This window comes from Coregonus lavaretus (assembly GCF_964263955.1).
Source record: "Coregonus lavaretus genome assembly, chromosome: 5".
In the NCBI taxonomy this organism is placed as follows: Eukaryota; Metazoa; Chordata; class Actinopteri; order Salmoniformes; family Salmonidae; genus Coregonus; species Coregonus lavaretus.
The window spans coordinates 49637517-49709605 of record NC_139992.1 but is presented as its reverse complement, the minus strand read 5'-3'; the positions used below and the strand labels follow the sequence as shown (position 1 = coordinate 49709605).

At 45.5% G+C, this 72089-nt stretch overlaps 1 protein-coding gene across 7 annotated transcripts; it reads right to left on the bottom strand.

Annotated features, from left to right (window-relative positions):
* Window positions 1-14636: 14636 nt before the first annotated feature.
* On the bottom strand, window positions 14637-46349 carry LOC311130091 (nuclear respiratory factor 1). 7 transcript variants are annotated; one of them, XM_084162757.1, is made up of 13 exons: window positions 46207-46282; window positions 44348-44584; window positions 37263-37377; window positions 36918-37044; window positions 36058-36198; window positions 29669-29827; window positions 28789-28992; window positions 27751-27849; window positions 27273-27353; window positions 25760-25810; window positions 25242-25390; window positions 22483-22607; window positions 14637-15789 (listed from the first exon to the last, which is right to left on the bottom strand). In XM_084162757.1, the coding sequence occupies exons 2-13, from the start codon at window positions 44556-44558 to the stop codon at window positions 15629-15631; spliced, it is 1623 nt and encodes a 540-aa protein (XP_084018883.1). In that variant the 5' UTR covers window positions 44559-44584; window positions 46207-46282; the 3' UTR covers window positions 14637-15628. The 7 variants fall into 7 exon arrangements, with proteins under 7 accessions (XP_084018883.1, XP_084018881.1, XP_084018882.1 ...); XM_084162755.1 differs by having other exon boundaries at window positions 22447-22607; window positions 25242-25399; window positions 46207-46270; XM_084162756.1 differs by having other exon boundaries at window positions 25242-25399; window positions 46207-46270.
* Window positions 46350-72089: the final 25740 nt, after the last annotated feature.

Genomic DNA, 72089 nt, shown 5'->3' with positions numbered 1-72089 from the left:
GTTTTATGTCTGTATTTCATTTAGCCTAACTGTAGTGTAGAATATTTCTGGAATTGTATTTAGGCTACAATAATTTGTATATGGAAAATTGAACGAAATCCCCCGTATAGCCTAGGCTACAATATGATGATCCTCAAATTAAATTATTTACATTTTCGTTATTTTTATTTATGTGCCATATAATGCTGAACATTTACATATTTTATTAATTCAGATTTTATTCCCCATATTTACAATCTTGATTTCTCAACTGGTAATCACACTTGTCAACTGATTCCTCAACCCTATCGTGCCCTCAGAGAGAGAGAGAGACCATAGCAACATCGCGCCAAATCTCTCCTAAAATAACCGAAATTGGAGGACTTGCAGACTCCGTAATCAGACAAATGCGATTAGATGAAAGGGCTTTGCAACTGTCATTGGGGTTAAATTAACGATGGGTGACCAAAATACACCATGGTAGAGACAGGCACGCAATACACAGCACCTTTAGTTGGCATTGAGTACTGAGTAGGCTGATGACTGTTTTGTCTCTGGACTCAAAATAGCTTAATTCATAGATAGGCCTAGGCTACATAATACATGTGGATCAGTTTATTCATTTAATTGGTAATTGTTTAAAAACATGTATATGTTTATACATGTCTCAAATCAATGAAAACTCAATCTCTAACCAAAATGGCATTTATTTTCTGTGTCAAAATTTGAACTAATCTTATTGAAATGATTGAAACCTCATCTTCAATGACATAAAACACTTAATGTGAATGACTTGTTTACTATACTATATTTAATTTCAAATCTGTGTGTTTTGTCATAGAATCTTCTGCATTTTATATTCGTTTTTTAATTATTTTCGTCCATTGGATGAATATAAAAATTCAAACTACTTTTAGATAAGCAATAGGAGAAAAAAACCTACCATATATAAATCTCAGGTTCTTTAAATTAGAATGAATGGCCAATGATACACAGAAATTCGTCTGCATTAGTTAAAAAATGATGTAGTGGTAGCCAATATCTTCTGGATTTCCACTCTTTAATCAGCTGAAAAAACAGCAGACTCAGGTCAATCTGGATTCAGGGCTTTTTCAACTTGGGCTTTTTAGTGCTATTGATTTCTCCAGGAAATGGCAACAGGAGTCCTGCTCTGAGAGCCATTTGGGTGTCTGAGAAATCACTTAGAACATGGGTTGAGAGCTGGAATCAATGTGGGCTCTCCTCCACTGCAGGGCCCAGGGTGAGGGAGCTAATGGCTGAGTGCGGGCCCATCGGGGTGGAGCAGAGTAGAGCAGAGCAGGGCAGAGTGGAGGATGGCACATCACACTCACAGACAGATGGTAGGGAAATATTAAGCTGTAAACGAGAAATAGAAGGCTAGATGACTCATAAGGGAGAACTTGGTTTATGTCCTATGGAGGAATATAGGTTTGTTTCATGGGGGTCGTTTTACATGGAACCCAAAAGGGTTCTACTTGGAACCAAAAATGGTTCTACCTGGAACCAAAAAGGGTTCTCCTATGGGGACAACCGAATAACCTTTTTGGAACCCTTTTTTCTAAGAGTGTCTAGCCTTTGGATTAGATAGAGGACACTGCAGTTATGATGTCAAACTGCTGCACTTTCCCTGCAATGCCTAGTGTAAAGGCAGGCTGGCGGCCATTTTCTGTTTCGAACAGGGACTGGGATGCATAGCCCAGAAACCCATGGGTGACCGTGAGACCCATTGACTGGCTGTCAACACACACAGGCCATTGTCTCTGTTGTGGACAGAGGGCACTGCAGCATCCTGAGCTTGGCGGCACACTCACCATAAAGGACTATGCTCATTGCCTCATAAAGGAATCTATGCATGATAATATTATGATGGAGGTTTTCTCTTTATGGAGACAACATGGAGATTTCGATTATAATATATAAATAGATTACTGCTTCAATATGTGTGTTGTTTGTCTGTGCTTTATAGTCAAGGAAAATGTGTTAAGTGTGCTGGTATCATAGAACAGTAGGCTATTTAGAAAAAGGGTCTCTTTGGCACAATACAGGATGTTAGGGAGTCAGGAACAACTTCTGTTTTCTGGATCTTTCCATTGCAGCGATGTGTCTCTAGTGTAAAAGCTGGTGCAACAACAACCTTGATGAAAACAGTTGTAATTTGGCAGGGCACAATACCTCCTGTGGATGTCATCCACAATGTTGTTTAATTTTAATTTTTTGTTTAATCTGTGAAGATTAAATGATGGAAATATTTTAGCTGCTGGGAAGAACAGTCAGTTCCTAAAAGAGGCCTGTAAGCCTCTATGGGTGGCATATTTGCCTTCTCTCTGGCCTGCCCGTGCAAAGACCATAATGGTTCAATGTAACAATGGGTAATCAATCTGCCAGGCCAGTACAGCCAATTAAGATGTCAATTCGAGGGCATCATATCGGACGATATCAGCATTTCTCTGACAGAAGAGAGTAGGGGAACAGAGGTAGATGTAAAGAGATCACCTAGCAACCAAGGGTCCTCAGGACCACTGCTATCTCCACCAGGGTCGTGTTCATTAGGGCACGTGGTGCCAGGTAGTCCCTCCCCGTTTCAGTCCATTTTCTTCCATTTTGTGCTTAATGAACATGACCCGACCTTACACCTGAGGAAAAAAGGCTCATGGGTAATGTTGGCTGCTTCTAAGACGGGCTCTTTCTCAATGAGTCTCCATGCAGACGGTAATTGTCTAGATTAGGGTGAAAGACTTCAGGTTACTTCAAGGTTTGGTGCTACTGCCATGCTATTTGGAGAACCTAATGTTGGGCCATTGACACCCTTTGGAAGGTTAGAATGGTGGATAGTGTGAGAGGATGACTGGCATATTCTGTATCCTTATTATTAGTTTTATGTTGTGCCATCTTTTTACATTTACATTTACATTTTAGTCATTTAGCAGACGCTCTTATCCAGAGCGACTTACAGTTAGTGAATACATTTTTTTTTTTTATACTGGCCCCCCTGTGGGAATCAAACCCACAACCCTGGCGTTGCAAACGCCATGCTCTATCAACTGAGCTACATCCCTGCCGGCCATTCCCTCCCCTACCCTGGACGACGCTGGGCCAATTGTGCGCCGCCCATGAGTCTCCCGGTCGCGGCCGGCTGCGACAGAGCCTGGATTCGAACCAGGATCTCTAGTGGCACAGTTAACACTGCGATGCAGTGCCTTAGACCACTGCGCCACTTGGGGTGTTATTGGGTGAAGATGGTGTAATAAGCCATTCTGAAGGTCGTTCCCACTGGGCACAGATGTCATCAGTTCAATTCAGATGGACAGGCCTGGGGCGGCAGGTAGCTTAGTGGGTAAGAGCGTTGTGCCAGTAACCGAAAGGTCGCTGGTTCTAATCCCCGAGCCGACTAGGTGAAAAAATCTGTCGATGTGCCCTTGAGCAAGGCACTTAACCCTAATTGCTTCTGTAAGTCGCTCTGGATAAGAGCGTCTGCTAAATGACTAAAATGTAAATTTCTAGTTTTGATTTTTTTTAAATTGAGTTGTCAACTAACTTGAATTCAACGTGAAATCAACAACAAATGTCACCATGTCATTGGATTTAGGTTAAAGGTTGGATGAAAAAAAAACTTTTTTCAAATCCAATCAGTTTTCCATGTTGATTCAACGTCATCACATTACATTTTTGGGTTGAAATGGCGTGCAAACAATTTTGATTCAACCTGTTTTGTGTTTCTGTATCCTGTGGTTGTATAATGATGGCTTGTTATATCAGCGTGTTATAACAACATAATATTTATTTACTTAAAAAATAAATAAAAAAGTATATTAAGACCCCAAAACAAATCCTAGACATCTAATAAAGACGGGTGAATACTGATGTTGAACAGCCGTTTACAACATTTACAAGATGACTAGCTTTGGCCAAGGACCATCTGGCATCTTTACCAAAGGGCTGGGGTAATCTCGTAGTCTTCTTCACACGTTGTGTAAAAGTACTGTATATATTCCAGGTAAATGTAAAATATTCAAACTAAAGACGCCGGTTTTGTAAAAGATGATTGGCACAAGAAATGCCTTGTTTTCAAACTTACAACTCAAGTGAATGAAATATGCAGTAACATCTTGGAAACAGTGAGATTTATGTTATAAATTGATTTTTACACATTTACCTCTTCACTGCCCTAAATGTAGTGACTGTGTGATCACTCGCTCTATTGCTTGCCCACAATTGCCAGAATTGCCAATATTACACAGCCTTTCCCAGAAATCCAAAGATGGCAGCTCAGGACGATTAGCGGGGAGGAATTAGTCGTGGCAGTCTGCTATCAGAGGAAGTGGACTTACGGTCAGTCTCACATCTCCAAGGCACGCTGGCCATCCATTTATTTCCTCGAACGTCATTCCATCCACTGCAGCAGTGCCTCTTTGGCTAAGCTGTGTCACTCCATTCAGGTGGGTAAAACATTGAGTATGGAGTGTTGCCACCTTTCTTTCACTCTGTTTATGTCTCTCTCTCAACAGTCTACTCTCACCTGTCTCCCTCCCTCCCTCCCTCCCTCCCTCCTCACGTTTTCTCTCTATCTCTCTTCAGGCAGTGTTCTTCCTCTTCCCTCGCTCCGTCTCTTGTGGTCTCTCGTTTCCTGCAGAGTTTTGCAGGGCTGACTGACTTGCTGGCTGGCTGGTTCTCTTATATGTGTTGGGGTGATGATGACTCCTGTTCTGTGTATGGCACTGGTAGAATTCACTGTGAAAGCACACTATCAGTGAATTACCATAGGGCCATAAACAGAGCAGAGAAAGAACCACTGGATGATGCCCGTCCATTTCTAGAGCTAACTAAACTCTCCCTTGTCTTCTACTGCATTGGGTGGGGTGAATGGGATGTCTCTGTTTCCGTTGTATGAGTAGTGCTCTGGATCTTTGATTGGGTACCTTTGGGCCTTTGGGATCTCTGTGGGTCAATCAAGCTTTGGTGTGTCCCTCACAACAACCGCATCGACTTGCATCTCCGCCTCTGCTTTTCTTCTTTGCCCATTTTGGCACTAGCACATTTTTGCTTCTGTATATATGCTTTGAGCAATCATGTGTAGTGCCAATATAGGACAAGATAGATTGACGTCGTTTTGGGGGGAATTCAACATTCACTGGGTACTAATACTACCTTGTCTTGTCTCCTGCACTGACAGTTCTAGGACTTTGACTTGATTGATCCTCTGTGTTCTCCTGTCCTGTGTAGGTCATTTTCTATTCTCAGTACAATGGAATCTGAGCCTCATTATCTGAATGGATAAACAGCAAATTCAATAGACCAATGGACCACTTTTAAAATATATTCTGCTGACTGCAAATGTGTCGGAATCTCGCATGCCATCCCCTCTGAAACGATTCCTTTTAGCATTGACAATGATGAAGATGAATGTCAAGGGTGTTTATTGCCTAAACTCAAAAATATGTATTAAATATATGTGCAGAGTGGAATTTTGCATGACAGCAGATAGGAGCGGATCGATTCATTGTCTGTACCTTCTTCCCCCTGCCATAGCCGTGATTTTAGAGGCAATGCTAGACGCAACCTTAAACCATCCATGTCCCATCAATCGGAGGTACTGGTTCGTTTTTCAGATGGACAGGCCTGGATCGGCCAGGCAGCTCTCTGGCGGTGTTTGGCAATGGTAGAACTCACACTGGTGAGGTAGCTGGATCCGGTGGTTCTAGACTTGCCAACTACTGCTCGAGAGCTTCAGCTCGGCGCATCGAGACCAGTGAAGACATCAAGGCACTCTCTATGGTGTCTAACTCTTCAACGTTCTTATAATGTATCTCAACATTCTCCAAATGAAGACACCCTCTGGATGGCTAGGATAGGGATAGCTTCCTCCCTGAGTGAGTGGCTGTTGGTGGTGAAGGGTGGGGTGAGACTTCTGTATTCCTCCCCTCCACACCCCAGTCTCAGAGCTCCATTGAACCAACCATACAGGCAACAGTCTCAGAGCTCCATTGAACCAACCATACAGGCAACAGTCTCAGAGCTCCATTGAACCAACCATACAGGCAACAGTCTCAGAGCTCCATTGAACCAACCATACAGGCAACAGTCTCAGAGCTCCATTGAACCAACCTTACAGGCAACAGTCTCAGAGCTCCATTGAACCAACCATACAGGCAACAGTCTCAGAGCTCCATTGAACCAACCTTACAGGCAACAGTCTCAGAGGAAAAGAGAGTTTGTGCTCCAACTACAGGAGTATCAGTCAGGAAATGTGACAAGATCGGGTCTCTCTTCCGTTGGACGTGACTGTATATGTAATGTACCCAGACTTTTCTTGAGTAGTTATGCTAGTAAAACATAGCTTTTGACTAGAGAATGTTATTGGTCATGCCTGCTGGTATTTCACTGTGAAGTCTGTGCATTTGTATTTCGCAGTGCGTTTAGAATGAGCAAGTACTGTTTTCTTGTTGTTGCTCTCAGCCTTGCTTCACTAGCCTGGTCCCATATCTGCTTGTGCTGTTTTGCCAACCCCAATTGCCCTTGTCATGCCAAACGACCATAAGAAGCCAAGACAGCACAAATAGATCTAGTGCCAGGCTATCGCTCCATCAGAGTTGAATAGAATGTGAGTCCAGTTCCCAAGTCTGTATAATGAGCCCCTGTCTGTTCTGCCCATGGCCAGCCAACAGGGGGCCATGCCTCCCTCTCTGGAGTCCCAGGCAGAATTAGCAAACTGTGTGGTGTCGTCTTACCCTCCTCTTTCAATGCACCTCTTTTTCCCTCCCGTCCCAACCTGCTTGAGAAAAGAGAGAGAGTAGGAGTCTATATTTTCATAGAAAGAATGACTTTGGTTGTTAGAGAAGCCCGTAGCCAGAAAGCTGCTGCAGTGCTCTGCTCAGTAGATCAGGGTCAGGGTATCTGCTAGTGTAGGTGACAGGGGGATGGGGGAGGGATTAAAAACCCTTCATCTGCTTTTGCATAAATCCATGCTATACGCCACAGCGTTGGCTAATATGATTTGTATTGTAACTCATTCAGCCGGGGGCTATGTCTGTTCTGTGCACACGCTGTCATTTGACCTGCACAGCGGTGGTTTTAGCTTTTGTGTTGGAAAGCCATTAAAATTGAAAAAGAAGGGAAGTGGTAAGATTGTGGTCGATAGACAGCCAGTATGCCTCGATAGACAGCCAGTATGCCTCGATAGACAGCCAGTATGCCTCGATAGATAGCCGGTATGCCTCGATAGACAGCCGGTATGCCTCGATAGACAGCCGGTATGCCTCGATAGACAGCCGGGATGCCTCGATAGACAGCCGGTATGCCTCGATAGATAGCCGGTATGCCTCGATAGACAGCCTGTATGCCTCGATAGACAGCCGGTATTCCTCGATAGACAGCCGGTATACCTCGATAGACAGCCGGTATGCCTCGATAGACAGCCAGTATGCCTTGATAGACAGCCAGTATGCCTCGATAGACAGCCAGTATGCCTCGATAGACAGCCGGTATTCCTCGATAGACAGCCGGTATGCCTCGATAGACAGCCAGTATGCCTCGATAGACAGCCGGTATACCTCGATAGACAGCCGGTATGCCTCGATAGACAGCCGGTATGCCTCGATAGACAGCCAGTATGCCTCGATAGACAGCCAGTATGCCTCGATAGACAGCCGGTATTCCTCGATAGACAGCCGGTATGCCTCGATAGACAGCCAGTATGCCTCGATAGACAGCCAGTATGCCTCGATAGACAGCCAGTATGCCTTAGACAAATCCCTGGTGAGAGTGGTGTAGCCTGTTCTCTGCTTGACAAACAGATTCAGATTCACTTGACTCTATTCTTGTGTGTCATATTCAGATTCACTTTGACTCTATTCTTGTCTCATATTGCCAAACTTAACATGCACACTATTAACCCCACAAAACATAAAAATGCATTTTTATCTCTTGATAATGTGATGATTATGTGACTTGTGAAACCCAGTCCTGACCTGTTGACATTCTAGCTTTTACATTTTTCCTCCATAGCAAATCACAGTCTCTCTCATGCAAATAATAAACGTATTCAAAAGACTAGCCCATTGTCTCAGACTTCTGTAACGATCTTCTCTGCTGCAGTACAGTGCATTGTGGGAAAGCCATCGTCAATGCAGGGGCCTTCTCCAGATGGGCTGCACCTCTCAGGTTACACCGCATTTTTCAGCCCCCTTTCTCTCTCTCTCCACCGCCAGCCCTGCACTCCAGCCCCCTCAGCCCTTCTCAATCTCCCACTCTCTCTCTCTTTTTCTCTCTCTCTCTCTGTCTCTCTCTCTCTCTACCCCCACCCCGGCCCCCTCTGCCCTCTCTCTCTCTCTACCCCCACCTCGGCCCCCTCTGCCCTCTCTCCTCTCTCTCTCTCTCTACCCCCACCTCGGCCCCCTCTGCCCTCTCTCCTCTCTCTCTCTCTCTACCCCCACCCCGGCCCCCTCTGCCCTCTCTCTCTCTACCCCCACCTCGGCCCCCTCTGCCCTCTCACCTCTCTCTCCCTCTCTACCCCAACCCTGGCCCCCTCTGCCCTCTCTCTCTCTCTCTCTCTCTCTCTCTCTACCCCAACCCCGGCCCCAGTTGGGCTGAGGGCAGAGACAGAGACAGCCGTGCCTGTACTCCACTAATGCACGCAGGGGCATTAGTGAAATGAGATTAGGACCCATCGTTCTTACGCCAGTGTCTGTCTGGGCCGGAGGGAGGGTAACAGAGGTGGTGTGAGTTAATAGTGTTGCTGGGGAAGGTGTGGAGGCCATTATTGGGGCGTAAGGGGAGACTAGAGGATGCAGCATCAGCACATGCTGATAGGCTGTCAATATTTTTGGGTGATAGGAAGGAGAGGTTAGAGAAGAGGTGAAATGTGTTACACGTTGGTGCAATTCATTTAACCCAATTAAAACTTTATACAGCTGTAAGTGAAACAAAACATGCCTTTCCATGTAAATATTTAGTCTAATCTATGATGAAACAGGTAGAGCATATGTTAACTATCATAGTTATAACCCACTATGAGACAGAGTGGAGCACTTAGTACACTGATAGTAAATGTTGCTATAATTCAGAATGATCCCCTGGTTCATCCAACACATTTCATGTGTAGCTAACAAGTGTGTGTGTAGAAGTGTATACTGTGGAGTCTTGTTCAGCCCCACCCCCTCTCCTCCCATCTCCCAAGGCTGGTGCTGGGACGAGGGGAGGGAGTGGAGATTATCCCCTGTGCTGGAGTATTAAGAAACGATTAGTGGAGATTAAAGGCCTGCCTCAGAGTCTGGTCGACTCCGGGCAACAAGAATGTCCCCCCCCCCCCCCCCGTGGAGACGAATCAATATCAATACGCCTCCTACTACTACTGTGTGTATTTGTGTTTGTGTGTAGGTACTGTGTACAACTGAGGACCAGCACACAGAGCACACACAGCCACTCCCATAGACTCCTGTCAGAGAGAACCACTTAGTTGCATATTCAATATCCAATCAATTTTAGAGTAGGTTTGTTATAGCTCAATCAAGGGCAGCGGGCAATGATGTCATATGTAATAAAATGATATGCTATCGATATTATGAGGCTTGACTGCAGTGAATTGTCCTAACTGAGTGGTATTCCATTGGACAGAGTAGCTTAGTGCTGAAACATAACTGGATGGTGTTCAGTTGGCACGAAACGGAAGAAAACGGTCAGAAACTGAGTAAAACAGGGAGGTACTATCTGAATCTATCCAATAAGAAACGCTAGTTTTCGCTTTCTGTTGCAAACCACTTTATTACAGTGTGTCCTTATGAACAAGACCTTGGTTTCAGGGGGCATGTAGAGCAGTCTTCAGCCTTTACAAGTCAGGTCACCGCATCACCGAGCCCCCTGACAGACATCCGCATGGATCCGACTGCTGCCACCATTAGCTGATTACATCACCACCACCCACCTCACTGACCGTACCGGCTTACCATAGCACCTTTCATCAGTGAGCCTGCCTTCATCAGACACTGGAGATGAAACCGTTAACATGAAGCCTGCGTCCTAAATGGCACCCTATTATAGTGCACTACTTTTGACCAGGGCCCATGCACTATAGGGAATAAGGGGCCATTTGGGACGCAGAATGCTGTGGTGTTAGGCGTATGGGTGCTGTGGTGTTAGGCGTATGGGTGCTGTGGTGTTAGGCGTATGGGTGCTGTGAGGTGTTAGGCGTATGGGTGCTGTGAGGTGTTAGGCGTATGGGTGCTGTGAGGTGTTAGGCGTATGGGTGCTGTGAGGTGTTAGGCGTATGGGTGCTGTGAGGTGTATGGGTGCTGTGAGGTGTTAGGTGTATGGGTGTTGTGAGGTGTTAGGTGTATGGGTGCTGTGAGGTGTATGGTGCTGTGAGGCGTATGGGTGCTGTGAGGTGTTAGGTGTTGTGAGGTGTTAGGTGTATGGGTGTTGTGAGGTGTTAGGTGTATGGGTGCTGTGAGGTGTATGGGTGCTGTGAGGTGTTAGGCGTATGGGTACTGTGTGGTGTTAGGCGTATTGGTGCTGTGAGGTGTTAGGTGTATGGGTGTTGTGAGGTGTTAGGTGTTAGGTGTATGGGTGTTGTGAGGTGTTAGGCGTATGGGTGCTGTGAGGTGTATGGGTGCTGTGAGGTGTTAGGTGTATGGGTGCTGTGAGGTGTTAGGTGTATGGGTGTTGTGAGGTGTTAGGTGTATGGGTGCTGTGAGGTGTATGGGTGCTGTGAGGTGTTAGGCGTATGGGTACTGTGTGGTGTTAGGAGTATTGGTGCTGTGAGGTGTTAGGTGTTAGGTGTTGTGAGGTGTTAGGTGTTAGGTGTATGGGTGTTGTGAGGTGTTAGGCGTATGGGTGCTGTGAGGTGTTAGGCGTATGGGTGCTGTGAGGTGTATGGGTGCTGTGAGGTGTTAGGCGTATGGGTGCTGTGAGGTGTATGGGTGCTGTGAGGTGTTAGGTGTATGGGTGTTGTGAGGTGTTAGGTGTATGGGTGCTGTGAGGTGTATGGGTGCTGTGAGGCGTTAGGCGTATGGGTGCTGTGAGGTGTTAGGTGTATGGGTGCTGTGAGGTGTATGGGTGCTGTGAGGTGTTAGGCGTATGGGTACTGTGTGGTGTTAGGCGTATTGGTGCTGTGAGGTGTTAGGTGTATGGGTGCTGTGAGGTGTATGGGTGCTGTGAGGTGTTAGGCGTATGGGTACTGTGTGGTGTTAGGCGTATTGGTGCTGTGAGGTGTTAGGTGTATGGGTGTTGTGAGGTGTTAGGTGTTAGGTGTTAGGTGTATGGGTGTTGTGAGGTGTTAGGCGTATGGGTGCTGTGAGGTGTTAGGCGTATGGGTGCTGTGAGGTGTATGGGTGCTGTGAGGTGTTAGGCGTATGGGTGCTGTGAGGTGTATGGGTGCTGTGAGGTGTTAGGTGTATGGGTGTTGTGAGGTGTTAGGTGTATGGGTGCTGTGAGGTGTATGGGTGCTGTGAGGTGTTAGGCGTATGGGTGCTGTGAGGTGTTAGGTGTATGGGTGTTGTGAGGTGTTAGGTGTATGGGTGCTGTGAGGTGTTAGGTGTATGGGTGTTGTGGGGTGTTAGGCGTATGGGTGCTGTGAGATGTATGGGTGCGGTGAGGTGTTAGGTGTATGGGTGCTGTTTGGTGTTAGGCGTATGGGTGCTGTGAGGTGTTAGGTGTATGGGTGCTGTGAGGTGTATGGGTGCTGTGAGGTGTTAGGCGTATGGGTGCTGTGAGGTGTATGGGTGCTGTGAGGTGTTAGGTGTATGGGTGCTGTGAGGTGTTAGGTGTATGGGTGCTGTTTGGTGTTAGGCGTATGGGTGCTGTGAGGTGTTAGGCGTATGGGTGCTGTGAGGTGTATGGGTGCTGTGAGGTGTTAGGAGTATGGGTGCTGTGAGGTGTATGGGTGCTGTGAGGTGTTAGGCGTATGGGTGCTGTGAGGTGTTAGGTGTATGGGTGTTGTGAGGTGTTAGGTGTATGGGTGCTGTGAGGTGTATGGGTGCTGTGAGGTGTTAGGCGTATGGGTGCTGTGAGGTGTTAGGTGTATGGGTGTTGTGAGGTGTTAGGTGTATGGGTGTTGTGAGGTGTTAGGCGTATGGGTGCTGTGAGGTGTATGGGTGCGGTGAGGTGTTAGGTGTATGGGTGTTGTGGGGTGTTAGGCGTATGGGTGCTGTGAGGTGTATGGGTGCGTGAGGTGTTAGGTGTATGGGTGCTGTTTGGTGTTAGGCGTATGGGTGCTGTGAGGTGTTAGGCGTATGGGTGCTGTGAGGTGTATGGGTTCTGTGAGGTGTTAGGCATATGGGTGCTGTGAGGTGTATGGGTGCTGTGAGGTGTTAGGTGTATGGGTGTTGTGAGGTGTTAGGTGTATGGGTGCTGTGAGGTGTTAGGCGTATGGGTGCTGTGAGGTGTATGGGTGCTGTGAGGTGTTAGGTGTATGGGTGTTGTGAGGTGTTAGGTGTATGGGTGCTGTGAGGTGTAAGGTGTATGGTGTATGGGCGCTGTGAGGTGTTAGGCGTATGGGGTGCTGTGAGGTGTTAGGCGTTTGGGTGCTGTGAGGTGTTAGGCGTATGGGTGCTGTGAGGTGTTAGGCGTATGGGTGCTGTGAGGTGTTAGGCGTATGGGTGCTGTGAGGTGTATGGGTGCTGTGAGGTGTTAGGTGTATGGGTGCTGTGAGGTGTTAGGCGTATGGGTGCTGTGAGGTGTTAGGCGTATGGGTGCTGTGAGGTGTTAGGCGTATGGGTGCTGTGAAGTGTAAGGTGTATGGTGTATGGGCGCTGTGAGGTGTTAGGCGTATGGGTGCTGTGAAGTGTAAGGTGTATGGTGTATGGGTGTTGTGAGGTGTTAGGTGTATGGGTGCTGTGAGGTGTAAGGTGTATGGTGTATGGGCGCTGTGAGGTGTTAGGCGTATGGGTGCTGTGAGGTGTTAGGCGTATGGGTGCTGTGAGGTGTTAGGCGTATGGGTGCTGTGAGGTGTTAGGCGTATGGGTGCTGTGAAGTGTTAGGCGTATGTCAGTACACGTACATTACTGCTAGTGTTGAGTTACTATTTACATTTGACATTTTAGTCATTTAGCAGACGCTCTTATCCAGAGCGACTTACAGTTAGTGAGTGCATACATTTTTTCATACTTGCCCTCCGTGGGAAACAAACCCACAACCCTGGCGTTGCAAGCGCCATGCTCTACCAACTGAGCTACATGGGGCCCTATGTGCACTTAGTGATTACTTCCTGCTACTTTGTTAATTCCTATTTGTAGTGTATACTTCATTCTATAAATCCCAAGAATATGTTTGGGTGGACAAAATGACAAACGGTGATGGTAAGAATCAATCTCGACACACAGAACCAAATCTTGTGTCTGCGCTGGCCAGCTACTCGATTGGAGTCGATTCATTGATGTAGCAGTCTGTCACGAGAGACTAGGTAAGAATGAATGTGGCTTTAATTCCCTGTATAGGTGCTTATTTTAGAGAGAGAGAGGACAAGGCCTGCTTCCCAGAAAGCGTTCTAATAAGGCTTTTTTAATCTGGTGCTACAAGTTGACGCACACGTGTGCCACGCTCCTACAACCCCCATGGCTAGCTGCCCTTTAACCCACAACATCCCCCTCCCACATCAACACACACGATTTAGAGATCCTCTCAAAATTGTCTCCTTAAAATGTCTCATGAACAAGCACTCCAATACGGAGAAGATAGGAAAGCAGGGAACAACAGGACATGGTGTATCTTTCCATCCATGAGGTTGTAACCTGCTTCCTCTGCTGTAATCTGGGAGGCAGAGTGGGATGTGCATTGACGCCTGACGGATTAGGGCCCGAACCAACGTCTCTCTCTCCCACTCCGCAACAGAAGGGCCCAGCTAGCAAATCCCAGGCTTTAACCAGGGGGAGGGCTGCACAGTGCAATACAGCTTATGATGTAACCAGGACCCTGACCGTCCGTCACGACAGGCTCTGGGTGTGTGTGTGTGGCGGGTATGGGGGATGACAGGGGAGTGTATAGAGGTCATTGAGTTTTCATGGCAGGGTAACTACATCCATATGTGATAAACCATGTAGAAAATGAGGGAGAATGAGATGGGATGACAAAACAAGTCCAACAACCACCAATATAGTGTCTGGGGTGATGAATAATAGTAGGGGTTTGGAAAGGAAGTATTTCACCTTCAGAGTTCAATGATGACACTGGCTAGTGTGACCGGTGAACAGTAGTCACTTTATTGGGAGAGCACATGGACCGCTTGTTTGGTGTAATTCAGTCACCTTTCTAACATATTTCCCAAATCATGAATACTACGGAGAGGATTCTCTGTAGTGAGCTGGATTTATTCCTACCGTCATATCAAACCAGACTGAAAGACTGCACATGTATTCTGTACAAATACAAAAGTCATTGAATGCTCTGTAGTATACAGTACGCCCCCCTCAATTTATAAAATGATTTAGAATACGTTCCTACCACTGTTTAAAAAATACTCAAAAGGGATAGATGCTACTCATGCATTGCAGACCACAATGGTGATATGCTCTGGAGTCAAAATGGCTGCCTAGCCAGGTCGTCAAATATTCAGCACAAAGAATATCTTACTATTATATCCTGAGTCTTCACAAATCCCAGCATGTGTGTGGAGTGGACTACAGTACAATAAACCACACAACAACAGGTAACATATTTCAAAAGTAATGTTTCATTGGAATCATTCTAGGCAGTGAAGTGTCTTACAGTGGACAGTTGATAATTGGGACGCTTCGTAAACTTCCACGGTACAAGAGGAACATTGACTAATATAGCAGGGGGTGGAATTAGTGGAAAGGTTCCTGGGTTTCGGCATAACCTGATTGCATATGAAGTCTATGACAACAGAGGAGAGTGTGATTTGGGAACCACATTCTATAACAAACATGGAATAATATTCACACAGACATAGTACCAAAACATCATTAATGGGACTGTGATATAGGTTCAGAATTAAAAGGTGAATCGGTGGTGGTGGCTTCCCCCTTGGCTTTTTGGTTAATCTTTAAGTAAAGGTTAAGGTGTAAAGAAATAAATACTAAATACTCTATAACCCTTGTCACACAATGCTCAACATCACAAAGCTAAAAAAGGAAATTGAAAAAAAACACAAAAAAAACATATTCTACTATATACACATAGTAAACACAATGCATTGATAAATCCGTCACTTTTTATTCCCCTGCAGATGTACATAAAAAATATTTTGTACATTGTACAGAGCGCAGCGTGTGGAGACCATAGAGAACGATAGAGGCCACTAGTGGCCAAAAGGCCGTATCAGCATGGGCAGCGTCATTGAGGGCTTCCACCATTTTGATGTAGTCAACTGGGTGGGACTTCCAACTTCATTGGCTGATCCGCATTGGCTGATCCGTCCTAGAGACCCTGTTGGAGTCATTTCCAACCGGGTTATCAGGTGGGATAAGCCAATCGTGAAGAAGAAAATGGACTACTTCGAAATGGAGATTGCCTCAATGGCGCTGCCCATGCTGTCACAGACACTATAACGGCACAGCTACAAAGATGAGTCCTCTATCTATCTCTATGGTGAAAACAGACTATCCCTCCCTCAGCTCCCGGCGGCAACCATTATGGGACACTTTTTTCCAGCAGCACACACCTGCAGAGGGAGGATTCAGTGTCACTGCTCGAGGGTCACTACCTCCACCGCCTGGCCGTCCAGTGTGACCGTGTTGTCGATGCGCGTGGCCACGGGCGCCATGGCCACTTGTACGGGCCGGTTCCCCTGGGCTAGGCTGGTAACCACCGTCTGGTACATGCTGACCGGGATCTGCACCAGGCCTGGAGAGAGACAGACGGGGGAATACAGGCTTAGACACACGGGCTGCATATCAATAGCCTAAAGTAGCCTTCTCTTCTGTTCTCCATCTACCTAAATGTGCGTTTGTTAAATGTTTAATGTCTTTATTTGTCAATTGTAATTGTTTGTAATGTCTTTTTAGTTATGTGTCAGACCCCAAGAAGACTAGCTGATGTCATGGCATCAGCTAAGGGGGATCCTAATAAAAATGTAAATTCCATATTTTCTTGTCTGATGTTATAAATGTAATTGTGAAGTGAAGTATACATTTCCCAGAATGAGGGAACAATCCATTTTTCTAGGCTATTCTATATTTTGGCCACACATACAATGCAGTATTGACGAAGGGACTGGTGAAATGGATAAATGACAATTGACCATTTTAGTTCTTCTGTAAAGTGCCTTGGTCAATAGGGGTCTTTAAGGGGGTTAGGGCCTGAGAGAGAGCCGTGCTAGAGTCAAACCGTTTTAGGCAGCCATTTTAGAAAGAGGCTGCATTGCAGAACAATGGTCCAATTGAGCCTGAGACTGCCTCTCCTCTCTGCCCAGCTGTGTGTGTGTGTGTGTGTGTGTGTGTGTGTGTGCCTGGGGATTATTACTGCAGTCACGTGGGTCTCTGCCCAGCCCCACAAGCTGTCACAGTGTCACAGGCTAGGGGAAGAAGGTCAGAGCTGGGTATGGTGGCGGGCGGATACGCGTGGCCATTCCACATTTCAATGATACACTGGCATAATAATAACTAATGCGGGCATTTAGGAAATGATACACAAATGTGATAAACAATATGATAAGCCACACCCCTTTACCTTTTCCACTAGGTAAGGAATCCAGACACCTCATTTATAGATAAGCCACACCCTTTTACCTTCTCCACTAGTTAAGGAATCCAGACACCTCATTTATAGATAAGCCACACCCCTTTGCCTTTTCCACTAGGTAAGGAATCCAGTATGGAAAAAAATATGTATGCACTCACTAACTGTAAGTCGCTCTGGATAAGAGTGTCTGCTAAATGACTAAAATGTAAATGTATAGATACAGTGGGGAAAAAAAGTATTTAGTCAGCCACCAATTGTGCAAGTTCTCCCACTTAAAAAGATGAGAGAGGCCTGTAATTTTCATCATAGGTACACGTCAACTATGACAGACAAATTGAGAAGAAAAAAAATCCAGAAAATCACATTGTAGGATGTTTAATGAATTTATTTGCAAATTATGGTGGAAAATAAGTATTTGGTCACCTACAAACAAGCAAGATTTCTGGCTCTCACAGACCTGTAACTTCTTCTTTAAGAGGCTCCTCTGTCCTCCACTCATTACCTGTATTAATGGCACCTGTTTGAACTTGTTATCAGTATAAAAGACACCTGTCCACAACCTCAAACAGTCACACTCCAAACTCCACTATGGCCAAGACCAAGACCAAAGAGCTGTCAAAGGACACCAGAAACAAAATTGTAGACCTGCACCAGGCTGGGAAGACTGAATCTGCAATAGGTAAGCAGCTTGGTTTGAAGAAATCAACTGTGGGAGCAATTATTAGGAAATGGAAGACATACAAGACCACTGATAATCTCCCTCGATCTGGGGCTCCACGCAAGATCTCACCCCGTGGGGTCAAAATGATCACAAGAACGGTGAGCAAAAATCCCAGAACCACACGGGGGGACCTAGTGAATGACCTGCAGAGAGCTGGGACCAAAGTAACAAAGCCTACCATCAGTAACACACTACGCCGCCAGGGACTCAAATCCTGCAGTGCCAGACGTGTCCCCCTGCTTAAGCCAGTACATGTCCAGGCCCGTCTGAAGTTTGCTAGAGTGCATTTGGATGATCCAGAAGAGGATTGGGAGAATGTCATATGGTCAGATGAAACCAAAATATAACTTTTTGGTAAAAACTCAACTCGTCGTGTTTGGAGGACAAAGAATGCTGAGTTGCATCCAAAGAACACCATACCTACTGTGAAGCATGGGGGTGGAAACATCATGCTTTGGGGCTGTTTTTCTGCAAAGGGACCAGGACGACTGATCCGTGTAAAGGAAAGAATGAATGGGGCCATGTATCATGAGATTTTGAGTGAAAACCTCCTTCCATCAGCAAGGGCATTGAAGATGAAACGTGGCTGGGTCTTTCAGCATGACAATGATCCCAAACACACCGCCCGGGCAACGAAGGACTGGCTTCGTAAGAAGCATTTCAAGGTCCTGGAGTGGCCTAGCCAGTCTCCAGATCTCAACCCCATAGAAAATCTTTGGAGGGAGTTGAAAGTCCGTGTTGCCCAGCGACAGCCCCAAAACAACACTGCTCTAGAGGAGATCTGCATGGAGGAATGGGCCAAAATACCAGCAACAGTGTGTGAAAACCTTGTGAAGACTTACAGAAAACGTTTGACCTGTGTCAGTGCCAACAAAGGGTATATAACAAAGTATTGAGAAACTTTTGTTATTGACCAAATACTTATTTTCCACCATAATTTGCAAATAAATTCATAAAAAATCCTACAATGTGATTTTCTGGAAAAAAAATCTCATTTTGTCTGTCATAGTTGACGTGTACCTATGATGAAAATTACAAGCCTCTCTCATCTCTTTAAGTGGGAGAACTTGCAGAATTGGTGGCTGACTAAATACTTTTTTCCCCACTGTAAGCCACACCCCTTTACCTTATCCACTAGGTAAAGGATCCAGACACGTCATTTATAAAATGTGCTTAGTTTAAATACCACATTTGAGTCCTAAAATGTAATGTGAGAAAATGCAATTTATAAAATGTCTGTCTACACAAGCACTAATACAGTCTAAATGATGTAACAGCGTTTCATTTATAAATCACTAAACGTAATGCCAGGTAAATCACCTTTGGTCGACTCGTATGATCAATCTGCGTGTACAGGTTTTCTCTAAATGAGGCCCCAGGTCCCCCTCTGCAGTAGTCTAATAAGCCCCCTTGGCCCAGCTAAGTGACAGAATCAAGTTGTGTTGATTCAGGTAATGATGATTGTGTAGTAGCAGGGCTTACAATATATATGGGGGGGGGGGGGGGCAGTCTGGCACAGTAAGTTTACCATGTCTTGTTTTGTGGTGTTTTGACTGATTTCAAGTCAATGACAATATGGAAAAATTCGCTAGCTTAACATACGTTTCCCATGCCAATAAAGCCCTTAAATTGAATTGAAATTGAATTGAGAGAGAGAGCACGGTGCTTACTGAGTCAAGTACCAGGCCAAGCCGCTCACACTTCACTTACTGTGACATTGAGGGCCATGGTCGACGGGTGTGTGTATGTGTGAGTGTGTATGTGTGCTAGGGACAAAGCTAGCCAATCAGGCAGCACTTCAAACAGCGGCCCCTCCACTCTCCCATTATGTTGATTAGGTAAAGGTCAACAGGCTCAGGAGTACTGGGCCAGCAGGTGAAGGGGCTGGTTGTTAGCTGAGTGGTGCCTGCTGCTAGCTAACAGACTAAGGATGTGTCCCAAATTACAACCTATTCCCTATACAATGCACTACTTTTGACCACGGCCCATAGGGCTAAGGTCAAAAGTAGTGAACTATATAGGGAATAGGGTGCCATTTGGGATGCAATCTAACAGCAGAAGCTACAAGGGAAGGAAGTTTAGCACTGTGGCTTCTACCAACTGGCTAAAATACCCCCCTTGTAGAATGATGGCGCACGGAAGGGGCTCCAGCTATCCCACAATGTATTTTCATAGCCTCAGGCGCCACGGTTCTGCCGCCTCCCTCCCTGTCCATTCACAAAACAGAGTGCCTGAGTTTTAGCCGCTTCACAAAAAGCCACAACAGATGGGGTATCCACTAGATAACACAGCCACAAAGTCAAAATTGGCTACAAACATTTGCTTTTTGGTCTTAATTTAAGGTTAGGGTTAGGCATAAGGTTAGCAGTGTTGTTAAAGTTAGGTTTAAAATCAGATTTTAAGAAGATAAATTGTAGAAATGGGTGGGGTTTAGTCATAATTGTAATTGTAGTCCCCTGTAGCTCAGTTGGTAGAGCATGGCGCTTGCAATGCCAGGGTTGTGGGTTCGTTTCCCACGGGGGGCCAGTATAAAAATGTATGCACTCACTAACTGTAAGTCGCTCTGGATAAGAGCGTCTGCTAAATGACTAAAATGTAAATGTAATAATATAATTATGACTTTGTGGCTGTGTTAACTAGTGACGACCCAACAGATGGGCATCTTAAAAAGGTAGCCATTTTGCAAATGACAGTATGATGCATGTCCAAATCATACCGTCAGATCACTCCTGTGAAACATACACACCCAATAGGGACAGCTTTAACGTCACTTAGGAGAAAAGCATTCGATTCTCTCTGCAATGCAATGTGACTAAAATGATAGGCAGGCACATTGTGGGGGGCAAGAAGGCTTCCTGATGTCCATTTCTTTAAATGTAGTTGTAATGCTTGCTAATCAGCTTTGGTGTTCAAAGACACGCCTCGCTCCTGTCCTAATGGCCTTCCTCCTAATGCAGCCTGTGGGCAGTGGTAGAGGAGGGGACAGTGTGTGTGTGTCACCATGCGGCCGGTTGCTGTCCGGTCCCAGAGCGCTGACAGCTGGCCCAGTGATTAGACTATGGACTGATAATGGAGTGGATCAAAGCCTCTTTAGCAGGAGCTCTTCAGGGAGATGACAACACCCCCGTGCCTGGGGGGAAGAGGCGTGTGTGTGTGTTTGTGTGTGCGTGTGTGTGTGAAGGGGGTAGGGATTGTCACCAGCAGGGGCATGGCCCACTGTAGGACAGGGGAGTGGTGTGAAGAGACAGGAAACTAGCCCTGAAGGAGGAGAGGGAGGACTTGAAGGATGGGAGTTAGGTTGAGGGATGGAGTTTCTGGAACGGTGGTGGTGGATGAAAACGGCTGTTGAGATCATGATGTAACCATCAACTGACGTGGGCTGTTATCATACAACCTGAAAGATTTTAATGAACTGTAATCAGTATGTATTGTAAATATGCATCTACAGTATGAACGGTCTGCAGTAGGGTTGTAGAGGAATAGTATGGATTAATAGAATGGTGGACATACTGACTAACACAGGTCTCTGGTGTCCACGCCCACCATCTGTTGCATCAACACCGAGTAGACTAGAATAGAGAAGCTCACTGGCTGCTCCTGTCCTGTCTCATTCCCTCACATACTGACCAGACCTGGGTTAAAATACATGCCTATTTAAGTATTTGAAATATTAATTTTCTTGTTTTGAAATGTATTTGAAAGTAATTAAAATACAGTAAATAGTATTGGAACCCAGGTGTGAAACTGACACTACTGTGTACATGGGAAGACTAGACTCAATAGAGGAAATGCTATTGGTTAAAAAAACACCTTCACTAATATGTCCAGGCGTTGCCACAACCCAAGAATGATACTTATCAACACTCATTTTATGTGGACCTTACCTTCTGGGGTAAAAGCAGAAAGTACACATGAAAATCCACAACTAAAGTACAGGACCAAATATCCATTCATACCAATTCCCTTGTTAAATGCACACTGAAACCTCCCACCTTGTTGAAAACCTCCTATAGCCTTTTAGTGATTTGCATATGCCACCCTACCAGCCAATTGGACTGATTTGAAGATGAAAGGAGCGCTGGACTTGCTCTGAATGTAATTAATTATATAAATCTAGTGTAAACAAAGTATCATTAACATTCAGTTAACATTCAAACAAGGAAACTGGACCAGTTGTAGTCACTTAATGAAACACAAGGGCAGAGTAGAGTTCAGGTAGGCCGCCGCGCTACAGCAAACAAATTCTCCACTGAATTAGTCCTTTTGGACGTTTTTCTTGCTAAGCCCTTTTGTTGGCATGGACAGAGTATCTAGTATGAGCCACACACACACGCAAGCACACATAAACAGCACTGCTGGGGAACCTGGGTTATCCTAGCGAGAGCAGGGGGACAGGTGTGTGTGTGTGTGTGCATGTATGTTCTGTGTTACTTGTTGCTGACACCCCCAGACAGGTCATCATGATATGGGAGGATTATGTTAAACTGTGTGATTTGGTTGTTTTGTATGCATGGTGTCTAGCTATATGAAACAATGGGCCAGTTGAATGTTAGGGAAGTGTTGTTGGAACGTTAGGGCAGTGTTGTTGGAACGTTAGGGCAGTGTTGTTGGAACGTTAGGGCAGTGTTGTTGGAACGTTAGGGCAGTGTTGTTGGAACGTTAGGCCAGTGTTGTTGGAACGTTAGGGCAGTGTTGTTGGAACGTTAGGGCAGTGTTGTTGGAATGTTAGGGCAGTGTTGTTGGAATGTTAGGGCAGTGTTGTTTGATTGTTAGGGCTATGTTGTTTGAATTGACATTGACATTTTTACTTTTTAGCCATTTAGCAGACACTCTTATCCAGAGCGACTTACAGTTAGTGCATTCATCTTAAGATAGCTAGGTGGGACAAGCACATATCAAGTCGTAGTAAGAATACTTTTCCTCAGTAAAGTGGGGGGGGGGGGGGGGGGGGGGGGTTAAGTGCGAGTGTTAGTTCACAAAAGGCATTTTTTTTGTTTTGATAGGGTAGTGTTGTTTGAATGTTAAGGCTGTGTTGTTTGAATGGTATGAGGAGTGTCAGTGGAGTATTTCACATTGATTTATACAGGTGAGTCAATTACCTGACAATAGTTGTTGAGAGGTTGTGTGGTACGTACCGCTGCCATCCTGCACTCCAGTCAGTGCTCCTACAGCAGCCGCCGTTTCCCCGGCCAGGACGATTTGCCCTCCTCCCTGTAGGGTGGCCTCAGCCAGCGTCGCCACCGCATGGGCCGCAGCCTCACTGCAACACAATCACACTCACAGGTTAGAGATGGAAAGGAGTGGATGCATGGCGATTTGTCCACCCTACTCATCAGGCCTCCAAACGTTGTTGACAGATTGGTGGACACTGACATCTATAAGGAGAGGGGACAACAACCCAAGACCCAACCCTGACAGTATGGTGCTGGCAGAGGCCCAACATTAGCCTACAGTTGACAGTCTGACACCTGTAGAAGAGCCTCGGTCTCTCACCCAGACATCCACTTCAACTTCTCACATCTGAAGGTGAGTAAGGCAGCGGACCATTGCACATACTTGGCTCTGCATTGGGACACTCTTTAAAACAATACACCCATCCTCCCACCACTCCCAAACCGACCCCAGTGCCCCAGGGACTGCTGACAAGGAATGGGGTTATTAGAACATGGGGGATGGAGGCGTTATAAGCATATTTTCTGCCATGGTCAACTTTGGGAATCTGTTACATATTCCTGAACAGGCATACTAACTTCTAGTCCTCCTCTTCCAGGCAAACGAGACAGGAAATATTATCAACACCCAAGAGTTTCATCCACAAACATTCATAGAATGACTGTTTACATCTCACTTTTATAGAACAAACTAAAGATCACACTGACAAGAATTGACATATCCCGTTTCAACCACTGGCATAATGAGAACATCTACTAGGATAAAAGTAAGCTCTCTTTTTGAAAAAAACAAAAGCCTTTTCCCTCCTCAGTGGGGGTTGGGAAACAGGGACAGAAGGTTCTGGCAAAGTGCAGAGAGTGCCGTGCTGCTCACATGATGTAACCAGGAGGGAAGGAGGAAGGGAGGAGGAAGGGTGAGGGAGGAAGGGGACTCAGGTGGGTACCTGTAACAAGCCCCAATGGGAACCCCTAGACACTGGAGGAAATGACTCCGAACTACCGTAGTGTCAATGAGTGCACCGCTAGCATCTTCACACTTAATACACACCATAGGTTCCAAAAAAGCTAATGACCAATTTTAGCAGTTTTACTGTTTAGTTCACATAGACCCGTTACCACACTTTTGTGAAAAGCGCAATCTCATTCAGCAGTGGTTTTCTGAGGAATAAATGTAGTGGCTGATTGGTTGGTTAGCAACCACTTCACACCCCAGAAACCAGGCGAGGCAGTTCATTACACAGGTAACGACTAATTAATTAACTAAAATTAAACACTGAAATGGGAGGAAAAAGCAGCTGACCCCATGTCCCTATGGAACCCTTAGTTTCCTGCCCCAACAGTCCCCTCCTTCTGACATCACAGGTGTTATACAACTACCTATGCAATTAGAGACTTTGGGAATAACACTATTCAGCCTAGTTGCCTGCCCCTCCCTTGCTACGGCTGCAGAACCCAGGGCCTCATGTCAGTACTTGCTGATATGAATACACCTAGATGCACTTTGTGCACGTTGTAAGATGCCTCATTGCCAATGCAAGCACTGTCCTTAAAGGCCCAATGCAGCCGTCTTTATCTCAATATCAAATCATTTATGGGTAACAATTAAGTACCTTACGTGATTGTTTCCAATTAAAATGGTTAAAACTAAGATAGCTTCTTAGCAAAGGGCAATTTCTCAAGCAATTATTTTTCTAGGACTGTCTGGGAGTGGTCTGAGTGGGGAGGGGGAAATGGAAAATTAGCTGTTATTGGCAGAGGTTTGGAACTCTCTTTCTTATTGTTCTATTAACTAATTTACTGCATGGTGATGTCACCATGGAAGGTCAAAACTCCATCCCACCAAAACAGCTCTTCCACAAAAATGGCATTATCATAATTTCACATTATTCTTCCAACCTCATAGTGTGGAAATATATATATAAAGCACAGGAAAATCACGTTTTTGACTGCACTGGGCCTTTAAGTAGACATCGATGGGACATCCAATGGCTGTGGTATCTGTGTGTTGCCATTATGAAGGCTGGTCCCCAGACTATGTACTCTCAATAGTCACCTACTCCCAGAGTCAGTGCAGATATAGCATTTTGCCTGATTGTCCGCAATGCTGTTGAGTTGGACGATTTCGGCGCCTGGCTGGATGACCCTACCTGTCCCTTGAGACCAACCCACTCTCTCCTTCCCCCATCCTCCCTCCCCCCTCTCTCTTCCCCATCCTCCCTCCCCCACCCCTCTCTCTTCCCCCATCCTCCCTCCCCCACCCCTCTCTCTTCCCCCATCCTCACTCCTCTCTCTTTTCCCCCATCCTCCCTCCCCATCTCTCTCTCTTCCCCATCCTCCCTCCCCTCTCTTTTCCCCCATCCTCCCTCCCCCACCCCTCTCTCTTCCCCATCCTCCCTCCCCCACCCCTCTCTCTTCCACCATCCTCCCTCCTCTCTCTTTTCCCCCATCTCTCTCTCTTCCCCATCCTCCCTCCCCTCTCTTTTCCCCCATCCTCCCTCCCCCACCCCTCTTTCTTCCCCCATCCTCCCTCCCCCACCCCTTTCTCTTCCCCCATCCTCCCTCCCCTACCCCTCTCTCTCCCCCATCCTCCCTCCACCCACCCATTTCTCTGTGGTAATGTTCAGAAACTGCGTTTCACTCCGTCGGGTACTATCTGAACTGGTCCAATAAGAAATTCCTATTTTCTTTTTTTTTGGTACAGTGTGCCCTACGGTGTGTCCTACCCGTTAAGTGCCATGGTGACGGTGGCTCCCTGCTGCATCTCCTGGGAGGCGGCGACAGCGGCCTCTGCGAGGGACGCGACCGCCTGATTGGCCTCGGACGCCTGTGTGGTCTGTATGGTCATCTCCCCACCCTGCAGAGTCGCCCAGTTCTGCTCAACCTGGCCAGTAAGGAGGGATGGAGGGGGGAGGGAGAGAGCGGGAGGGATGGAAGGGGGAGGGAAGAGGGCGAGAAAAAAGATGGAGAGAGGAAGTCGTAAGAGAGATGGAGAGAGGAAGTCGTAAGAGAGATGGAGAGAGGAAGTCGTAAGAGAGATGGAGAGAGGAAGTCGTAAGAGAGATGGAGAGAGGAAGTCGTAAGAGAGATGGAGAGAGGAAGTCGTAAGAGAGATGGAGAGAGGAAGAGAGGAGGGGAAAGTGACAGAGAGAGGCAGAGTTAGAGTGTTTCTACACAACGACAAACATTTGTTGCCAAAAACGAGTAGGATTAACATAAAATGTGACGTAGATCTGCCGCTTACAATAAACTGTGGCGACACCTCCATCGGTAACGTGCGACACACCGACATATTCTGGTGAAGAGTAGAGAGAACTTGGTTTTCAGCAATAATATTGAAACAGAGTATGAAGTTGCATTTAAGGGTTACAGTACAGTAAATGACATGTTCCACAACAAGCGATGAAGGCATAGTGATTTATGACAATCCTACAAATATAATTTCATGCAAATTACAATAAACATGTTTTGTTGGCTAACATATTCAGACAACCCCTTTTTCGTGATATCCAATTTGTAGTTAGTCTTGTCCCATCGCTGCAACTCCCGTATGGACTCGGGAGAGGCGAATGTCGAGAGCCATGCGTCCTCCGAAACACGACCCCGCCAAGCCGCACTGCTCCTTGACACACTGCTTGCTTAACCCAGAAGCCAGCCGCACCAATGTGTCGGAGGAAACACCGTACAACTGGCGACCGAAGTCAGCGTGCATGCGCCCGGCCCGCCACAAGGAGTCACTAGAGCGCGATGGGACAAGGACATCCCGGCCTCCCCTAACCCGGACGACGCTGGGCCAATTGTGCGGCGCCTCAATGGTCTCCCGGTCGCGGCCGGCTTCGACACAGCCTGGGATTGAACCCGGGTCTGTAGTGACGCCTCTAGCACTGCGATGCAGCGCCTTAGACCGCCACGCCACTCGGGAGACCGGAACGCATAAAAGTTTTGAGTAATATAAAATTCAGTTTAAAACTAAAGCCTTGTATCGATCATCTCTTGAATATGAAATAGGACTACAAACCAACAACATTATTTATCCATGTGCGTGCACATCTATTGCTAGCAGTATCGCCGGATCCGAGAGTGTAAAGTGCACCACACAGTGTTCCATGTTCTACAACACTTAACATAATAAAAAAACAAGATTTGATTGGATGTATATAGCGCTTTGTACATCAGCGCAGGGTTTTTTCTGGATCAAAAAGGGGCTTAGGTGGTGGGCGTGGCAATGGGCCCGTGGGCGCAGCTGAATTTTAGATGGTGTAGAGTATTATTAGCATTTTATGCCAATTTCCTGCAGTTCTACACATTTCTCTACGGAGCTGAGATAATTTTTTGGGGAGTTTTAAATGTAAATTTCCTGCAATTCGACATATTTTGCCATGGAGCTGAGAGAAGATGTTGCAGTTTTAAAGCTAATTTCCTGAAATTCTATGCATTTTGCCATGGCTAATGCTGTGTTATTTTGCTCAAGCATAATAACAAAATCAATACTGCTAAATTCATTGTTTTTATTTTGGTGATTGTTAGTGATCAAAGATCATATTATACAAAAAACATTTTCTACATACTTTATATCTGTCGTTTAAGTTGACACTGAAAGTGTTTTTCCATCCCGAAAATCTATAAAAAATACAACATTTTTTCTCTCTCATGGTTTGGACTTAGGTGACCCGATAAAACGCGTAGGCGGCCCGCCCAAGGATTTCAATGGCAGAAAAATCCCTGTCAGCGCTTTAAATAGTAAGGGGGAAAATCACCTCATCCATGACCAATGTGTAGAACCCACCTGGGTGTGGTCTGGACAGCCCTTTTGCGCCAGAAAGCTCACCACACATCAACTATTGGGATGATATATGCCAATTAGGAATCAGGAGATGGTTAACATTAGCATCTCAAAAGTGGAAACGCTGTCCGCACACTGCAGAAAAACCATCTTCAGGCTTAAAACGCCATCAAAATCGTTTTGTATTTATTTATTAATTATAAAAGTGATAAAAGTGCATAGTGCCTAAAAGTGTACAATGGAGCAAGTTAGAGAAACCTTTCAGCTACATGCTATGTTCACTACTCTGTAACATTACCATCTAACACTCCTCATAGTATAGTAGTAAGAAGCCTTACACACAGGAGGGACTGCAATTACAACCGCATACAGTCATCAGATAGGAGAATCAGGTGTCTCTAAACATGTGTGTGTTCTGAGAGACAGTGATGAGAGGTGTGTTCTGTGTGTACCTCTCCGTCGTTCATAGTGTAGTTGACCTGGGCCACGGTCACCGTGCCCGGCAGCTCCGAGGCATCAGCCAGAGTGGCCACCGTCTGCCCTGTGCCCACCTGAGGGGCAGAGAGGGAAAAAGAGAGAGATAGAAGATGGTGGGGGGGAGGGAGAGAGAGAGAGAGAGAGAGAGAGAGAGAGAGAGAGAGAGATGAGAGAGAGAGGAGGGGGGAAAGGGAGATTACAATGGGCAGCTTGGCTTGAATACAAAACAGCTAAATCCTTCCCATGGATTATATCCCTCAAAATCTTCATCCAGGGAATCTTTTAATCACCACCTATAGGAAGAGAGGACTGCGCCATCTATAAGGAGGGAGGCCTGCACCATCTATAGGGAGGGAGGCCTGCACCATCTATAGGGAGGGAGGCCTGCACCATCTATAGGGAGGGAGGCCTGCACCATCTATAAGGAGGGAAGCCTGCACCATCTATAGGGAGGGAGGCCTGCACCATCTATAGGGAGGGAGGCCTGCACCATCTATAGGGAGGGAGGCCTGCACCATCTATAAGGAGGGAAGCCTGCGCAATCTATAGGGAGGGAGGCCTGCACCATCTATAGGGAGGGAACCCTGCACCATCTATACAATTGTAAGAAAAACTCTGGATCCTGACCTGGGTTGCAAAATTACGGAAACTCTCCCTAAGTTCCCAGGTCTTTCCAAAGTCCCGGTTGGAGGACTCCCAGTTGGATGATTCTCTCCCAGCTTATTCCCTCCTGATTCTGGGAATCCTCCAAATCGGGATTTCCGAAAAACCTGGGAACTTTGGGAACATTCCCGGAATGTTGGGACCCTAATCCTGACCCAGCATTTAGGTGACTTTTGATCTGTGGAGTAGGGTGAAGTTGCCCCTAGACGCTGATCTTGGGTCAGTTTGGCATTTTCCCCACTAAAAAAGAAGCTGATCCTAGATCTGTGCCTAGGGGAAACTTCACCCCGGAGCTTGACCGAATAATGGTTAAGGGAGATCCTAGATCTGTACCTAGAGGGAAACCTGACCTGTATGAGGGAGACGGTGCCGTCGGGGTTGCTGATGGTCTGCACCACGGTCTGTGAGGGCACCAGGTGGGTGATGTTGTGGGTGGCCGTGGTCATGGCTGTATGCTGTGGCACCTGGTCCTCGAAGGCGTACAGCAGGTCCTCGCGCCCATGCTGCTTGTAGCAGTTCTTCACAATGGTCCGCAGCGCCTGCGTCCACGACACCTAGCAAGGGGCGCCACAGCAAGAGGAGATGTTATACAAGGGGACTGGTAGATCGGTTTGTGTTGTTCTGGGTTGTTTCCTGTACTCTGTAGTCTCAAAACCCAGACGGAATTACGCTACATTTCACTATAGTTTCACTTCACTAATTGATATAGTGCAGTGAAACGGAGCTGAATTTAGTATGGATTTTCAGGCCATGTAATCTGAGCTTTAGTTGTAATAAATAAGTAATGAATAAGTTATTTCCTTGCTATGATATTCTGATAGTATAATTTTTTTGTATATCGTTGTCTTTTATGTAAAAAAGTAACTCACAAAACAAAATGTACATCTGTATTCATTGATACCTATGCTTCATAAAAAAACATTTGAAACAGTAAATAAGTCATTTCTAAATAACAAAGTGCTGGATTGTCACTGGTAGAACTCTGTCCCACCAAGTTATTATTCTCTAACCGTCTCCACGACGTCCTACCTCTCTACCATATACCAGGGAGGTAATCCTCCTACCTCTCTACCATATTCAACATTGTAATGATACCAGGGAGGTAATCCTCCTACCTCTCTACCATATTCAACATTGTAATGATACCAGGGAGGTAATCCTCCTACCTCTCTACCATATTCAACATTGTAATGATACCAGGGAGGCAATTTGTTTCTCTCAGGCTCTCACCCTTTGTTTCTGCTCCTCAGTGCGCACGTCACTGCGCACGTTCGCCCAGGGGATGTCCTCGGGCCACCAGATGGGCTTGCAGCTCTCCTTGCCCCAGCCAGGCTTGCCCCGGCCCGTCGAATACTTCAGCATCTCTGGGATGAACGCTCGCAGCTGGGCCTGACCAGAGGAAACAAGATACAGGGGGTGAGTGGTACACACACACACACGCCCTTGACTAGGGGAAGGAAAGCGGTATTGATTATCTACTTGCAGCTTGCTGAGGTGGACTGGGCCCAGAAATAGGCTTTCTAAAAGGAGCCCAGACTTCACGGAGGTCTATCTACAGGCCAGTCTATGACTGTGGCTCCAGTCTGCCTCCCTGACTGACTGTGGAAGAATGCGAGGACTGATGAAGTAACATAATCTAGGCCTAATGGCTTTGAACCTGGGTGGCACTAAATGGAAGAAAACGGACTGATACCTGGAGGGACTACGTGGACTTGCCCAATAAGAAATGGTGCTCTTTTACAACTTTTTTCTGTTGCGTGCCCAAATGAACACAACCCTGTTCTGGGCAGAGAACCTCAACCGCCTCAAGAGTGAGACACTATAGTACAACTGATTGAGACTAGTACAAACGACAACATCCAGATATAAACTATTCTCTCTTTTCAAAGTCGTAATTCTCTATGGCAGGAAACAGCACACACATTTTCCACTGGCGAGATTAACCACAGTTCAAGAACATGTTAATAGACTGCTGTAGTGACCAGAGGTGATTCAGTGGTAGTTTTAACCAGTAGTAGGTGGTTGATGTTTCATCCATTCTCCCTACTGTTGAAGTGGTGTGCTGTATTCGCTGAACTGTACTGTGAACAGTTAGGATTGAGGACTAACCACAATGAAGCCTGATTGTGTCGTCTCATCCACCCTATTGCGTAAGAGGCCTCCAACATTTTGGAGAGGGCCAAAAGAGAGGAGGAGCGTGGGTCATTTAATTTCATCTGATTTGCCCCCTCTTCCTGGGAGACGAAGGGGCTGGAACACACACACACCTCTGTGTGTCTTACCAGTCCTGTGTGCATGTGGTATGTGTAGCCCTGTGTGTGTCTTCCCCGGTTGGGCGGGGGTGGGTTTAGTCCCTGTGTCCTCAGTGGCCCTGGTAATACCGGGTCTGGGGTAGTGATGGGGCTGGGGTAGGGTAGAGATGGGGCTGGGGTAGGTAGGGATGGGGCCGGGGTAGGGTAGAGATGGGGCTGGGGTAGGTAGGGATAGGGCAGGGATGGGGCTGGGGTAGGGTAGAGATGGGGCTGGGGTAGGGTAGAGATGGGGCTGGGGTAGGTAGGGATGGGGCCGGGGTATGGCCGAGGTAGTGATGGGGCTGGGGTAGGGTAGAAATGGGGCTGGGGTAGGTAGGGATGGGGCTGTGGCTGGGGCCGTGGTAGGGATAAGGATGGGGCCGGGGTAGGGGTAGAGCCGGGCACCACTGTCAGGGGGATTATATTGCACAGTGAACCACTGCAGTGTCTGCCCGCCTTGACTTCACTGACTAAATTTGGCTCTGGAAAAAATAAATACATACAGTTGAAGTCGGAAGTTTACATACACTTAGGTTGGAGTCATTAAAACTTGTACCTTCAAACTCAGTGCCTCTTTGCTTGACATCATGGGAAAATCAAAATAAATCAGCCAAGACCTCAGGAAAAAAAAGACCTCCACAAGTCTGGTTCATCCTTGGGAGCAATTTCCAAATGCCTGAAGGTACCACGTTCATCTGTACAAACAATAGTACGCAAGTATAAACACCATGGGACCACGCAACCATCATACCGCTCAGGAAGGAGACGCGTTCTGTCTCCTAGAGATGAACGTACTTTGGTGCGAAAAGTGCAAATCAATCCCAGAACAACAGCAAAGGACCTTGTGAAGATGCTGGAGGAAACAGGTACAAAAGTATCTATATCCACAGTAAACGAGTCCTACATCGACATAACCTGAAAGGCCGCTCAGCAAGGAAGAAGCCACTGCTCCAAAACCGCCATAAAAAAGCCAGACTACGGTTTGCAACTGCACATGGGGACAACGATCGTACTTTTTGGAGAAATGTCCTCTGGTCTGATGAAACAAAAATAGAACCGTTTGGCCATAATGACCATCGTTATGTTTGGAGGAAAAAGGGGGAGCTTGAAAGCCGAAGAACACCATCCCAATCGTGAAGCTCGGGGGTGGCAGCATCATGCTGTGGGGGTGCTTTGCTGCAGGAGGGACTGGTGCACTTCACAAAATAGATGGCATCACGAGGAAGGAAGATTATGTGGATATATTGAAGCAACATCTCAAGACATCAGTCAGGAAGTTAAAGCTTGGTCGCAAATGGGTCTTCCAAATGGACAATGACCCCAAGCATACTTCCAAAGTTGTGGCAAAATGGCTTGAGGACAACAAAGTCAAGGTATTGGCCATCACAAAGCACTGACCTCAATCCTATAGAAAATGTGTGGGCAGAACTGAAAAAGCGTGTGCGAGCAAGGAGGCCTACAAACCTCACTCAGTTACACCAGCTCTATCAGGAGGAATGGGCCAAAATTCACCCAACTTCTTGTGGGAAGCTTGTGGAAGGCTACCCAAAACGTTTGACCCATGTTAAACAATTTAAAGGCAATGCTACCAAATACTAATTGAGTGTATGTAAACTTCTGACCCACTGGGAATGTGATGAAAGAAATAACAGCTGAAATAAATCATTCTCTCTAATATTATTCTGACATTTCACATTCTTAAAATAAAGTGGTGATCCTAACTGAACTAAGACAGGGAAGTTTTACTAGGATTAAATGTCAGGAATTGTGAAAAACTGAGTTTAAATGTTTTTGGCTAAGGTGTATGTAAACTTCCGACTTCAACTGTGTGTATATATATATATATTCGCCACACACACACACCTATCCAGTTCGCTCTGTGTTCTGAGAGTTGACAAAATGGCGGTGCCTTGACTGGCTTTGGATAGTCTGAAACATGGATGGGTAACCTCTGGTGAGAAGTTATCATACTATAAAATTCTTTGGCGAAAGCCTTTCTGACCAGTCTTCTTCTCCTGCTGCTGTATTTGAGTTGCAACCAGTGAATTACTGTTTGGCGAAACCCTCTCAAAACAACATCAACAGAAACACACATTTGCCAGAGTTGATAAAATGGAGACCGACAAAGGCTAACTTACTAGGTAGCAACAGCCATAGAAAGCTCCTTAGTGCCTCGGTCTCTCCACCTGTAGCTGGTGTGGGGGGATTGGGGGACAGATGGCCTAATTACAGTGACTGTGTGTGGAGTTAACACCCCCCTCCCTTTGATCTAATCTGGCAGACTATCAGCCAATCAGCAGCCAGCCACTCCAAGCCCAAAGAGCTGTAATTCCACTCACCCTGGCTGGTCTCCACTCCCCTGCTGCTCCTAGCCTCTCCATACCACCAGCCACCAGGGCCTCTGGTGAACTCCCCAAGCCCAGCCAGGTGAGCCTCTCCTGGGATAGTCCTTGGGCCAACTCCCCTCCCCTGATTGTCACTTCATCCCTATCCATCTGATAACTTCTTATTTGAGCCTTTCTCCTGGCACAACCACATCTTCCACCCCACTACTTTATTTAACCTTTACATGTATACAGATTTGTCTCATTGAGATCACCTATTTTGCAAGAGAGACCTACTCAGCATAGTAGCAGTCGACAGACTACATCTCCACAAAGCCCATACTCTCCCGTCACTCTGGCCCCAACTAGGTGAGACTGTCCTGGGATACTGCTTTGACCTCGCTTTCCAGGTGCTCCAGAATCCCCCCCCCCCCCCCCCCCACCACCACACACATTCTATAACCCCATTGCCAACCAGCCTTGGATGAGTGAAGTAAGGCAACAGATCCTCCTCTCCTCCTATTCTCAACTCCTAGAAAAACAACCTTTGAGGATCTTCCTGGTTCTATCACGCCTGCCCCCGAGGAGACGGGAAACCGGCTCTTTGATTGGCTGCTCCTCTCCCTGTGGTTGGCTGTTTCTATCCCCGTGGGCTCAGTAATTGGCTACCTCTGTCCCTGTGCCCTCTCCCTGGGGTAGTGTCTCTGAGGGCGATCCATGGTGCCCAGTCTCTGATGATGATCCAATGACTGTGTCAGCAGTGAAGTAAACAAGTTGGCTCCTCTGGGGATGAAGACTAGCCTGTGAGCCATCTCTGGGCTGTGTTCATTAGGGCACAGCGAAGCAAAACATTTTGGAATGGAAAAACAAAAATGAGTGCTTCTTATTTATTGGACAAGTTGTGATAGTACCTCCCCGTTTCAGTCCGCTTCGTGCCTACTGAACACGACTCTGGTGTGGACCAGGCAACACAGCCTCAGTCAAAGCACTTCACTCTGCTTTCTCTTCTTCTTATATACTGACTGGCACCACAGGGAGGATATCTGCCTCTTTTAAAACAATATGGGCATATCTGAAAGCCTTGTTTGGCTCATTTTGGATTCCAAATATGTCTCATGAGGACGTTAATTACAAACTAGAATCAAATAGGATCTATAGTTCTAACGAGCAACACAAAGCTAGAGAAAATAGCCAATTTGAACAAAGTGAAATGTGGCAACTATCATCATGAAAACGGATAACCTTGATGAAATTGACTTAAAAGGGGCATTTGACCTTGAAGAATGTCATTTTCTAGCGTAGCCAACAAATGAAAGGGATTTATACCCCACTGGCTCCATCTACTGGCCAGAAGGAGGGTTCTCATATCACCCATAGACATATACACTGCTCAAAAAAATAAAGAGAACACTTAAACAACACAATGTAACTCCATGTCAATTACACTTCTGTGAAATCAAACTGTCCACTTAGGAAGCAACACTGATTGACAATACATTTCACATGCTGTTGTGCAAATGGAATAGACAACAGGTGGAAATTATAGGCAATTAGCAAGACACCCCCAATAAAGGACTGGTTTTGCAGTTGGTAACCACAGACCACTTCTCAGTTCCTATGCTTCCTGGCTGATGTTTTGGTCACTTTTGAATGCTGGCGGTGCTTTCACTCTAGTGGTAGCATGAGACAGTCTACAACCCACACAAGTGGCTCAGGTAGTGCAGCTCATCCAGGATGGCACATCAATGCGAGCTGTGGCAAGAAGGTTTGCTGTGTCTGTCAGCGTAGTGTCCAGAGCATGGAGGCGCTACCAGGAGACAGGCCAGTACATCAGGAGACGTGGAGGAGGCCGTAGGAGGGCAACAACCCAGCAGCAGGACCGCTACCTCCGCCTTTGTGCCAGGAGGAGCACTGCCAGAGCCCTGCAAAATGACCTCCAGCAGGCCACAAATGTGCATGTGTCTACTCAAACGGTCAGAAACAGACTCCATGAGGGTGGTATGAGGGCCCGACGTCCACAGGTGGGGGTTGTGCTTACAGCCCAACACCGTGCAGGACGTTTGGCATTTGCCAGAGAACACCAAGATTGGCAAATTCGCCACTGGCGCCCTGTGCTCTTCACAGATGAAAGCAGGTTCACACTGAGCACATGTGACAGACGTGACAGAGTCTGGAGACGCCGTGGAGAACGTTCTGCTGCCTGCAACATCCTCCAGCATGACCGGTTTGGCGGTGGGTCAGTCATGGTGTGGGGTGGCATTTCTTTGGGGGGCCCGCACAGCCCTCCATGTGCTCGCCAGAGGTAGCCTGACTGCCATTAGGTACCGAGATGAGATCCTCAGACCCCTTGTGAGACCATATGCTGGTGCGGTTGGCCCTGGGTTCCTCCTAATGCAAGACAATGCTAGACCTCATGTGGCTGGAGTGTGTCAGCAGTTCCTGCAAGAGGAAGGCATTGATGCTATGGACTGGCCCGCCCGTTCCCCAGACCTGAATCCAATTGAGCACATCTGGGACATCATGTCTCGCTCCATCCACCAACGCCACGTTGCACCACAGACTGTCCAGGAGTTGGCGGATGCTTTAGTCCAGGTCTGGGAGGAGATCCCTCAGGAGACCATCCGCCACCTCATCAGGAGCATGGCCAGGCGTTGTAGGGAGGTCATACAGGCACGTGGAGGCCACACACACTACTGAGCCTCATTTTGACTTGTTTTAAGGACATTACATCAAAGTTGGATCAGCCTGTAGTGTGGTTTTCCACTTTAATTTTGAGGGTGACTCCAAATCCAGACCTCCATGGGTTGATACATTTGATTTCCATTGATAATTTTTGTGTGATTTTGTTGTCAGCACATTCAACTATGTAAAGAAAAAAGTATTTAATAAGATTATTTCATTCATTCAGATCTAGGATGTGTTATTTTAGTGTTCCCTTTATTTATATATATATATATATATATATATCTGTGTGTGTCAGTGTACCATATCTCTACGGGCTCACCTGGGTCATCTTGTCCACAGAGACGGGGATGCCATCGATGGTGAGGGGGGGCAGCTCGGAGCTTAGTTCCCCCCCGGGGGGCGCGTGCTCGGCCAGGGCGTTCTCCAGGTCCTCCAGGATCATGCCCTTGTACTTCCTCACCTGCAGGGAGGAGGAGGAGAGGGAAGAGGGGTAGGAGGAGGAGAGGGAGGAGGGGTAGGAGGAAAAACATGGGTTAGTGGACGACCCAGAGTAGGGGGCAAAGGTCAGAGGAAGGTTATCCCTAACCTTTTAATACCAGTCTGAGAACCAAACATTGCGACATAGTGAGGTACTCTGCAGGACATAGTCAGTATGCATTGATGCTACTGTTGGTAGGATGTTGACACTGCAACTTGAATGGCCCAATGCAATGGATGTTCTGGACAGAAGTTGACCTTAGGCACAAATCTAAGATCAGAATACAACCCCTTAAATTCTAACCTTAACCACTAGGATGACAAAAGGACAACTGGGTAACTTTATTTATCGTCACTGATATTTTCTAAATGCACCCTTCTTTCCTTGAGGTAAGGAAATGAAAAGCACTCGTCGAGTGAAGACAATGTTTCAGTCTATTGCTTTCACCAATCACAGATCAGATCAGTGTTTACTTCAAACAATGAAGAAGAAGAAGAATAAAAGTAGATGCACTGAGAAAAGTTGAACTGGGCCATTGATTTAACCCCAATGAGAGGCAGGAACAGTGAACACACACTCCTTATCCTGATGTGAAAAACTAACTCCTTGTTCTTCTGCGTTACAGATTCAGCCAAACATTATGAGGTGGCAACACATCATCTGTCTGTGTGGGTGACGTATGGCAGACATTTTGCACTCACCACATTCTCCAGCGGCGCAGCACCAAACACCTTGAACAAAGCGTTGGGTTTGGAGGGAGAGATGCACAACACTATGGCCTGCTGGCCAACTCTGGTGGTGTACTCATCCAAGGTGGCTCGCAGTTTCCTACAGACACAAAAACACTCACTCAAACGCGCTCTTTCTTTTCATGGGGACTATAAAAACAAATAGCCGTGACAAATGACTGTCATTCCATACTTTGATTCAAATAAAGTAGGATAATAATAGGATACTGTTCAGAATTACAAGAGAAAGAGAGTCAGGGAAGGCGCCCTAGGTGAGTTCTGGAAGATTTTGGGGTCAGAGAGTTTTGTGATGCGCACCTCAGCAGGCGTGTCTGCTGTCTCTTGCGGATGGAGGGGTTGGACTCGAAGATGTGGGGCCTCTTGCGTTTCTTGCCTGTTGCTACAGCAGCAGCTGCAGCCATGCCCACTGGGCCTGTGAATAGAAACGCAACACAGTTGAAATGGAGCAGTTAGCGTTAGTGGTCTGACAGCACCATCTGCTGGTCAGTTATGAACATGACACCATGCATATGAACTAACTTATTATCTATGGACAGGAAAGACAACTACTCTTTTAGGTGAAGGGATCAGTTCAAAGACTTGTCAATGTCATGTCTGAAATAAGTAGTTGGGCTCAAGATTCAGTAGAGTGTAGATCCCTCAAACTCAACTCTGGACCTTGAAGCCAGTTCCACTGCATTTTTTCATTGTTCCCATCTAATCAGGGACTGATTTAGACCTGGGACACCAGGTGTGTGCAATTAACTATCAAGTAGAACAGAAAACCAGCAGGCTCCGGACCTCGTAGGGTCAGAGTTGAGTACCCCTGGTGTAGATAGACATGTTTTGTACAGAGCTGGTCATGAACTACAGTGCTTCCGGACAAACTAAACACCTTCTTTGCTCGCTTTGAGGATAACACAGTGCCACCGACGCGGCCCACTACCAAGGACTGTGGGCTCTCCTTCTCTGTGGCCGACATGAGTAAGGCATTTAAGCATGTTAACCCCCGCAAGGCTGCTGGCCCAGACGGCATCCCTAGCCGTGTCCTCAGAGCATGCGCAGACCAGCTGGCTGGTGTGTTTACGGACATATTAAATCTCTCCCTATCCCAGTCTGCTGTCCCCACTTGCTTCAAGATGGCCACCATTGTTCGTGTACCCAAGAAAGCAAAGGTAACTGAACTAAATGACTATCGCCCCGTAGCACTCACTTCTGTCATCATGAAGTGCTTTGAGATACTTGTCAAGGATCATATCACCTCTACCTTACCTGTCACCCTAGACCAGTCCTTCTCAAATAGTGGGGCGCGCCCCCCTGGTGTGACCCCGTGGAACATGCTTTTTTTTTTGCCGCAGGGAGTAGGTTTTTTTTGCACCGAACAAGAGCACACCGCACAGAGCAGGAGATATGAAGTGCAGATAAAAAACCCTTAAGAGACACCATGGAAAAATATTTAACAGGGATGAAAAGAAAGGCGGAGAGAGACGGAGATAATGAGACAAATGTAAGTCTCCCGAAAGCTAAGACGAGGAAATATGACGAAGCGTATGTAGTGCTTGGCTTCACTGTGACTACGGTGGGAGACGAGGAAAGACCGGCATGTTTACTGTGTCTAAAAATGTTGGCAGCGGACAGCATGAAGCCAAATAAATTAAGGCGTCACTTAAAGACATTACACCCCAACCACGCTGATAAGCCGCTTGAGTTTTTTCAGCGAAATCGTGCCGAATATTGCCAACAATTGTCCCGCTTTGTGAATGCTACTTCAGTAAACCAGCGAGCACTGTTAGCATCTTATAAGGTGGCGTACCAAATTGCTCAGTGCAAAAAAACCCACTCCATAGCAGAGGAGCTGATACTGCCTGCAGCATTAGACATGGTCTCGGTCATGCTGGATGACGCAAGTGCTGCAAAAATAAAAACTCTCTCTCTGTCCAATGACACTGTCGCCAGACGTATAAATGACATTGCTAACGATCTTAAAGAACAGCTGGTAGATAAACTCAAAGACAAACGTTTTGCCTTACAGTTCGATGAAGCAACTGACAGCAACAAAGACTGTTTGTTTATCGCTTATGTACGTTTTGACATGACAAACTCCCTGTGTGAGGATCTACTTTTTTGTAAATATGTCAGAGACAGAGCCACAGCTGAAGAGCTATTCAAAATGCTGAACTGCTTCCTGACTGAGAATGGGCTAAAGTGGGAGAATTGCATTGGTGTTTGCAGTGATGGTGCACAGACCATGGCAGGGATGAGAAAAGGACTTTGGGCACTCATCAAGAAGGCCTCACCTAATGCTGAGTGGACACAGTTATACACAGAGAAGCACTGGCATCAAGGCACCTTTCCTCTAAATTAAGTGAGGTTATGACTGACATTGTAGGTGTAGTCAATTTTATAAAGACCAGACCACTAAAAACAAGAGTCTTCTCTGCTATCTGTGAGGAGATGGGAGTTGAACATCAAGCTGTGCTGTTTCACAGTGAAGCAAGGTGGCTGTCACGAGGAAAAGTCTTGTCCCGAGTTTTTGAGCTCAGAGAGCAGATAAGAATGTTTTCGGAGCAGGAGCACAAGTATGACCTCGCAGACATTTTTTGTGATGAGAACTTCCTGGCAAAACTGGCCTACCTGAGTGATATATTTGGAAAGCTAAATGAACTAAATCTCTCAGCTTCAAGGGAAAGAAACACATCCCTCAGGTCACAGACAAGATCAGCTCTTTCACTCGAAAGCTTGCAATGTGGGGCAGGCGACTTGATGAAGGAAATAATGATTCATTCGAGAACCTGCATGAATTTGTTGACACTACTGACTATGATGCCACCTCAGTGATTCCATATATTAAGGAGCATATTTCATCACTGATGGGATTCTTTAAAAAGTACTTCCCTGAAAACAGTTCCCAATATGACTGGGTGAGAGATCCATTCAATGCACCAGCTCCAACTGGTTTCAACTCTGCAGAGGAGGACCAGTTCATTGATATGACGTCTGACTCATTGAGAATGAGGTTCACATCACAGACACTGAGTGAATTCTGGCTGAGTGTAGAGAGGCAGTATCCACTCTTAGGGCAGAGGGCCATGGGCATTCTTCTTCCTTTTGCAACATCTTATCTTTGTGAGACTGGCTTCTCTGCTGTTGCTGCACTGAAGACCAAGTACAGGTCCCAGCTAAACATTGAGCAGGAGCTGAGAGTTGCAGTATCATGCTTGAAACTCCGCTTCGAAAAGCTGTGCACTGCAAAACGTGCTCATTGTAGCCATTAAGCCTGACTTCCTCATTTTGATTTTAAAAAAATCAGCACAAATTGTTTTATTCATTTTTGTTTTATAGGTCAAAGTGTTTCATATATTGTACTCCTGAGTTAATGTTGCTGATCAATTTGAATTTATTGATTATATTTTATTTAATTTTTCAGTATCAAATGGTCAAAAATGTTCTACAGTTTAAATAAGGATTTAATTTTGTTTTTTAATTTCAGGCAAATTGATGCACTTTAAGTATTTTCTGTTACAGACTAAAAAACAATGTTAATAAAGTTATTATTTGTTGTAAGTTGATCTATATATTTTTTCTTTAATGTTAATAAGGATACAATGTTATGCAGAGGTGTACTAATAACAATTTTATAGACAAATTATACTATTTACAGTCGCGGCGGAGAGTTGGGGGGCGCGAAATGTTTACTTCTTCCTAGGGGGGGGCGTAACAGAAAATAATTGAGAAGCACTGCCCTAGACCCACTTCAATTTGCTTACCGCCCCAATAGATCCACAGACGATGCAATCGGCATCACACTGCACACTGCCCTATCCCATCTGGACAAGAGGAATACCTATGTAAGAATGCTGTTCATTGACTTTAGCTCAGCATTCAACACCATAGTAACCCTCCAAGATCATCATTAAGCTTGAGGCCCTGGGTCTGAACCCCGCCCTGTGCAACTGGGTCCTGGACTTCCTGATGGGCCGCCCCCAGGTGGTGAAGGTAGGAAACAACACCTCAACTTCGCTGATCCTCAACACTGGGGCCCCACAAGGGTGCGTGCTCAGCCCCCTCCTGTACTCCCTGTTCACCCATGACTGCGTGGCCAAGCACACCTCCAACTCAATCATCAAGTTTGCAGACGACACAACAGTAGTAGGCTTGATTACCAACAATGACGAGACAGCCTACAGGGAGGTGGTGAGGGCTCTGGGAGTGTGGTGCCAGGAAAATAACCTATCACTCAACGTCAACAAAACAAAGGAGATGATCGTGGACTTCAGGAAACAGCAGAGGGTACACCCCCCTATCCACATCGACGAGACCGCAGTGGAGAAGGTGGAAAGCTTCAAGTTCCTTGGCGTACACATCCCTGACAAACTGAAATGGTCCACCCACGCAGACAGTGTGGTGAAGAAGGCGCATCAGAGCCTCTTCAACCTCAGGAGGCTAAAGAAATGTCTCTTGGCACCTAAAACCCTCACAAACTTCTACAGATGCACAATTGAGAGCATCCTGTCGTGCTGTATCACCGCCTGGTACGGCAACTGCACCGCCCGCAACTGCAGGGCTCTCCAGAGGGTGGTGCGGTCTGCCGAACGCATTACCGGGGGCAAACTACCCGCCCTCCAGGACACCCACAGTACCCGATGTCACAGGAAGGCCAAAAAGATCATCAAGGACATTAACCACCAAAGCCTGCCTGTTCACCCCGCTATCATCCAGAAGGCGAGGTCAGTACAGGTGCATCAAAGCTGGGACCGAGAGACTGTTAAACAGCTTCTATCTCAAGGCCATCAGACTGTTAAATAGCCATCACTAGCACATTAGAGGCTGCTGCTGCCTATAGAAATCACTGGCCACTTTAAGAAATGGAACACTACTCACTTTAATAATGTTTACATATCTTGCATTACTCATCTCATATGTATATACTGTATTCTATAATATTCTACTGTATCTTAGTCCATGCCGCTCTGTCATTGCTCGTCCATATATGTATACACTACTGTTCAAAGGTTTGGGGTCACTTAGACATTTCCTTGTTTTCCATGAAAACATACATGAAATGAGTTTGAATAGGAAATATAGCAAAATGCATAGGAAATGTAGTTATTGACAAGGTTAGAAATAATGATTTTTAATATAAATAATAATTGTGTCCTTCAAACTTTGCTTTCGTCAAAGAATCCTCCATTTGCAGCAATTACAGCCGTGCAGACCTTTGGCATTCTAGTTGTTAATTTGTTGAGGTAATCTGAAGAGATTTCACCCCATGCTTCCTGAAGCACCTCCCACAAGTTGGATTGGCTTGATGGGCACTTCTTACGTACCATACGGTCAAGCTGCTCCCACAACAGCTCAATAGGGTTGAGATCTGGCGACTGTGCTGGCCACTCCATTATAGACAGAATACCAGCTGACTGCTTCTTCCCTAAATAGTTATTGCATAGTTTGAAGCTGTGCTTTGGGTCATTGTCCTGTTGTAGGAGGAAAGTGGCTCCAATCAAGCTCCGTCCACAGGGTATGGCATGACATTGCAAAATGGAGTGATAGCCTTCCTTCTTCAAGATCCCTTTTACCCTGTACAAATCTCCCACTTTACCACCACCAAAGTACCCCCAGACCATCACATTGCCTCCACCATGCTTGACAGATGGCATCAAGCACTCCACCAGCATCTTTTCATTTGGTCTGCGTCTCACAAATGTTCTTCTTTGTGATCCGAACACCTCAAACTTCGATTTGTCTGTCCATACCACTTTTCTCCAATCTTCCTCTGTCCAGTGTCTGTGTTCTTTTGCCCATCTTAATCTTTTCTTTTTATTGGCCAGTCTGAGATATGGCTTTTTTTGCAACTCTGCCTAGAAGGTCAGCATCCCGGAGTCGCCTCTTCACTGTTGACGTTGAGACTGGTGTTTTGTGGGTACTATTTACATTTACATTTTAGTCATTTAGCAGACGCTCTTATCCAGAGCGACTTACAGTTAGTGAATACATTTTTTTTTATTTTTTTATACTGGCCCCCCATGGGAAACGAACCCACAACCCTGGCGTTGCAAACGCCATGCTCTATCAACTGAGCTACATCCCTGCCGGCCATTCCCTCCCCTACCCTGGACGACGCTGGGCCAATTGTGCGCCGCCCATGAGTCTCCCGGTCGCGGCCGGCTGTGACAGAGCCTGGATTCGAACCAGGATCTCTAGTAGCACAGTTAGCACTGCGATGCAGTGCCTTAGACCACTGCGCCACTCAGGAGTCCATTTAATTAAGCTGCCAGTTGAGGACCTGTGAGGTGTCTGTTTCTCAAACTAGACACTAATGTTTTTGTCCTCTTGCTCAGTTGTGCCCCGGGGCCTCACACTCCTCTTTCTATTCTGGTTAGAGCCAGTTTCCGCTGTTCTGTGAAGGGAGTAGTACACAGCGTTGTACGAGATCTTCAGTTTCTAGGCAATTTCTTGCATGGAATAGCCTTAATTTCTCAGTACAAGAATAGACTGACGAGTTTCAGAAGAAAGTTATTTGTTTCTGGCCATTTTGAGCCTGTAATCGAACCCACAATTGCTGATGCTCCAGATACTCAACTAGTCTCAAGAAGGCCAGTTGTATTTCTTCTTTAAATCAGCACAACCGTTTTCAGCTGTGCTAACATAATTGCAAAAGGGTTTTCTAATGATCAATTAGCCTTTTAAAATGATAAACTTGGATTAGCAAACACAACGTGCCATTGGAACACAGGACTGATGGTTGCTGATAATGGGCCTCTGTACACCTATGTAGATATTCCATAAAAAAATCAGCCTTTTCCAGCTACAATAGCCATTTACAACATTAACAATGTCTACACTTTATTTCTGATCAATTTGATGTTATTTTAATGGACAAAAAAATGCTTTTCTTTCGAAAACAAGGACATTTCTAAGTGACCCCAAACTTTTGAACGATAGTGTTTATTGTTAATTCCATTCCTTACTTAGATTTGTGTGTATTGGGTAAATGTTGTGAAATTGTTAGATATAACTTGTTACATATTACTGCACTGTCAGAGCTAGAAGCACAAGCATTTCGCTACATCCGCAATAACATCTGCTAAACACGTGTATGTGACAAATAAAATTTGATTTGATGACAGGCAACCATGTCTTTCTGTTCAACACAGCATTCTGTAATTTTGCATTTTCGTAATGTGTGACCCTGATACAACGGTCCCATGACCTAGCTTTGGCAGAGCAGATCCTGAATACAGTAACCTCTTCAAGACAGAAATAACTAGCTTTGGCAGAGCAGATCCTGAATACAGTAACCTCTTCAAGACAGAGACCAAAGCGCTCATTTCACTCTGCTACTATGACTAATAGATTGTCCTCCATCATGCCAAAGACCCCTCCTCTAATTGGCCGAGGCTCACCTGCGGCTGCCAGGTGCGCGGTCAACTCGTCATTGCCGGCCGAGTGAAGGATGTCCGAGTCATCATAGACGTCGTCGTCAGGGGACGAGGGCGAGTCCTCGTCGGCGCTCAGCATGCTGTGATCTGTGTACGTGGCCACGTGTACCTGCTGCACGGCGTGCTCCTCAATGGTGGTCATATGCTCGGTCTGGTGAACGTTGTGGTCCTCCATGGCGTGGTGCTAGCCTCAAATACTAACTGAGAGAGAAAGAAAATAGAAAACATATTTATTTATCGATTTGCATGGAATTCAATTTTTGCTGTCTCAGTACGTAACAACCTGACACCACACACAACAGGCTGGGACAGCCATAGAGGAGAAGCCCCCCTGCCTCCTGGAGCAGATTTGGGGTTTATGTGCTTTATGGCAATAGTTGGCACATGGGATATTGATGCAAGCAACACAGAGACACACATGCACGTGTCATTCAGGGGTGTGTATAGGCCCCACACATTTCTACTGTGATACTATCACAAAAGTATGTTAACAGGGCTCAATGAAACAAAGCTTCTTATGTCTTTGGGCTATATATGAAAATGTGTACTAGCTAGATTTATTGCGATACATGACACAGCTAATGATAACGCATTTGGAGCTACCTGTAGTAATATTTAATGGACCACCAGGAGGCCTCGTAATCCACAAATGTGTAATGTGGTCAGTGCTTCTGTACTTATGTTAAATAAATGTAATGAGTATGTACGTCTAATGGCTGAGGTTGACTATAGTCCAACTATGTTCATTCATTCAGAAGGCATGTATTACTTTATTACTCAAAAGGCTATTTGAGTATTGCACTGGGTGACCAATGAATTACATTTCAGAATATATTTGGGGGTGGGGGAGAAAGGAAATGCAAAGCTTGAATGTAATATATGTTGAATGGCTTGCATGATGCATCTTTATAACGTTATGTAGCCCTAGTGTGAATTATGTGATGGGAGAGAGGCTACACAGACAGTGAGATACACAGGGGCGGGAATGGGCTGGCTAGCCATCCAGTTCGTCTTGACAAACTATCAATTGACATCGAGATGAACTAGCGAACAGTAACTCACGGGCTACCCATTACTAACAGGCTACACTAATCAGCATTCTCGAATATTTTGCTAACAGACCATAGCTACTAGCTAGCTAACGCTACCCCAACCTGCCGTTCAATGAGATGGCGGTGGATAGACAACAAGCTAGCTGGTTAGTGGCTAAGTTAAATTAGCAAATGTGTTTCGATAACAATGTTTAACAGCGTTTCTGATCAAACGTTATGGTTAATTTACTAGCCATATAGTTAGCTAGGTTGTCTAAAAACTGTTAACTAGCTCCGAGGATTTTTTTAGATATAACAAGAACCTAGCTATACCTCTCGTTAACGTTAGCTAGCAAGTCAACCATAAAAACGCATTATTTAGCGACATACTGGACAATTGTGTAGAAACTAGAACAATTATTGGAATCATCAGGATCCCAAATATTGTATGCTAACCAAGCACCGCATACAATTAGATGTGCTGTGTACTGGTAAGCTAAAAGAACGCAGCTACTGTAGCGCCGAACCCGCCATCTCGAGCTACAACTGTAACACACAATACATAACAGGCCTAGCGGCCTACATCAACACCAGCGCTATTGCTGCATTATCTCGACTTATTCTCAGTTGTGCGCTAAGTGTATTTTCGTCAAAAATGCCAAATATTCGGTGTTTTCGTTTTCTCATCGGCATCTAAAACAATCTGCATCTTTTCGCCCCTATGCTGCCGGGTTTGTTGGTGCGGCTGCGCCGGGGCTGAAATAGCTGGAGATTGCGCGGTAGGGCACTAACCTCAGAGCGGCTGCGCTACTTCGGGCCTGCGCCGTACGATGGGGCTGGGAATCCGAGCTCTAATGGAGGACAAAGAACAGCTAGCCCGAAAACGCACGGAAGCTGAAGCTCGGCGGTCCCACTGATCTACACGAAGACCGGGTAAACCACGCCCCTTTTCAGTTAAAGATCACCGCATCTTCGGCAAAAGTAGATTTTTCTTATTTGATAAGAAGTTAAACATATAGCAAATATTGTTCAGTATTCATTCATTATTATCCATCTAGCTCTGTTTATTTTGTCAAATTTGTATCTTCTTCCAATTATAATGTGGGGAGGTAATGGAAAAACTATCTACCAAATATATTCATTTTAAAATGTTGATTACTTCTTGCCGTTATCATTCACCTGATGATAAGACAAAACATTTTTGGTAAGGTATGTTGGGGGACCCTGGGTTACCTGTTTGCCTGGGAGGGGGTCCCTGGGCAAGAAGACCGCTGGCCCAGAATAATGTCATATTTTGTGAGGTCCCGGGTGGTCATTACGCTGGGCGTGTGGTACTTGTTTAGGCTAAATTACCAAACGGGGAGACGCCATTTCAATCTGATACAGGTTTTTCAGAGTCTTTGAGCTATTCTTCTTAAAACATTTGCCTTTTGCCTAAATTGGGTTATTTGAATCAAATTGTATTGTTTTATCTCGTTGACAACATTGATTTGTAATGTGCACATGATAGGCTAAACCTAAATCTACTTGTAGCCTAATTCAATACAATGACGCTATTGGAAACAACATTGTCAATAAGATTCTGCTAAATTTGGCATAACACAGTAGCCTATTTAAAAAATAAATTAAAAAATAGCCCTCCTGCTTCTACTACAGTTACTATGGTACAAACCTTCTTCTGCCGCTATTACAGTTAATATGGTCCATTCCTATGCCTGCTGCTACTACAGTTAATATGGTACATGTCCTCTTCTGCTGCTATTACAGTTAATATGGTACAAAACCTACTGCTGCTGCTACAGTTAACATGGTACATAACCTACTCCTGCTGCTATTCTTTCTTTTAACATTGGTTATTCCCTAATGAAGGCAAATGTAATTGCCTAAAAATGCCTAGAAACTAGGTTACTGTACTAGTAACAATAGGCCTACCAGAAACGTTGGCTCAACTTAAAAGCATATCTTTACTTTTTTACTTCTTTACAAATGTAGTTTTACAAATTTAGCCTCAACATGCTAAAACCAATATCTTCCATACATTTTAACCCACTGAAGAGATAAACGTTTTCACTGTCCCAAAGCAGCCTCACAACTGAGCGTTGCTATTCTTTACAATGCCCACAAAAGGGTAGTGTTGCATCACTAATCGCTTCATGAGTCCAGCACCTCCACTTCACAATAACAGGAGATGGCAGTAAAGGACCATTGAACCTATCTCTCCGCAGGTGCCTTGGCATCCATTCAAGGTGATGGATGTTTTACGTTAGTATGTGATGACAACAGCGTATGTTTGTGTCCCACTAAATGTCAGCAAGTGTCATATTCAAAGCTGATGCAAGCCTCATAGTTTGTCTCAACGTTTCACAGTACCCAAACTGTGACCTTCGCGCCTCTTCGCCCCCTCCCCATCTCACATCACAGTAGCAGGCCTATAGGGACACATGTACAGTAGGATATTCAGGACTGGAAATAAAGGTAACATTCGGTTGAAACCTAAGTAGTGTAAGAGATTGAATATACTGTAAAATGTGTATGTGTACAATATGACACTAAAAATCCATTGTACCTTTTCGACTGAGATCACCCAACACAGACAATCTGGCACACAGCGTCTGTCTGTCATAGCACAACGTCACAGCTGAAGTGAAGATATGACGCTTAAGAATGAGCCATGTCCTCGTCATTCTGTCCCCCTACCCATCCTCTTCCACTGGGCTGCGGTGGTGGGGTATAGACAAGGGCTGTGGCCTGGGGGGCTGGGATCAATAAGAGCTGTAATTGCTTAGCTGGAAGTGAGGATAATTGTAGGTAATTGTGTGGGCCAGTAGCGAGCAGGGGCGAGGTGAGGGAGGACGGAGACTGGAGAGAAGGAGAGGCTGTGGGGCTAATGGGTCCTAGGCTAGCCTATGTCTCTGTCTGTCTGTCTGAATGTCGGTCCGTCTGTCTGTCTGTCTGTCTGTCTGTCTGTCTCTGTTCGTCTGTCAGGCCGTGTGTCTGAATGTCTGTCTGTCTGCCTATCTGTCTGTGTGTGTGTACGTGTGGCTGGCCATCTGGCTGGCTGGCTCTGTCTGTCTGTCTGACTGACTGACCTTCTGAGGCTTGCCCAGTGGGGGTTGAATTTACACAGGAGTTCTAGCCTCTGAAATCTCTGTCTGTCGCTGTCTCTCAGCTTCTCTCACTGACCATGTTTACATGCGCACAGTATTCCGGATAGTAACTCATATCCTGCTTAAGGTCTGGATAAGCTGTTTACATGCAGCTTTGATATCCCACTCATGAGTATCCATGTACCCATTAATAAACAGAATATTCCTAATTTAAATTAATATGGGTTAAATGGAATAGTAACTGAAATATGGACACTGACTGTAGTCCTATAACCTCTCACATGTAGCTTAATAAAATATTAAAATGATACAACAAATGTTAATTTTGACTTGGGAACAGTAGGGGAGAAATATGATTTATTTCCTTCAGCATCTCTTGAGAAAATGCGAATGGGCATTTAATGTGTTATCTTTGACACTGTTATGCAAGCAGACAGTTTTATCAGAAACGTGTTTCATCGTTTTCTAAGCTTTTCATTTCCTTGAAACCGGTCAAACTGATGACATTTGGACATTTCGCACAGGACCAATCTTTCCACTGTTTTGGAGTTATTGCGTTTTCTCCCTGGTCCCTAAAAGAAAAATAACAATTTAGCTAGCGGTGTTAAATAGATTACCAAATGCATTCATTATATCAATGTAAGACATTATTCTGGTGAGCACTACTTTATTTAGTCTTCTGGGGCAACAAGTTATGACAGAAGAGAATAGTTGACAAACAAATGGCCTACCAAATGTCGGAAATTATAATATGGCCTACCAAATGTCGCAAATTATAAGCAGAAACGTGTCTAAATTAGGGGTGAAAGTAGTCAGTAGACTGTTCGGTCCAGTACGGAGTATCAGCAAAAAATGTATTATGGAATTATGGTGGCTCGAACTGCGCAGGTGTACTTTTTTGAAGTGATTTGTTTGACAATCAGATGAAAACATCATCACAAAACATCACGAAACGGAACATGCGCAGACCGCGAAAAACAACAGTAAATGGGATAGGATGTTGACATGCCACAGTATCCCGTTTAAGATCAGCATACCCCAGGCATCTTATCCTGCTTGATCATAACCGGGATACAATATTTTTCGGGTTATTGTAAACGGGATATGATGTTTATATGTGTAAACTCAAAAACAGAATTCTTGAGTATCCCGAATAATAAGGGGATATTGGTGTGCATGTAAACGTGGTCACTGTCTCTGTCTTTCTCTGTCATTCTCTCGCTCTGTCTTGGTCTCTGTCTCGTCCGCAAAACCATATGTTTATAGGGTTGATTAGATAATAGCCTTACCATTTGAATCGTACAGTATTTAATTGTCCTACACGCTTGTTGTCTGCCCAGGAAATATTTCAAAAAACAAGTAGGATCACAACTAGTTGACCATTGATTCAAAGTCTTCCGATAGCACTTCCCAGGACCTTAATGAGATTCGAATTCAAAGTCAAGTTTGATTCCCACGGCTTTCGAGGAGCAGGTGGAATGTCATCCCCTTGATGATCAACAGGGGGCAGTAAAGCACCACATATAAAATGAAATACAAGGCTGAGAGGGAACTGAATTGTAATAGCATCTCTAAAGAGTCACACTGACTTATTTGAAACATGAATCCATATTTGCGTGCAATTTTACCTTGAGAATAATTACAGATTATTGTAGTTCCTGTCTAGGTCATAGTGACCATGTTCGAGGCTTATCTGTGGAGGAGTTGTATTGCTTTGCAACCAGAACGTATTGTTGGATCTTACAGAATGTATGGTGTCTGTACTGAGTGACTTCCCTTTGTTGCATAACTTTTCACTCTCTGTTTCATCTATCTGTTGCCCACAAGCAGGGCGTTCTTAACACATTCACAGTGTAACTGTTAAAGACAAATAAATATATCCAGTCAACACAATATGATGGGCTATTCTGGATAGGCAAATGTCACAATGTATTTTAGAAGGCTGTAGTTTATCCACTCTAAATCAGTTTGCATGGGTTTTACATTGTAAGGATTGTAGCTTGAGGTGTATTGTTATAGTGTTATATCACATTATTATTAAGCTTTTTCATTATCTTTTATTTCAGATGGTCCAGCATCATCCTCAGACAATTGCATTCATTTTTGGTCTAATTCTCCTTTCTGGAAAAAAAAGGCTTAAAATAAAGGTTAAAATCCAGGTCATGTGACATGATTAACCCAAACACAGGAAATCCAGGTCATGTGACATGATTAACCCAAACACAGGGCCCTGTACATTCCGCTCTATGTAACAGCTGTGAACATGGACAGGGGGGAATGAAAGAGGTGAAGCCACGGTCATGAGTCTTAACTCCTGAACTTATACCACTGCGTCAGCCAGCATCCTCATCTGTCCATCATTTTGATCATTGAGGAACATGAATAGATGGATGGATGGATGAGACAGTTGAATGGGAGATAGGATGGGTCGACGGAGAGGTGAACGCATGGTGGATAGATGGACACACTGATAGACAGATGAGTGGACGAAGGATGGATATGCCATTGATCATCCTCTGTGCCAGGGGCAGGGTTTCCAGACGGCTGCTCCACTTCAAAGTGTTCCTCCTACCTGCCGCTGTTTTGTCTCAGAGATGAAAGACAAACTTTATCAATCAAGTGTTTCTCCTTTAACCCTACGTGGACACTCGCAACATCTCTACGTTGATGTCTACAATCTAACTATACAATGACGGATGCAGCCATTGACGAGTGGCCATGGAATTTGTCTTGTCAGAATAGAAACACAATGTTCCCCAGTGACATTAGCTATCACTATGAGGGAGGAAGGGAGAAATAGCTGCATCAAATAATCAAATTGGATGGTTTCTGTGGTAACCTGTTGCTAGGTCAGATTTCTCTCTGTTATCATCTTTAATCTCCATGTCTCTTATTGTCTCTCTGTTTCAGGTCCTCTTCCTCACTCAGTCCTTGGCATGGAACACATGGAGAAAATATTTTTCCACTCAGAAAGAACGAGCGAGAGAGAGAGAGCTGGAGAGAGGTTTGTATCTCACATATTTGTTATTCACCACCAAGTCAAAGCCCTGCCTTTATCCGGCACATATGCACACCTCCCGTTGTCAATGGAAACGGGGAGGACTGGAAGAGAGGGAGATGGACACTAAAATAGAGAGAAATGGAGAGAGAGAGAGAAAGAGAGGGGATGAAGGAGAGGGACAAACAGCTGCCTTCCTCTCTCCCTCTGTTAGGTTCTACATCCTTCAGGCTATGTTCTCCTCTTTAATTGGGAATGTAATGTAGAGAATGAACCCCACTTACAGTCATGATAGTATTTATCAGAGGCAGGTCTTATAGATGGTGAAGGGAGAGAGGGAGGGAGGGAGGGAGGGAGGGAGGGAGGGAGGGAGGGAGAGAGGGAGGGAGGGAGGGAGGGAAGAAAACCAGTATGCCATGATCCCATGTATACTGAATAAAAATAAAAACGCAACATGCAACAATTTCAAAGATGTTACTGAGTTACAGTTCATATAAGGAAATCAATCAATTGAAATAAATTCATTAGGCCCTTATCGATGGATTTCACATGACTGGGCAGGGGTGCAGCCATGGGTGGGCCTTGGAGGGCATAGGCCCACCCACTTGGCAGCCAGGCCCACCCACTGGGGAGCCAGTTTTTCCTCACAAACCCCTCCCCCCTCCGATGATCCTGCAGGTGAAGAAGATAGATGTGGAGGTCCTGGGCTGGCGTGGTTACACGTGGTCTGCGGTTGGACGTACTGCCAAATTCTCTAAAACGACATTTGAGACAGCTTATGGTAGAGAAATGAACATTCAATTCTCTGGCAACAGCTCTGGTGGACATTCCTGCAGTCAGCATACCAATTGCACGCTCCCTCAAAATTTGAGACACCTGTGGCATTGTGTTGTGTGACAAAACTGCATATTTTAAAGTGGCCGTTTATTGTCCCCAGCACAAGGTGCACCTATGTAATGATCATCCTGTTTAATCAGCTTCTTGGTATGCCACACCTGTCAGGTGGATGGATTATCTTGGCAAAGGAGAAATGCTCACTAACAGGGATGTAAACAAATTTGTGCACATCATTTGAGCGAAATAAGCTTTGTGTGCGTATGGAACATTTCTGGGATCTTTTATTTCAACTCATGAAACATGAGACCAACACTTTACATATTGCGTTTCTATTTTTGTTCAGTGTAGTTTTCCAAAAACACCTTGCAGGTTTTATGTGGATGTTAAGGGCAAGGAGCAGGGAGGGATGGAGGGATGGAGGGAGAGGGGGATGGAGGGATGGAGAGAGAGGGGGATGGAGAGGGGGATGGAGGGATGGAGGGATGGCGGGAGAGGGGGATGGAGGGAGGGAGAGGTGGATGGAGGGAGAGGGGGATGGGGATGGAGGGATGGAGGGAGAGGGGGATGGAGGGATGGAGGGATGGAGGGAGAGGGAGATGGAGGGAGGGATGGAGGGAGAGGGGGATGGAGAGATGGAGGGATGGAGGGAGAGGGGGATGGAGGGAGAGGGGGATGGAGGGAAGGAGGGATGGAGGGAGAGGGGGATGGAGAGAAGGAGGGAGAGGGGGATAGAGCGAGAGGGGGATGGAGGGAGGGATGGAGGGATGGAGGGCAAAAGAGAGCCAGATTGCCGTGATGCCGTTCTCCAAAAACACCTCCCAGATGTTCCCACCTGGCACCTGCTCCAAAATGTCTGGCGGCCAAACAAGAGCTTGGACCGAGCTAAAAGGGGCACACTCTGTCTCTCCACAGTGAACGCTTAATTTAACGCTTTGGAGAGGGGACCAGAGCGCTCCTTACACGAGTGTCGCTGCTGCGACCACTGCTCAAGAGGGTGACATTTTAAACTCTGCAGGTGTAATGACCGAGCACGGCGGAAAGTGAGAAACTAACCAGGGGAGTAACAGAAAGAAAGGAGGAGGGAGATAGGGGAAAACTCTGATAGAAACTAACAGACTGTAGATGCCAACACCTCGCTCTCACACACACATACACTACCGGTCAAAAGTTTTAGAACACCTACTCATTCAAGGGTTTTTCTATATTTTTACTATTTTCTACATTGTAGAATAATAGTGAAGACATCAAAACTATGAAATAACTTATATGGAATCATGTAGTAACCCAAAAAGTGTTAAACAAATCAAAATATATTTTATATTTGAGATTCTTCAAATAGCCACCTTTGCCTTGATGACAGCTTTGCACACTCTTGGCATTCTCTCAACCAGCTTCATGAGGTAGTCACCTGGAATGCATTTCAAAAACAGGTGTGCCTTGTTAAAAGTTGATCTGTGGAATTTCTTTCCTTCTTAATGCGTTTGAGCCAATCAGTTGTGTTGTGACAAGGTATACAGAAGTTAGCCCTATTTGGTAAAAGACCAAGTCCATATAAGGACAAGAACAGCTCAAATAAGCAAAGAGAAATGACAATCCGTCATTACTTTAACACATGAAGGTCAGTCAATACGGAACATTTCAAGAACTTTGAAAGTTTCTTCAAGTGCAGTCGCAAAAACCTCAAGCGCTATGATGAAACTGGCTCTCATGAGGACCGCCACAGGAATGGAAGACCCAGAGTTACCTCTGCTGCAGAGGATAAGTTCATTAGAGTTACCAGCCTCAGAAATTGCAGCCCAAATAAATGCTTCACAGAGTTCAAGTAACAGACACATGTCAACATCAACTGTTCAGAGGAGACTGCGTGAATCAGGTCTTCATGGTCGAATTGCTGCAAAGAAACCACTACTAAAGAAGAGACTTGCTTGGGCCAAGAAACACGAGCAATAGACATTAGACCGGTGGAAATTTGTCGTTTGGTCTAGAGTCCAAATTGGAGATTTTTGGTTCCAACCGTTGTGTCTTTGTGAGACGTGGTGTGGGTGAACGGATGATCTCTGCATGTGTATTTCCCACCGTAAAGCATGGAGGAGGAGGTGTTTTGGTGTGGGGGTGCTTTGCTTGTGACACTGTCTGTGATTTATTTAGAATTCAAGGCACACTTAACCAGCATGGCTACCACAGCATTCTGCAGCGATACGCCATCCCTTCTGGTTTGGGTTTAGTGGGACTATCATTTGTTTTTTAACAGGACAATGACCCAACACACCTCCAGGCTGTTTAAGGGCTATTTTACCAAGAAGGAGAGTGATGGAGTGCTGCATCAGATGACCTGGCCTCCACAATCCCTCAACCTCAACCAAATTGAGATGGTTTGGAATGAGTCGGACCGCAGAGTGAAGGAATATGTGGGAACTCCTTCAAGACTGTTGGAAAAGCATTCCAGGTGAAGCTGGTAGAGAGAATGCCAAGAGTGTGCAAAGCTGTCATCAAGGCAAAGGGTGGCTATTTGAAGAATCTCAAATATAAAATATGCTTTGATTTGTTTAACACTTTTTTTGGTTACTACACGATTCCATATGTGTTTTTTCATAGTTTTGATGTCTTCACTATTATTCTATGTAGAACATTTTAAAAATAAAGAAAAACCCTGTAATGAGTAGGTGTTCTAAAACCTTTGACCGGTAGTGTATATACAGCATCTCACAAAAGTGAGTACACCCCTCACATTTTTGTAAATATTTGAGTATATATTTTCATGTGACAACACTGAAGAAATGACACTTTGCTACTATGTAAAGTAGTGAGTGTACAGCTTCTATAACAGTGTAAATTTGCTGTCCCCTCAAAATAACTCAACACACAGCCATTAATGTCTAAACCGCTGGCAACAAAAGTCAGTACACCCCTAAGTGAAAATGTCCAAATTGGGCCCAATTAGTCATTTTCCCTCCCCGGTGTCATGTGACTCGTTAGTGTTACAAGGTCTCAGGTGTGAATGGGGAGTAGGTGTGTTAAATTTGGTGTCATCGCTCTCACACTCCCTCATACTGGTCACTGGAAGTTCAACATGTCACCTCATGGCAAAGAACTCTCTGAGGATCTGAAAAAAAGAATTGTTGCTCTACATAAAGATGGCCTGGGCTATAAGAAGATTGCCAAGACCCTGAAACTGAGCTGCAGCACGGTGGCCAAGACCATACAGCGGTTTAACAGGACAGGTTCCACTCAGAACAGGCCTCGCCATGGTCGACCAAAGAAGTTGAGTGCACGTGCTCAGCGTCATATCCAGATGTTGTCTTTGGGAAATAGACGTATGAGTGCTGCCAGCATTGCTGCAGAGGTTGAAGGGGTGGGGGGTCAGCCTGTCAGTGCTCAGACCATATGCCGCACACTGCATCAAATTGGTCTGCATGGCTGTCGTCCCAGAAGGAAGCCTCTTCTAAAGACGATGCACAAGAAAGCCCGCAAACAGTTTGCTGAAGACAAGCAGACTAAGGACATGGATTACTGGAACCAAGATAAACTTATTTGGTTCAGATTGTGTCAAGCGTGTGTGGCGGCTACCAGGTGAGGAGTACAAAGACAAGTGTGTCTTGCCTACAGTCAAGCATGGTGGTGGGAGTGTCATGGTCTGGGGCTGCATGAGTGCTGCCGGCACTGGGGAGCTACAGTTCATTGAGGGAACCATGAATGCCAACATGTACTGTGACATACTGAAGCAGAGCATGATTCCCTCCCTTCGTAGACTGGGCGCTGGGCAGTATTCCAACATGATAACGACCCCAAACACACCTCCAAGATGACCACTGCCTTGCTAAAGAAGCTGAGGGTAAAGGTGATGGACTGGCCAAGCATGTCTCCAGACCTAAACCCATTTGAGCATCTGTGGGGGATCCTCAAACGGAAGGTGGAGGAGTGCAAGGTCTCTAACATCCACCAGCTCCGTGATGTCATCATGGAGGAGTGGAAGAGGACTCCAGTGGCAACCTGTGAAGCTCTGGTGAACTCCATGCCCAAGAGGGTTAAGGCAGTGCTGGAAAATGATGGTGGCCACACAAAATATTGACACTTTGGCCCCAATTTGGACATTTTCACTTAGGGGTGTACTCACTTTTGTTGCCAGCGGTTTAGACATTAATGGCTGTGTGTTGTGTTATGAGGGGACAGCAAATTTACACTGTTATACAAGCTGTACACTCACTACTTTACATTGTAGCAAAGTGTCATTTCTTCAGTGTTGTCACATGAAAAGATATACTCAAATATTTACAAAAATGTGAGGGGTGTACTCACTTCACTGCTCTCCTCTCCTTCAGTGGCTGACACTAACAATCCAAGTGGCTTATGGGGCTTCGCTCCTGTCTCAGCGGGCGACTTTGGGATGAGACCACTCATCCCTCCATTCCCATAAAGAGATTGAGGGGAAAATCCAGTAGTGGGGATGCTTTTTTGCTGCATGTGTGTTAAACTTACATCATCACCCAGATAAGTTTTTAACCTTGTTGTGTTGTTAACGACTTCTAAGTGTTTGAGATGCTCAAAGAGTTTAGTAAGCCTTGTAAGGCATCCTCTTATTTACAGATTAACTCTCAGAAAATTATATTAGTCACAAACTACACAGGCACAAGCACTGTGACGACCTTGGCTCTCACCATTGAATAATGCATAATAACAGCCCGATAATAGCCAACTCCTATTTTGACTCAAATATTGACTCGAGTGAAGCATCGTTTAAATGTAGAGGAAACTGTTGTTTTGATACCCATGGCTCCTCGTTGTTGCTTAACGGAGAAATGTTTTGCCGTTTGACTTAATGAGCTTCATTAAATGATGACTCATGCGTCTATGAGGTTGATAGTCTCTTATTTCCGTATTTTCTTCCAGTTTTTTCCCTCCAGGTAATCCATGTTCTGACAGTGTCTGGCCAAATCCTTTAAAAAATGAAGGGTGTTTGATAGTGTTCGTTTTTTTAAATAAACACGTGATTCAACACAAAAGCACCATGGGACGGCGAGTAGCCTAGAGGTTAGAGTGGCGAATCAGCAACCGGAGGGTTGCCAGTTTGAATCCCGGGTCTGGAAAATCTTGTGCGAAGTGAGCTGGTAACTGCCCAGTGTGGCAGCCCCCTGCACCTATACAAAAAAAACAGGATATACAGTGAGGGAAAAAGGTATTTGATCCCCTGCTGATTTTGTACGTTTGCCCACTGACAAAGAAATGATCAGTCTATAATTTTTATGGTAGGTTTATTTGAACAGTGAGAGACAGAATAACAACAAAAAAATCCAGAAAAATGCATGTCAAAAATGTTATGAATTGATTTGCATTTTAATGAGGGAAATAAGTATTTGACCCCCTCTCAATCAGAAAGATTTCTGGCTCCCAGGTGTCTTTTATACAGGTAACGAGCTGAGATTAGGAGCACACTCTTAAAGGGAGTGTTCCTAATCTCAACTTGTTACCTGTATAAAAGACACCTGTCCACAGAAGCAATCAATCAGATTCCAAACTCTCCACCATGGCCAAGACCAAAGAGATCTCTGAGGATGTCAGGGACAAGATTGTAGACCTACACAAGGCTGGAATGGGCTACAAGACCATCGCCAAGCAGCTTGGTGAGAAGGTGACAACAGTTGGTGCGATTATTCGCAAATGGAAGAAACACAAAATAACTGTCAATCTCCCTCGGCCTGGGGCTCCATGCAAGATCTCACCTCGTGGAGTTGCAATGATCATGAGAACGGTGAGGAATCAGCCCAGAACTACACGGGAGGATCTTGTCAATGATCTCAAGGCAGCTGGGACCATAGTCACCAAGAAAACAATTGGTAACACACTACGCCGTGAAGGACTGAAATCCTGCAGCGCCCGCAAGGTCCCCCTGCTCAAGAAAGCACATATACAGGGCCGTCTAAAGTTTGCCAATGAACATCTGAATGATTCAGAGGAGAACTGGGTGAAAGTGTTGTGGTCAGATGAGACAAAAATCGAGCTCTTTGGCATCAACTCAACTCGCCGTGTTTGGAGGAGGAGGAATGCTGCCTATGATCCCAAGAACACCATCCCCACCGTCAAACATGGAGGTGGAAACATTATGCTTTGGGGTTGTTTTTCTGCTAAGGGGACAGGACAACTTCACCGCATCAAAGGGACGATGGACGGGGCCATGTACCGTCAAATCTTGGGTGAGAACCTCCTTCCCTCAGCCAGGGCATTGAAAATGGGTTGTGGATGGGTATTCCAGCATGACAATGACCCAAAACACACGGCCAAGGCAACAAAGGAGTGGCTCAAGAAGAAGCACATTAAGGTCCTGGAGTGGCATAGCCAGTCTCCAGACCTTAATCCCATAGAAAATCTGTGGATGGAGCTGAAGGTTCGAGTTGCCAAACATCAGCCTCAAAATCTTAATGACTTGGAGAAGATCTGCAAAGAGGAGTGGAACAAAATCCCTCCTGAGATGTGTGCAAACCTGGTGGCCAACTACAAGAAACGTCTGACCCCTGTGATTGCCAACAAGGGTTTTGCCCCCAAGTCCTAAGTCATGTTTTGCAGAGGGGTCAAATACTTATTTCCCTCATTAAAATGCAAATCAATTTATAACATTTCTGACATGCATTTTTCTGGATTTCTTTGTTGTTATTCTGTCTCTCACTCTTCAAATAAACCTACCATTAAAAGTATAGACTGATCATGTCTTTGTCAGTGGGCAAACATACAAAATCAGCAGGGGATCAAATACCTTTTTCCCTCACTGAGTGTAGAAAACATTAGGAACACCTTCCTGAATATTGAGTTGCACCCCCTTTTGCCCTCAGAACAGCCTAAATTCGTTGGGGCATGGACTACAAGGTGTCGAAAGCATTCCACAAGGATGCTGGCCCATGTTGACTCCAATGCTTTTCACAGTTGTATCAAGTTGGCTGGATGTCCTTTGGGTGGTGGACCATTCTTGATACACATGGGAAACTGTTGAGCGTGAAAAACCCAGCAGCGTTGCAATTCTTGACACACTCAAACCGGTGCGCCTAGCACCTTCTAGCATACCCCGTTCAAAGGCACTTTTGTCTCGCCCATTCACCCTCTGAATGGCACACATACACATTAGATGTCTCAATTGTCTCAACGCTTAACAAGTGACATCAATAAGGGATCATAGCTATCACCTGGATTCACCTGGTCAGTCTATGTCATGGAAAGAGCAGGTGTTCCTAATGTTTTGTACACACAGAGTATGTATGTGTCTTTCGGAACGGTTGGACCTTGTGTGTGGGTAATCGTAATCTCTTAATGAGAAATTCCTCTATGTAGAGTAGCTTGTCCATCTTGTACTGTTCTGTACTACGATGCTTATTACTAGCCTGGTCCCAGATCTGTTTTTAGCTGTATAGCCAACTTGACATGACAATGACCATAAGAGTTGGCAACACAGCACAAACAGATCTGGGACCAGGCTACCATGATTATTACAGAACAAAGGCTAAAATGTCTGCCCTTAGTTTGTTCTTTAACCCTAACTGGGTGGCCATAAGTGGGATGTTGACTTGATTTCCTGATTTCAAGATGGCTGCAGCCTCTTCTCCCTCGGTCATGATCATGTGCAGCACACAGTGGTCCTAGTTCGGCTTCCAAGATGAGATTGTGATGCGGGAGAAAATAGCTGACGAGAGGGGGAAAAAAGTATCACCGGCCCTTGTTTTTAAAGGTCAGGACGCAGAAGAGGTGTGCTTGCTGCTGTCCTTTCTCTAATTGACTGTCCGGGGCCTACGTGTTCTGCTTGACTAAAACGTCCATTGATCCGCAGTCGTTTGCACACCAGGGTTATTCCTTTGCTTGTAGCTTCCACTCCACCTAGGTGTAGCGCTGTGATGGAGGAATGGGGAGAGGGGGAGAGAAGGGAAGGGTGAGAGAGGGAGAGAAGGGAAGGGAAGGAGGAGAGAGGGAGAGAAGGGAAGGAGGAGAGAGGGAGAGAAGGGAAGGAGGAGAGAGGGAGAGAAGGGAAGGAGGAGAGAGGGAGCGAAGGGAAGGAGGAGAGAGGGAGAGAAGGGAAGGAGGAGAGAGGGAGGGAAGGGACAGAGGAGAGAGAGAGGGAGGGGTGTGTTCTGGCATGCCACTCTCTCCCTACGACAGATTATGTTCTGATAGTCAATGGAAAGTGTTTGCATTATTGATCAAGTACAGCATGTAGCATAGTGCAGTACAGATACTTACTCAAGCACCTGACTTCCTTTATGAATCGATACGAGCATACATGTAGATTGCTGTAATGAAATGAAATGTTGTTGTTCCCATAGCTGGCTTACATTTCAGTGTAAAATGTTCAGTGTCTCTTCACTATCATATTAAATACTTGTGATCCAGGCATAAGGTGCTATGGAATGTATGTGGCTCCAGTATAGTCTATACGTCTGATACCCAGCTACCCAGCAAAGACCTACAGCAGCCTACAGAATATGTCATATGATCCAGTGATGCTCAATCAGCAAATGTATTACATAGAAATGAAACATCTAAAAGACCTTGTAGATTCAACTTATCAACAGTCAACATATACAATTAGTTTGAGTGCAAGACATGGCTTTGATACTTGAGAACTCAGAACATAAGACCAACGTTCTGTTATGGTGTCCTTCAACATCGGAATGCAGCCAGATACTCAGGACCTTTGAGGACCTCTTCCGCTAATATTATACGACCGTTGACCTCTCATCCTCAAGGACCTTCCTTAACGAGACACACTTCCTCCCCCTGGGCCAAGCGGGTCCATGGGAGGTGTGAAGGTCTGGAGACCCATCATCACCAACATCATCATCATCACCATCATCATCATCATCATCATCACCATCATCATCATCATCATCATCATCATCGTCATCCGCACCATCACCACCACCACTATCATCATCATCATCACCATCACCATCATCATCATCACTATCACGATCATCATCATCAACCATCATCATCATCACTATCATCATCATCATCACCATATAGCCTACCACTCTGATCTCTCCTCATCCTGTGAGCATATAATGGTCCCAGTGTGTTGTTGTGTTTGGCTGAAAGATCTAGAAAATCACAGGGCTTCTCCATAATAATGTAATAATATGCCATTTAGTAGACGCTTTCATTCAAAGCGACTTACAGTCAAGTGCGGATACATTTTTACGTATGGGTGGTCCCGTGGATCGAACCCACTACCCTGGCGTTACAAGCGCCATGCTCTACCAATTGAGCTACAGAGGACCCTATGTCTCTGAGAGTGCTGTCTGTCTGTAACTGTGTCCCCAGCAGGAGGGCCTACTGCCCATCGTTAGGAGAATGTCTACATTTGTGGGTCCGTTTGACATGGTGACAGCTCATCTTTGTCGTGGCGTGGAAGAGGTTGAGTCTGTGACTTAGGTTAGGAAAACTGCCTAATCTATGTTGACAGTCTTCATTTGCGTGCTTGATTCTCAACATCATAAGTGATTATAATCACTTTGCTTTGGTGCAGATGTATGACGTGTGTGTGTGTGTGTGTGTGTGTGCAAGTATGTGAGTTAGTGAGAAAGTGAGTGTGTGTGTGTGTCCACATGTATGTGTGCGTGTGTGTGCAGGCATGCATTCCGTGTGTGCTCAGGAAGGTGTAATACGTCTGAAATCCCCCTCACGTCCATCGTGATTGATGTCACCTTAACCCCCTATCTCATATACCAGTCTGGCTTTGCATCAGTATTCGGTATTGACTAATGGACAGTTTGTACAGACCACTGCATTCATGGCAGCATAACTTTCAGCCAAAGAAACGGACGTATCTCCTGACATGTCACTTATTCTCCTTGTAATATACATACGTATATATCTCCTCCGACCATAAATATCCCATAAGCACCTGCTGTATTCTGAAAAGCACTATATCATTAAAAACACGCCTGGTCGAAAATCCAGACGCTGAAATATTAAGATTCACTGTGTGCATCGATCCCCCATTTTCTGTAACCCCGGTTTGTTCTACAGAGCCAAACTCTGTGAATCATTCCATTTTTAATGTTGACTTATTTCCAGATGCATTATTTAATAGGTGGTGGGCAGGGTGATTCATAAGCCATCTGATTGTCTGTGAGTCCAGGACCCGGGTGGTATTGACCCAACTGAGGTGTGTGTGTGTGTGTGAGTGTGTGTGGTGTTTCACACCAGATTGTGTTTTCTGTGTGTGTGTGTGTGTGTGTCTGTGTGTTTGTGTGTGTGGGGTGGGTGGACATCAAATGGAGGATGCTGGATGGATGGATCATGGCTGGATTCAACAGTGCAGTGTGGCAGGGATTGGTGGTGTTGGACGCATCACTGATCTGATGGCCCTCATCAACTGGCCCAGGAATAAAACACTCACGTCCACTGTATTCACACTAGGTCTATGTCCCAAAAGGCAACCTAGTCCCTATTTAGTGCACACTCCATAGGAGTGCTTCATAGGATTTACACAGTAGGATTATGTGCTTTAAAGTCTGTTCTGTGGAATCAGATCTTCAACACTCATTTTAATGGCCTATTCCGTTAGAAGCGATGCCCTTTTCGAGAACTGAAATTGTGACCCGCAAGATAATCACCATCATTGAGACATCGTGGGACATCTAGGGGTCAAGTTTTCTGAGATATGCGATGTGTCATCTTGTAGTAATGCTGAAGTCATGTAAGGTGTAAAAAAGCTGGAAACTCTTCTATTGGTGCAGCTGCTTCCTCTCGCCCTCTGTTACGTTAGCGATGTGCTTTCCCCCCCCTCCCTCCATTCTCCCTCCTTTATTCATTTGTTTTATTGCATTACAGAATTATGTAAATATGTGCATTGCCGAGCGTGGGGCCGGGGCCCGAGAGCATCCGCGAGGGCAATTTGATCGTTTGCGATGAATGCTCACTAACATATGTCGGCTTGTCACACATACAAATGGACATTAATACGATCACGGAATGAACCCATCTGCGGAGGGGTGACATGGTGAGGGGCATCCTGGTGTCTAATTTAAAACTGAACCGTGGAGTGTGAGATACAGGAGGGCTGTGAATGGGTATTATTAATGGATATCTGTCACACACACACACACACACACACAGACACTCATACACACACACACACACACACACACACACACACACACACACACACACACACACACACACACACACACACACACACACACACACACACACACACACACACACACACACAACACAGAGACAGCGACACCCAGGGCTGCCTGTCTGGCTGCTTAGTGGCTGACCCTCAGTGAATGTGAATAACAAAGGCAGTAGGATCATTAGCCCCCCGCCTGGGGGCATCTTTAATCGGGTTTGCGGAATAAAGACAGCTGCCGCGAATTGCTGCATATTCATAATGTGGCGGCGACGTCGCCGTAATCTTGTATTAATGTTGCATCGTCCGGGAGTGTGTGTGTGTGTGTGTGTGTAATTGGGTCTATGAAATTATGTCCGCAGTCATATCCCACAGACTTTTGCAGTAGTTCCAGCGTTGCTCAGGCGTTGTGACAGTGTTATGACAAGGCCTGAAGGCCACACCGATGATGTCAGATGGAGCGTATGAAATGAAGGTGGACTAAACTGTCTTGTACTGTGTCTATGAAGCAAGAGCATCTGATTGGCTGGGCTCTGACAACCAATGAACCAATGATGCCCTCTTGTCTCAGGTTCTGTGTTCTAACCATAACTCTCCTAAACTCTTTTACAGTGACTCTATCTCCTAACAGTGATGTCATCCACATACAGGACCTTCTGTTGAGTAATCCATTATTGCCGGCACACTAGTTAAGCCTTCATGTTCTTCCTAGTGGGAAAGTGTGTTTTTTAAATGAAATCTGCCACGGAAAGTGTGACGAGTCGCTCTCTTTCCCACCCTCTAACATTGGCCCTACAGAGTAATGACAGAATCTGGAGGCCACTCCGACACAGCTGAGCCACTCTGCACTGTAAAGAGCTAAACCCTCCAGCAAGGGGTAATGTGTTTGCTGTTGCCCAAACCACCATGACTCTCTACACACACACACACACACACCGCCCAGTCATGTCCCACTAATACCACATCCCTTTTAAAACGACAAGATTTGTATCTTAATGAGGGGGCCTACCAATGAGTTTGTTTGTTTTGAGTCAGTCCGACCAATCTGTGTGATCAGTTGCCAAATAAGTGACTGTTTTTTGTTTGTGTTCCTCTGAGGTGTTTGCGTTGCCAAATCCAAGCTGATTTCCCAGCTGTTTGGCCCTAATTAATTGGTATGGCGAGCAGCGTGTCACTCTCATGTGTTTTTGGATGTCAGCGACCACGCTCCTGCTTTGTACAGCCCCAGCAACAGTGCAGGGGTCTCAACCGGCGCCAAGTTGTTGTCTTATCTAAATTAAAACTATGCTAATCTCTGTATTATCCCCACCCCGTAGAGCTGCACACTTCAACAAGCCTCTCTCTCTCTCTCTCTCTCTCTCTCTCTCTCTCTCTCTCTCTCTCTCTCTCTCTCTCTCTCTCTCTCTCTCTCTCTCTCTCTCTCTCTCTCTCTCTCTCTGTACCTCTCTCTCTCTCTTTGTACCTCTCTCTCTCTACCTCTCTCTCTCTGTACCTCTCTCTCCTCTACCTCTCTCTCTCTGTTCCTCTCTCTCTCTACCTCTCTCTCTCTCCTCTCTCTCTCCCTTTTCTCTCTCCATCTCTCTGTACCTCTCTCTCTCTCTCTCTCTCTCTCTCTCTCTCTCTCTCTCTCTCTCTCTCTCCCGCTCTCTGTACCTCTCTCTCTCTCTCTCTCTCTCTCTCTCTCTCCCTCTCTCTCATCTCCTCTCTCTCTCTCTCTCTCTCTCTCTCTCCTCTCTCTCTCTCTCTCTCTCTCTCTCCTCTCCCTCTCTCTCTCCCCCCTCTCGCTCTCTCATTTCCTGAACTTAATTGATCAACAGTCAGATCCAGCAGTCGGTGCTGTGCGCCGGGGGAATAAGAGCGATTGAAACGGCCCACTTTAATTGCATACATTTGTTTTTTACAACCATTGTTTTTTTATCCCGGTGCTTTGAGGTAATTACGAGTCTGTTGTCGTGGTTGTAAGGCTGGCAGGATGCCTGGTGTCCCCTGGTGTCCCCTGCAGAGGCATGTAGGGACAGATCCCCTGAAGGAGGTGACTTGCTGAATAAAACATGTTTTTTGTTGATGTGTACCTCTGGACTCTGAGGGGGGGTTGGGCGTCTGTCCCAAATCCTGACCTCCCCTACTGCCCCACCATTGGATGTTTATGTTCTCCTAAAGGAATTGACTGAATAAGGCACCTTTTAGTTTTCGTGAACACCTGAACTCCTCAGGAGCAAGTCCCATTCCAAACCCCCTCCATCTGTCCTACCCATAGAAATACAATTACACAATTGTCACGACTTCCGCCGAGGCTGCCTCCCCTCCTTGTTCGGGCAGGCTTCGGCATTCGTCGAGTACTAACCACTGCCCACCCCAATAATCATCACAATTGTCTTGTCAATCACAGACACCTGGTTCTATTCCCGTAATTAGTCTGTGTATAAGTGTTTCCCTCTGCCCCATTGTCCTTGTGGGTGATTGTTTATTTGTGGAGGTTAGTGAAGCTCGGTGGAGCTTGTGTATTGTTTTTTCCCCGTATGCCTTGTATTTTCCAGTGCGCCTGTTTTGTGCCATGGAGTGTGTTTGACGCATTTCTGCGTAAACCTGTATTTTGCGGATTTAAAGACTGTTATTCTGTGATTTACCCTCCTGCGCCTGACTCCTTCATCACCACCGCATCACAACAATTCTATTCTAGTTCATTCTAATTATTCAATCCTAGGACGGAAGGAGGGGATTTGGGACAGGCCCCGCTCACGCAGGCTGTTTATGAAAGCAGACACAAGTCACAAGGGCAAGGAGTCACTATTTACATATGCAAAGGATGAGTTGTTTTTTAATGAATGGAAACCTCCCCTGTCGGTGAATAAAGAGAGGAACTGAATACATATGAGACATGCCTTCATGATCTGTTTTAATTGTCTATTTTAGTGGGGAGACGTGTCCAAGAGTGAGTCCCAAATCGCTCTGGTCAAAAGTAGTGCACTATATAGGGAATAGGGTGCCATCTGGGAGCCAAACCCCAAAGTTATTCTTCATAAAGCAGCCCAATCCTCAGCTCGTCAGATGCCAATCGCAAGACCAATAAAAAGCAAATCCATTTGTGATGTTTTTTCCCCGTGTGCACATCCCTAGCTTTTTATTTCTGATGTTTTTTCGAGAGGGATGATCTGATGGAAAATGTGTCTGTCTCTTTCAAAATACGCCAGGGGCAACTTTACCTCACAGCGATTGGAGGATTCTCTTCTGTCTGTCTGCATCCGACCTAATTCAAGACTGAAGTAAAAGGGTTTTGAGTGCTGCACTCTTGGCAGCCCCTACGTGAAGAGAATCCATCGCTGGAATCAAAGTCTGATTTATATCATCGTAAATGGCTGCTGAGTTGCAGGGGCCCACTGTTAACTGTATTGTACTATATAACCGCTGCTCCTCCTAATGTAGGAGTTGAGAGGCATGTTCATCCATTGCCAAGCCAAGGCACACCAGAGTTGAAGCAGACCTTTTAGTCCCAACGACCTTATTACAGTGTAATCATTCCATGATAAAATACTGTTAAGGAATAGCCACACACACACACACACACACACACACATCCCCACCCCCACACACCCACCAGATATACCTGTTCCCTGAAGTAGTGAACATTGGCAGCTTTGTAGTTGCAGGAGAGGTTACACAGAGTTAGGTGAACTAGGGAAGAATATCCTTCTTTTTAGAACTTTAGTTTCCTGTCACATTCTGAACGGGAAAATAAGATTCCATTAGCGGTGGGCGACAGACTGTGTCATTTCGACACAAGATTCTCAAACAAAGCTTCCTCTCTCCACCTTATTAACCTCCCATGGATCTCTCTTCATAGAGAAGCCAGTCCCCTCGCCCACCTTATCTCAATAATAAATCCATTCCAGTTCACACGCCGCGGTGACTCGTCCTCCGCCGAGAAGCGCAGCGGCTTTATTGTTTATTATTCATATTACTTTTCTGCGCCATATAATCTGAGGACAGATCATTAGAATGTCGCTGCTGAGAGGGAGGCTGTGGCTCTCTCCTCTCCTCTCCTCTCCTCTCCTCTCCTCTCCTCTCTCTCCTCTCCTCTCCTCTCCTCTCCTCTCCTCTCCTCTCCTCTCCTCTCCTCTCCTCTCTCTCTCTCCTGGATGATTCTACTAGAACGTGGAGAGGAGACACAATAGAACTCGACTCTATGGAGTTAGGGACTGGGATACGTTTTCCCAAGCATTAGGTAAACCCAAAAGAGGGTGTATTATTTTGACAAAGGCAGGAAATATGCAAATACAAGTGTGTGTGTTTGTGTGTGTGTGCGTGTGTGTCAGATATCGCTTTCATAGACCTCTTTGATATAATGGCAGTAATTCGACTCATGGTGTAGTGATAATGAAGATGACAGTTAGATGACAGTTTAGATGACAGTTTCAATGTTTGATATCATGTTTGTCATACAACTCACTCCAGGAAAGTTAGATGTCCCATTACCTTTTGTTTCCATTTTTTTGGCAGTGTTTAACAACACACAGGTTTGACATTAATTGTTGCTATTTACCGAGCAGAACCATGACACTCTGTCAGGTTAATGGAGGCTGGAAACCCCCAGCTTTGAGAAGTCTCTTATATTGTCCCTCAGTCTTGTCAGTTGCATTTTATAGATGCCATACTTTCACTGTCTCACTGTGCTAAGAATGCACTTCTACACGGTAGGTGTAAAGTAATGTAATAAGTGGATGATGTGTATAGTGGATAGGTAGTGGATGATGTGGATAGGTAGTGGATGATGTGGATAGGTAGTGGTTGATGTGGATAGTAGATAGGTAGTGGATGATGTGGATAGTAGATAGGTAGTGGATGATGTGGATAGTAGTGGATGATGCGGATAGTAGATAAGTAGTGGATGATGTGGATAGTAGATAGGTAGTGGATGATGTGGATAGTAGATAGGTAGTGGATGATGTGGATAGTAGTGGATGATGTGGATAGTAGATATGTAGTGGATGATGTGGATAGGTAGTGGATGATGTGGATAGTAGATAGGTAGTGGATGATGTGGATAGTAGATATGTAGTGGATGATGTGGATAGGTAGTGAATGATGTGGATAGTAGATAGGTAGTGGATGATGTGGATAGTAGATATGTAGTGGATGATGTGGATAGTAGATAGGTAGTGGATGATGTGGATAGGTAGTGGATGATGTGGATATTAGATAAGTAGTGGATGATGTGGATAGTAGATAGGTAGTGGATGATGTGGATAGTAGATAGGTAGTGGATGATGTGGATAGTAGATAGGTAGTGGATGATGTGGATAGTAGAATATGTAGTGGATGATGTGGATAGTAGATAGGTAGTGGATGATGTGGATAGGTAGTGGATGATCTGGATAGTAGATAGGTAGTGGATGATGTGGATAGGTAGTGGATGATGTGGATAGTAGATATGTAGAGGATGATGTGGATAGTAGATAGGGAGTGGATGATGTGGATAGTAGATATGTAGTGGATGATGTGATAGTAGATAGGTAGTGGATGATGTGGATAGTAGATAGGTAGTGGATGATGTGGATAGGTAGTGGATGATGTGGATAGGTAGTGGATGATGTGGATAGTAGATAGGTAGTGGATGATGTGGATGATGTGGATAGTAGATATGTAGTGGATGATGTGGATAGTAGATAGGTAGTGGATGATGTGGATAGTGGATACAGTGAGGGAAAAAAAGTATTTGATCCCCTGCTGATTTTGTACGTTTGCCCACTGACAAAGAAATGATCAGTCTATAATTTTTATGGTAGGTTTATTTGAACAGTGAGAGACAGAATAACAACAACAAAATCCAGAAAAACGCATGTCAAAAATGTTATAAATTGATTTGCGTTTTTAATGAGGGAAATAAGTATTTGACCCCCTCTCAATCAGAAAGATTTCTGGCTCCCAGTTGTCTTTTATACAGGTAACGAGCTGATATTAGGAGCACACTCTTAAAGGGAGTGCTCCTAATCTCAGCTTGTTACCTGTATAAAAGACACCTGTCCCACAGAAGCAATCAATCAGATTCCAAACTCTCCACCATCGCCAAGACCAAAGAGCTCTCCAAGGATGTCAGGGACAAGATTGTAGACCTACACAAGGCTGGAATGGGCTACAAGACCATCGCCAAGCAGCTTGGTGAGAAGGTGACAACAGTTGGTGCGATTATTCGCAAATGGAAGAAACACAAAATAACTGTCAATCTCCCTCGGCCTGGGGCTCCATGCAAGATCTCACCTCGTGGAGTTGCAATGATCATGAGAACGGTGAGGAATCAGCCCAGAACTATACGGGAGGATCTTGTCAATGATCTCAAGGCAGCTGGGACCATAGTCACCAAGAAAACAATTGGTAACACACTACGCCGGAAGGACTGAAATCCTGCAGCGCCGCAAGGTCCCCCTGCTCAAGAAAGCACATATACAGGCCCGTCTGAAGTTTGCCAATGAACATCTGAATGATTCAGAGGAGAACTGGGTTGGAAAGTGTTGTGGTCAGATGAGACCAAAATCGAGCTCTTTGGCATCAATTCAACTCGCCGTGTTTGGAGGAGGAGGAATGCTGCCTATGACCCAAAGAACACCATCCCCACCGTCAAACATGGAGGTGGAAACATTATGCTTTGGAGGTGTTTTTCTGCTAAGGGGACAGGACAACTTCACCGCATCAAAGGGACGATGGACGGGGCCATGTACCGTCAAATCTTGGGTGAGAACCTCCTTCCCTCAGCCAGGCATTGAAAATGGGTCGTGGATGGGTATTCCAGCATGACAATGACCCAAAACACACGGCCAAGGCAACCAAAGGAGTGGCTCAAGAAGAAGCACATTAAGGTCCTGGAGTGGCCTAGCCAGTCTCCAGGACCTTAATCCCATAGAAAATCTGTGGAGGGAGCTGAAGGTTCGATTTGCCAAACGTCAGCCTCGAAACCTTAATGACTTGGAGAAGATCTGCAAAGAGGAGTGGGACAAAATCCCTCCTGAGATGTGTGCAAACCTGGTGGCCAACTACAAGAAACGTCTGACCTCTGTGATTGCCAACAAGGGTTTTGCCACCAAGTACTAAGTCATGTTTTGCAGAGGGGGTCAAATACTTATTTCCCTCATTAAAATGCAAATCAATTTATATCATTTTTGACATGCGTTTTTTTTGTTTTTTTTGTTTTGTTATTCTGTCTCTCACTGTTCAAATAAACCTACCATTAAAATTATAGACTGATCATGTCTTTGTCAGTGGGCAAACGTACAAAATCAGCAGGGGATCAAATACTTTTTCCCTCACTGTAGATAGTGGATGATGTGGATTGTAGATAGGTAGTGGATAGGTAGTGGTTGATGTGGATAGGTAGTGGATAATGTGGATAGTAGATAGGTAGTGGATGATGTGGATAGTAGATAGGTAGTGGATGATGTGGGATAGTAGATAGGTTGTGGATGATGTGGATAGTTGATAGGTAGTGGATGATGTGGATTGGTAGTGGATGTGTGGATAGTATATAGGTAGTGGATGATGTGGATAGGTAGTGGATGATGTGGATAGTAGATAGCAGTGGATGATGTGGATAGTAGATAGGTAGTGGATGATGTGGATAGTAGATAGGTAGTGGATGATGTGGATAGTAGATAGGTAGTGATGATGTGGATAGTAGATAGGTAGTGGATGATGTGGATAGGTAGTGGATGATGTGGATAGTAGATAGGTAGTGGATGATGTGGATAGTAGATAGGTAGTGGATGATGTGGATAGTAGATAGGTAGTGGATGATGTGGATAGGTAGGGGATGATGTGGATAGTGGATAGGTAGTGGATGATGTGGATAGTAGATAGGTAGTGGATGATGTGGATAGTAGATAGGTAGTGGATGATGTGGATAGGTAGTGGATGATGTGGATAGTAGATAGGTAGTGGATGATGTGGATAGTAGATAGGTAGTGGATGATGTGGATAGGTAGTGGATGATGTGGATAGTAGATAGGTAGTGGATGATGTGGATAGGTAGTGGATGATGTGGATAGTAGATAGGTAGTGGATGATGTGGATAGTAGATAGGTAGTGGATGATGTGGATAGGTAGTGGATGATGAGGGAAGTGGATGATGTGGATAGTAGATAGGTAGTGGATGATGTGGATAGTAGATAGGTAGCGGATGATGTGGATAGTAGATAGGTAGTGGATGATGTGGATAGTAGATAGGTAGTGGATGATGTGGATAGGTAGTGGATGATGTGGATAGTAGATAGGTAGTGGATGATGTGGATAGTAGATAGGTAGTGGATGATGTGGATAGGTAGTGGATGATGTGGATAGTAGATAGGTAGTGGATGATGTGGATAGGTAGTGGATGATGTGGATAGTAGATAGGTAGTGGATGATGTGGATAGTAGATAGGTAGTGGATGATGTGGATAGGTAGTGGATGATGAGGGAAGTGGATGATGTGGATAGTAGATAGGTAGTGGATGATGTGGATAGTAGATAGGTAGCGGATGATGTGGATAGTAGATAGGTAGTGGATGATGTGGATAGTAGATAGGTAGTGGATGATGTGGATAGGTAGTGGATGATGTGGATAGTGGATAGGTAGTGGATGATGTGGATAG

What these genes read in the sequence shown, in the direction of transcription:
- LOC311130091 (XM_084162755.1), bottom strand. Translation starts at nt 44,558, where the DNA reads ATGGAGGACCACAACGTTCACCAGACCGAGCATATGACCACCATTGAG. An exon ending in ACACTATGAACGACGGAGAG is followed by an intron (nt 27,354 to 27,750) that starts GTACACACAGAA and finishes TCATCCCAATAG; the next exon opens with TTGATGTGTGGTGAGCTTTC. An exon ending in ACACATTGGTCATGGATGAG is followed by an intron (nt 25,811 to 27,272) that starts GTGATTTTCCCC and finishes ACTCTTCACCAG; the next exon opens with AATATGTCGGTGTGTCGCAC.